This window comes from Rutidosis leptorrhynchoides, chromosome 1 (assembly GCF_046630445.1).
Source record: "Rutidosis leptorrhynchoides isolate AG116_Rl617_1_P2 chromosome 1, CSIRO_AGI_Rlap_v1, whole genome shotgun sequence".
Classification (NCBI taxonomy): Eukaryota; Viridiplantae; Streptophyta; class Magnoliopsida; order Asterales; family Asteraceae; genus Rutidosis; species Rutidosis leptorrhynchoides.
The window spans coordinates 232,093,218-232,165,306 of record NC_092333.1 but is presented as its reverse complement, the minus strand read 5'-3'; the positions used below and the strand labels follow the sequence as shown (position 1 = coordinate 232,165,306).

The 72,089-nt window shown below is 35.0% G+C and overlaps 2 protein-coding genes across 2 annotated transcripts in view; both read right to left on the bottom strand.

Annotated features, from left to right (window-relative positions):
* Positions 1-637, bottom strand: part of LOC139895728 (putative F-box protein At3g16210) — a 1,146-nt gene extending 509 nt beyond the window's left edge. The window contains exon 1 of the mRNA XM_071878270.1: positions 1-637. This exon is cut by the window's left edge and continues 509 nt beyond it. Coding sequence (XP_071734371.1) covers positions 1-637 — 637 coding nt within the window.
* A 52,413-nt stretch (positions 638-53,050) lies between these two features.
* Positions 53,051-54,196, bottom strand: LOC139895717 (putative F-box protein At3g16210). The gene has a single exon (XM_071878260.1). The coding sequence runs from the start codon at positions 54,194-54,196 to the stop codon at positions 53,051-53,053; it is 1,146 nt and encodes a 381-aa protein (XP_071734361.1).
* Positions 54,197-72,089: the final 17,893 nt, after the last annotated feature.

Sequence of the window (72,089 nt, the reverse complement as noted above, 5' to 3'; positions counted from 1 at the left end):
GATACCATGTCAGTTCAATCGATTTACGGGGCATACTCATAGAAGAAAAAGTTTTCCAAGACCCCGAGTTTAAATTAAAAATCTCTACTTGTGAAGGGATGCATTTTTCCGGATTAAATTGCAAACTTGAAATATAATTAATTTTAACAAGTTTAGGGTCACTAGTACAAGGACAAACCCCAAAACCAACAGCAGTTTGAAATTCTGTATTGTTAAACACATTAGGCACAACAATAGGAACCGATTTTCTAATCGTTGGATTCCATAGAACAAATGTATTTGTTTCACAGGAACGTTTCTTATAACACAAGCAGAGCACACCTTGAGAGCTACCTATTATATCTGGAAACTCACCGAGTAAGCTAGCATCTGATGGAACAATCAGGGGGGACTTGTGTCGAGGAAAACAATGATCATCATCCACAATCGAAACATATTGCTCATGCTTTAAATCATAGTACCTTACAAGTATATGATGCTGCAGCGTAACGTCGCTGAAGTGGTAATTAGCGATAAAGTGAGGGCTATCGATTAGTGACTTCCATGATTTTGAAACTTGTCTGAATCGAAGCAATGGTTTGACAGGAAGCAATTTGATGATTTCTCTTTGAATATCGAAAGGAACGTTGTCAGACATTAGATTAGGGTTTGGTGTTGGATTTTGGGGAAAGTTAGGGATTGAATTTGGGGGATTTGAGACAGTGAAATCGATGAGTAAGAAAGGACTGAGCGTGATTAGAGTTGGGTCCACTGGGTTTTATAAGTTATAGCTTTGGGCCATTGATCCACATACCCAAGAATCAAAAGGTCCATTATATATACTCTATGGTCCATAATTAGGTGTAGCAGGGATGGGAATGGATATTCGATCTATCGTATATCCATCTGTTTCGATCTATTTAAGTGATATGGATAATCTAAACAGATGATAAATGGATTGGATATGGATATGGATATGGATATGGATGATGTGAAAATTTAATAGATCGGGTATGGATGATAATTTATCATTCATGGATATATCCATTCGCCACCCGCATTACATCTATATACAAGGTTGAAAAATACGCGAGACGGGATCGAGATGGTAGGTACCTTAAAATGTTGCAACGGAAAAACTGGGGTCGAGACGGATGTTGACCAACGTTGACTTTTTATATATATTTCAAGCATGCACATTTCAAACATAAATATTTCAAGTAAACATAGATATTTGCCTTTAATTTGAAATATTTATGTTTGAAATGTTTATTTTTGATATTTGTTTAAAAAGTCAACGTTGGTCAACATCCGTCTCGACCGTTTTTTTACCGTCTCAGCCGTTGTTGATCGTTTTTAAGCGTTGAGTCTTTTTATCCGTTTCAAGGCCCGTTGCAACGTTAGTAAGGTAAAACCGTTGCGACGCCCATTTCGGCGATTTTTTACAACATTGTCTATATATATAAATATATACATGTTTACCTAGATATCTACATATACATTTACATATTCTTATATATGCACACTATAAACTATTAAAATGTTATCGAAAGTATATATTGTGATAATATAACTATGTGAATAGTATTAAATTCTTAAATCTTACATATATTACATATATTTGTTAGAAATATTTTGATGATTTCATTTGATAATAGGAACTTTTTAGAAAAATTATCCAACGTATATCCATTAACCCGCTTAATCTAACGGAAAAGGATATGAATGGATGAATTATATTTACATGTATATTTATATGGATATGGATTTTAAGATATGGATGTGGATATAGGCTCACCTGATCCATATCCGATCCATTGTCATCTCTAATAAGGGTGTTCATTATTTGGTTTGAAATCGTTTAAATCGAATACCGAATCGAAATCAAATCATATAAAACCAAACCTAATGTATAAAATGATTTTTGCATCGAGCGAAACCGAAAACCAAATTTAAATTCTTTTTTCGGTTCGGTTTCTGATTTTGAAAATTATGAATTTGTAAACCAAAACCGAATATAAAACCGGATTCAATTTATACTTCACATAAGTATAAATATTATGATAATTTCTTAAAATAATATGTATTTTGTTATGATAATTTCATAAGTTTGTTATAATTTGTAAATTTGTATATATGTATGATTATGTATATGAGTTTAGTATGATACTTTACAAAGTTAATGCTATAATGTTTGTTCATCTCGTGGGGGAAAAAGTAATGAATCGATTTTAAAAGTCAAATTCGGTTTTAACCGAAACCGAACCGAATTCCAATTCGATTTCGGTTTTGAAATTTGAATTCAGTTTCGGTTCGGTTTTCGGTTTTAATTTTAAAAAGTTTCAAAACCGAGGAAACCGAACCGAATAAACCGAAAAATCAAAAACTGAACCGATGATCACCCTTATTTGACAATGGAGGTGTGGGAACGTGTCTATAAGTGGTAGGTTATGATTAGCTAGTAGTTTATTATTGTGTTGTGTTGTGATATAGTTCGCTAAGTAATTATGGGATGATGTTATTGTTTACATTATACTTTCTGTTTATGATTATAAACCTTATTATCAACTATCGCCTATGATTAAAACCCTTTTGGTTAAAAGACGTCAAACGTTTGGTAATTAATTATCCGTGGTAGTGCATTGGTCAAGGTATGATTCCATTGGAAACATTATAAAGTACATGTGGAATTACCCTAGGACCAGATCTGACATGGTCAAGGGATTTGAAGCTTTGGAAATATTATTGATGGAGTACATTAAGAAAACACTAAGGTGTAGTACATTATAAGAAACACTATAAGTAAAGTACGCTGTGATTTACCAAGGGATTTATTAGGTAGATTTAAGTAAGAGATGGTTTATATCATAGATGGAATATTATTGTGCTAAAATACAAACATAGTTTATGAATCTATAAAGGAAGACGGTGAACCATTAAGTGTTCTAGTTTATCTAAACACCTTTGGATTTTATCAATCCATTGACGGATAGTATTTTGAAACATCATACTTAAGAGTTTTTATTAAATCTAATATCATATTATGTTAAGAACGGTTGGACCCATAAAGGGATTATAAACTCCTATATTAACTATGATGCTTTATTTGACCTTCCAAGGTACGCAATGCATCCCACTATAGGTATGCATGTCTCCCTAAGAAGGGCTACTTTAAATCCTTAGCACTTGTTAAGGATTAGTGTCGACAGCCAAGAGCATAGTTGATCCAATCAGAATCACCGTAACCTAGTTCATGGTGATCCAATCCGAACAATCGCCAATTTATTGGGACAAAAGGATCCTTCCAATCCACAAAAAGGTTTGCATGGCTACTTTTCTTGGATTATAAATTGTGTGAAACCCTTCACTCATTAGATCACCTAATCTGACATGCATTTGTTTCAATTCAGTCAGTTTAAAAGGACAACCCTAGGTCATACTTTCTACTATTAACTTTAGGATTAATATAGAGAGTTGATTTGGAACCCAACCTTATAAATAATAAAACTTACCACACCCAATGTTGGCTTGACTCTAGCACGGTCATTGACCTAACGACATGACGCGCCGCTCAAGAGACGCACATCAACGCAATAAAATAATCATCCTCAACTAACTTAATGACTGAAAACCTAACGTCGTACAGTCGCATTCACAACAATTACGCTAACTGGTCATCACATACAATTCACCCCTACCTAGTTTTCAATCTCGTCTACTTGCCATGTGAAGCACACAACTATTATGTCACTAGTTACAAACTACTACACTTATTCATTAAATTTACGATTCATATAACTAAATATAACAATCCGATTTTTTGTTTTGGTAATACTAAAACTTTTTGTTTAAGCATTAAATTATATCATAATGTTAAAAGAACCATTAAACTAATCCAAACAATATATAGTATTTATCCTAGATAAACATAGATAAACTAGCCAATAATCATGACAATCAATAAAATCAAACCAATGTTTAAAGACAAATTATTCATAGACAAAGAAATCGGCCTAATTCTTGAACGACTTTGATGCGTAATTATGACTTTTAAAAATGCATTTTCACTCAAAGCTTTCTTCTCCAACAGATATAAACAATTTGAAATAAAAAACCCAGCAAAACAGAGTGTATACACTCAAGAACAAGTAACCAAGATAGAGAATCCCAACCATAACTGATAAAGGCTAAGCCACCACAACTAGAATCAAGAGTAAACACTCCAAATCACCTCCATAACTAATAAAGCAAAGCACCATAAGTACAGAGAATGAAACGAAGATTTAAGAATCTTAACTCCTAATTGATAAAGATACCACCACAATCAGTAATCTAGAAATACTCCACACCCTTGATTATAGCTGATAAAGATTCTCCCACAACTATAAACTCAGAAATGAAGATTTGGGATTTCACCACAATGTTTTGTAAGTAACTAGAGGGGGAGGGTGAATAGTTACTTAATACATTTTTACCAATTTTTCGATTGATCACCAAATTCGATTTTACTTTGATCAACCAACTCAACTCAAACTTGTTGTGTGTAGTGTATATGTTCAAATGATAAATGAAGTAATGTAAAGAACATAGACACAAGGATTTATAGTGGTTCGGGTGGATGTTAACTAATCCACCTTAATCCACTCCCCGATTACACTAATCGGGATTTGCTGCTTCACTAAGCACTTTTCTTCAAACTCGGTGGAGATCCGATTTACAAGTCTTCAATCTTCTTTAGTAGATAACAAACCTAATCTTTCTATCCCTTTGAAAGATCAACTCCAAACTAGATCAACTTGTCTTCACCTTGGACAAGTATTAATCTCCAAATAAGATTAATCAACGTCCTAAGTCCCTTTAAGGAAGTAGATCACTAAGCTAGCATATGCTTCCACTAATTGAAGTTACAAGACTTATACACTCTGCAATGATGATCCTAACACAATACTAGGATACACATTACATTAAGAAAACTCATAAGATAAATGATTTTGATTAGTAAGTTTACAACAACCTAATTCTATATCTATAAGATCATAGAATCTTCTCTTGCTTGATCACATTTGAGTAGTAGTTGATGCACTTGTGATCACTGGAGATAAGCCTTTGAAATGTGCAAGAGAGTCAGCTTCAAATGCTCTTAAATGTTTTCCTTTTATAGTGGGATTCAAAAAATAGCCGTTGACACACGGTTGCCTGCACGGTCAACCGTGGTGCGACCGTGCGTGCTCCAGTCCAAAATTGGTATCCGTTGTATAGCCGTTTGACTCAGATTTAAACACCACATTTTGGTACCTTTACTCCTTCTAGCACCTGCAAAAGAAACCAAACATCCTATACAAGTACTATATGCATTAAGTGTGTGAGATTTGGTCTTATTGCATGAAAGTGACTAATCATTCCAAAAGTGGTAAACTCAACATTCTTGGAGAAGTGTCTTGATTGATACTTAGGAAAATTTCAGTTTGGTCAAGACTTAGTTAGTCACATTAATGCTCTTGGTTCAATTCTAAAGGCTAGTCACTATATCATTAACTTCCTAGTTCCAATTAATCACAAGTCATGTTTCATTTGAGTTTAGTTAGGGATTAATTGAATAATGTCTCTATAAGATAATCATGAAGTATGTAGGGACATTAAGGTTAAGTTATTCTTGAACAAGCAATCACACTTAGTTACATAGACTAGACCAAATAGACAATTGACTATAGTTTCATTGTGAACCATTTTACACTTAATCTATTGGAGTAGGTTAGTTACTCGAATCCTAACTAATGAGCACATGGTAAACATATTAATCAAGTTGACAAGTTTATGAGTATTAAGCATTATTAGCAAGTAGCAAGTAATACTCAAATAGCAAGAGATAGTTATTCTAGGATCAATCATATGGATACTTGCACAACTTATAATTTAAGCACTTAATAAGTTTAATGTGTAATATAACACATTACATGATTAATGTGTAAGCACACATTAATGTCCAACACATGCACAAGGGAAGAGCAATCTCTAGTTGGGACTTGGTGACCATCCTAAATGTATCTAAGTGTGTTTTAGGATTACAAGTCATTTCTAGTTTAACCTTGAGAGCATTGTTCTTCATTTAGCCTTAATTAATCACTAAGTCATTTTTAATAGCAATTATTGTTCTAGTGATATTGGGTTAAGTGTGTCGGTACTTGATGATCATACTAAGGATGTCAAGATAAGAATTAAGATCACAAGTGGTTGATTAACACTTATGTGTTATGCCTAATCTTGGTTAATTTGTCATTAAGATGTCATTAGGCGTAATTAATCACAATTAGTGTTTTTATGACCAAAACATAACGACCCGTCCTAATCCATCTGGACGAATACATTACATTTGGTTACATCATGAGGTACTTAACCTCTATATGATACATTTTACAAACATTTCATTCGTTTTTAAAAGACAAACTTTCATTACATCGAAAGTTAACGGCATGCATACCATTTCATAATATATCCAACTATAATTGACTTAATAATAATCTTGATGAACTCAACGACTCGAATGCAACGTCTTTTGAAATATGTCATGAATGACTCCAAGTAATATCTTTAAAATGAGCAAATGCACAGCGGAAGATTTTTTTAAAATCTGAGAATAAACTTGCTTTAAAGTGTCAACCAAAAAGTTGGTGAGTTCATTAGTTTATTGTAATCAATCATTTCCATAATTTTAATATACCACAAGATTTTCTTTATTCAATAATCATACACTCGCAAGTGTTTAAAAATCATTCAGATGGATTGAACACCTGGTAACCGACATTAACATCATGCATATAGAATATCCCCAAAACAGAAATCCATCTGTATAATATAAACTCGAAGTACTAAATCATACCATTTTCCAATATGGGGGGAGTTAGTGCCCGTAGATCTACCTTTAGGATTCACGTCAATTAGAGTGTCTGTTCCCTAATTCTTAGGCTACCAAGCTAAAAGGGGTGATATTCGATTCGATAATCCAACCATAGAATGTAGTTTCGATTACTTGTGTCTATTTCATAAAACATTTATAAAAGCAGCGCATGTATTCTCAGTCCCAAAAATATATATTGCAAAAGTATTTAAAAAGGGAGCAAATGAAACTCACGCTACTGTATTTTGTAGTAAAAATACATATGACGAAACTGAACAATGCAGGGTTGGCCTTGGATTCACGAACCTATATCATTTGTATATTTATTAATATACATAATCGTAATTGAACAATTATATTGATGTTATGCGAGGTGTATATGAAATAGCTTATATTTTAATAGGAAATACTATTAAATATGATACAATTTTACACAAGATATTTATTTATTTATAGAATGGATATACCTAAACCTTGCTACAACACTTATAGGCAGTGTACCTAATCGTACAGTAGTGTAGTTTTTAGTAAGTCCGGTTCGTTCCACAGGGAAATCTTTTAAACAAAGCTTAACGCTATATTAGTTTAAATTATAAAAATACAAATATATATATAAGTAATATTATTATTATAAAAGGGGGTTTTTACTGTTTAATGACCGTTTTGTCGATTTTTAAAACTTTAGTCGCAGTTAAAACCTAATGTAAAATATTAAATAAATAAAAGACTTAATTTAAAGCGTAAAGTAAATAATGATAATGAAATTGCGATAAATAAAAGTGCGATAATATATACTTGCGATAATTAAAAAGTACGATAATTAAAAGTGCAATTAAATACAATGACAATAAATAAAAGTGTGATAATTAGAAGTGCAATTAAATATGAAAATAAAGGAATTATGCTTATTTAAACTTCCATAATCATGATGTTTGACGTGTTGATTTTAGTTTATTCCCATGGGTTAATTGTTCTTTGTCCTGGATTATTTAATATGTCCGTCTGGTTTTTGTCCATAACAGTCCATCAGTCATAAATATAAAGTGCGAGTATCCTCGTCAAATTATCCTTATATCCGAAGTCAAATATTCCAACTAATTGGGGACTTAAACTGAAATGTCCCGTTCTTATTGATTAAAAACGTTCCATATTAATTGATTTCGTTGCGAGGTTTTGACCTCTATATGAGACGTTTTTCAAAGACTGCATTCATTTTAAAACAAACCATAACCTTTATTTCATCAATAAAGGTTTAAAAAGCTTTACGTAGATTATCAAATAATGATAATCTAAAATATCCTGTTTACACACGACCATTACATAATGGTTTACAATACAAATATGTTACAACAAAATAAGTTTCTTGAATGCAGTTTTTACACAATATCATACAAGCATGGACTCCAAATCTCGTCCTTATTTAAGTATGCGACAGCGGAAGCTCTTAATAATCACCTGAGAATAAACATGCTTAAAACGGCAACAAAAATGTTGGTGAGTTATAGGTTTAACTTATATATATCAAATCATAATAATAGACCACAAGATTTCATATTTCAATACACATCCCATACATAGAGATAAAAATCATTCATATGGTGAACACCTGGTAACCGACATTAACAAGATGCATATATAAGAATATCCCCATCATTCCGGGACACCCTTCGGATATGATATAAATTTCGAAGTACTAAAGCATCCGGTACTTTGGATGGGGTTTGTTAGGCCCAATAGATCTATCTTTAGGATTCGCGTCAATTAGGGTGTCTGTTCCCTAATTCTTAGATTACCAGACTTAATAAAAAGGGGCATATTCGATTTCGATAATTCAACCATAGAATGTAGTTTCACGTACTTGTGTCTATTTTGTAAATCATTTATAAAACCTGCATGTATTCTCATCCCAAAAATATTAGATTTTAAAAGTGGGACTATAACTCACTTTCACAGATTTTTACTTCGTCGGGAAGTAAGACTTGGCCACTGGTTGATTCACGAACCTATAACAATATATACATATATATCAAAGTATGTTCAAAATATATTTACAACACTTTTAATATATTTTGATGTTTTAAGTTTATTAAGTCAGCTGTCCTCGTTAGTAACCTACAACTAGTTGTCCACAGTTAGATGTACAGAAATAAATCGATAAATATTATCTTGAATCAATCCACGACCCAGTGTATACATATCTCAGTATTGATCACAACTCAAACTATATATATTTTGGAATCAACCTCAACCCTGTATAGCTAACTCCGACATTCACATATAGAGTGTCTATGGTTATTCCAAAATATATATAGATGTGTCGACATGATAGGTTGAAACATTGTATACGTGTCTATGGTATCTCAAGATTACATAATATACAATACAAGTTGATTAAGTTATGGTTGGAATAGATTTGTCACCAATTTTCACGTAGCTAAAATGAGAAAAATTATCCAATCTTGTTTTACCCATAACTTCTTCATTTTAAATCCGTTTTGAGTGAATCAAATTGCTATGGTTTCATATTGAACTCTATTTTATGAATCTAAACAGAAAAAGTATAAGTTTATAGTCGGAAAAATAAGTTACAAGTCATTTTTGTAAAAGTAGTCATTTCAGTCGAAAGAACGACGTCTAGATGACCATTTTAGAAAACATACTTTCACTTTGAGTTTAACCATAATTTTTGGATATAGTTTCATGTTCATAATAAAAATCATTTTCTCAGAATAACAACTTTTAAATCAAAGTTTATCATAGTTTTTAATTAACTAACCCAAAACAGCCCGCGGTGTTACTACGACGGCGTAAATCCGATTTTACGATGTTTTTCGTGTTTCCAGGTTTTAAATCATTAAGTTAGCATATCATATAGATATAGAACATGTGTTTAGTTGATTTTAAAAGTCAAGTTAGAAGGATTAACTTTTGTTTGCGAACAAGTTTAGAATTAACTAAACTATGTTCTAGTGATTACAAGTTTAAACCTTTGAATAAGATAGCTTTATATGTATGAATTGAATAATGTTATGAACATCATTACTACCTTAAGTTCCTTGGATAAACCTACTGAAAAAGAGAAAAATGGATCTAGCTTCAACGGATCCTTGGATGGCTCGAAGTTCTTGAAGCAGAATCATGACACGAAAACAAGTTCAAGTAAGATCATCACTTGAAATAAGATTGTTATAGTTATAGAAATTGAACCAAAGTTTGAATATGATTATTACCTTGTATTAGAATGATAACCTACTATAAGAAACAAAGATTTCTTGAGGTTGGATGATCACCTTACAAGATTGGAAGTGAGCTAGCAAACTTGAAAGTATTCTTGATTTTATGTAACTAGAACTTGTAGAATTTATGAAGAACACTTAGAACTTGAAGATAGAACTTGAGAGAGATCAATTAGATGAAGAAAATTGAAGAATGAAAGTGTTTGTAGGTGTTTTTGGTCGTTGGTGTATGGATTAGATATAAAGGATATGTAATTTTGTTTTCATGTAAATAAGTCATGAATGATTACTCATATTTTTGTAATTTTATGAGATATTTCATGCTAGTTGCCAAATGATGGTTCCCACATGTGTTAGGTGACTCACATGGGCTGCTAAGAGCTGATCATTGGAGTGTATATACCAATAGTACATACATCTAAAAGCTGTGTATTGTACGAGTACGAATACGGGTGCATACGAGTAGAATTGTTGATGAAACTGAACGAGGATGTAATTGTAAGCATTTTTGTTAAGTAGAAGTATTTTGATAAGTGTATTGAAGTCTTTCAAAAGTGTATAAATACATATTAAAACACTACATGTATATACATTTTAACTGAGTCGTTAAGTCATCGTTAGTCGTTACATGTAAGTGTTGTTTTGAAACCTTTAGGTTAACGATCCTGTTAAATGTTGTTAACCCAATGTTTATAATATCAAATGAGATTTTAAATTATTATATTATCATGATATTATCATGTATGAATATCTCTTAATATGATATATATACATTAAATGTCTTTACAACGATAATCGTTACATATATGTCTCGTTTAAAAATCATTAAGTTAGTAGTCTTGTTTTTACATATGTAGTTCATTGTTAATATACTTAATGATATGTTTACTTATCATAGTATCATGTTAACTATATATATATATATCCATATATATGTCATCATTTAGTTTTTACAAGTTTTAACGTTCGTGAATCACCGGTCAACTTGGGTGGTCAATTGTCTATATGAAACATATTTCAATTAATCAAGTCTTAACAAGTTTGATTGTTCAAAATGTTGGAAACATTTAATCATGTAAATATCAATCTCAATTAATATATATAAACATGGAAAAGTTCGGGTCACTATAGTACCTACCCGTTAAATAAATTTCGTCCCGAAATTTTAAGCTGTTGAAGGTGTTGACGAATCTTCTGGAAATAGATGTGGGTATTTCTTTTTCATCTGATCTTCATGCTCCTAGGTGAACTCGGGTCCTCTACGAGCATTCCATCGAACCTTAACAATTGGTATCTTGTTTTGCTTAAGTCTTTTAACCTCACGATCCATTATTTCGACGGGTTCTTCGATGAATTGGAGTTTTTCGTTGATTTGGATTTCATCTAACGGAATAGTGAGATCTTCTTTAGCAAAACATTTCTTTAAATTCGAGACGTGGAAAGTGTTATGTACAGCCGCGAGTTGTTGAGGTAACTCAAGTCGGTAAGCTACTGGTCCGACATGATCAATAATCTTGAATGGTCCAATATACCTTGGATTTAAATTCCCTCGTTTACCAAATCGAACAACGCCTTTCCAAGGTGCAACTTTAAGCATGACCATCTCTCCAATTTCAAATTCTATATCTTTTCTTTTAATGTCAGCGTAGCTCTTTTGTCGACTTTGGGCGGTTTTCAACCGTTGTTGAATTTGGATGATCTTCTCGGTAGTTTCTTGTATAATCTCCGGACCCGTAATCTGTCTATCCCCCACTTCACTCCAACAAATCAGAGACCTGCACTTTCTACCATAAAGTGCTTCAAACGACGCCATCTCAATGCTTGAATGGTAGCTGTTGTTGTAGGAAAATTCTGCTAATGGTAGATGTCGATCCCAACTGTTTCCGAAATCAATAACACATGCTCGTAGCATGTATTCAAGCGTTTGTATCGTCCTTTCGCTCTGCCCATCAGTTTGTGGATGATAGGCAGCACTCATGTCTAGACGAGTTCCTAATGCTTGCTGTAATGTCTACCAGAATCTTGAAATAAATCTGCCATCCCTATCAGAGATAATAGAGATTGGTATTCCATGTCTGGAGACGACTTCCTTCAAATACAGTCGTGCTAACTTCTCCATCTTGTCATCTTCTCTTATTGGCAGGAAGTGTGCTGATTTGGTGAGACGATCAACTATTACCCAAATAGTATCAAAACCACTTGCAGTCCTTGGCAATTTAGTGATGAAATCCATGGTAATGTTTTCCCATTTCCATTCCGGGATTTTGGGTTGTTGAAGTAGACCTGATGGTTTCTGATGCTCAGCTTTGACCTTAGAACACGTCAAACATTCTTCTACGTATTTAGCAACATCGGCTTTCATACCCGGCCACCAAAAATGTTTCTTGAGATCCTTGTACATCTTCCCCGTTCCAGGATGTATTGAGTATCTGGTTTTATGAGCTTCTCTAAGTACCATTTCTCTCATATCTCCAAATTTTGGTACCCAAATCCTTTCAGCCCTATACCGGGTTCCGTCTTCCCGAATATTAAGATGCTTCTCCGATCCTTTGGGTATTTCATCCTTTAAATTTCCCTCTTTTAAAACTCCTTGTTGCGCCTCCTTTATTTGAGTAGTAAGGTTATTATGAATCATTATATTCATTGATTTTACTCGAATGGGTTCTCTGTCCTTCCTGCTCAAGGCATCGGCTACCACATTTGCCTTCCCCGGGTGGTAACGAATCTCAAAGTCGTAATCATTCAACAATTCAATCCACCTACGCTGCCTCATATTCAGTTGTTTCTGATTAAATATGTGTTGAAGACTTTTGTGGTCGGTATATATAATACTTTTGACCCCATATAAGTAGTGCCTCCAAGTCTTTAATGCAAAAACAACCGCGCCTAATTCCAAATCATGCGTCGTATAATTTTGTTCGTGAATCTTCAATTGTCTAGACGCATAAGCAATCACCTTCGTTCGTTGCATTAATACACAACCGATACCTTGCTTTGATGCGTCACAATAAATCACAAAATCATTATTCCCTTCAGGCAATGACAATATAGGTGCCGTAGTTAGCTTTTTCTTCAATAACTGAAACGCTTTCTCTTGTTCATCATTCCATTCAAATTTCTTCCCTTTATGCGTTAATGCAGTCAAGGGTTTTGCTATTCTGGAAAAGTCTTGGACGAACCTTCTGTAGTAACCAGCTAGTCCTAAAAACTGGCGTATGTGTTTTGGAGTTTTCGGGGTTTCCCACTTTTCAACAGTTTCTATCTTTGCCGGATCCACCTTAATACCTTCTTTGTTCACTATGTGACCGAGGAATTGAACTTCTTCCAACCAAAATGCACACTTTGAAAACTTAGCGTATAATTCTTCCTTCCTCAATCTTCTAACACCTTACTCAAATGTTCACCGTGTTCTTGGTCATTCTCTGAGTAAATAAGTATGTCATCAATGAAAATAATGACAAACTTGTCAAGGTATGGTCCACACACTCGGTTCATAAGGTCCATGAACATAGCTGATGCATTTGTTAAACCAAACGGCATGACCATAAACTCGTAATGACCGTAACGTGTTCTGAAAGCAGTCTTTGGAATATCATCTTCTTTCACCCGCATTTGATGATACCCGGAACGTAAGTCAATCTTTGAATAAACAGACGAGCCTTGTAGTTGATCAAATAAGTCGTCGATTCTCGGTAGTGGGTAGCGGTTCTTGATGGTAAGTTTGTTCAACTCTCGGTAGTCGATACACAACCTGAATGTACCATCTTTCTTCTTGACAAACAAAACAGGAGCTCCCCACGGTGATGTGCTTGGTCGAATGAAACCACGCTCTAAAAGTTCTTGTAATTGGCTTTGCAGTTCTTTCATCTCGCTGAGTGTGAGTCTGTAAGGAGCACGAGCTATTGGTGCAGCTCCCGGTACAAGATCTATTTGAAATTCAACGGATCGATGTGGGGGTAATCCCGGTAATTCTTTCAGAAATACATCGGGAAATTCTTTTGCAATGGGAACATCATTGATGCTCTTTTCTTCAGTTTGTACTTTCTCGACGTGTGCTAGAACAGCATAGCAACCTTTTCTTATTAGTTTTTGTGCCTTCAAATTACTAATAAGATGTAGCTTCGTGTTACCCTTTTCTCCGTACACCATTAAGGGTTTTCCTTTTTCTCGTATAATGCGAATTGCATTTTTGTAACAAACGATCTCTGCTTTCACTTCTTTCAACCAGTCCATACCGATTATCACATCAAAACTCCCTAACTCTACTGGTATCAAATCAATCTTAAATGTTTCGCTAACCAGTTTAATTTCTCGATTCCGACATATATTATCTGCTGAAATTAATTTACCATTTGCTAATTCGAGTAAAAATTTACTATCCAAAGGCGTCAATGGACAACTTAATTTAGCACAAAAATCTCTACTCATATAGCTTCTATCCACACCCGAATCAAATAAAACGTAAGCAGATTTATTGTCAATAAGAAACGTACCCGTAACAAGCTCCGGGTCTTCCTGTGCCTCTGCCGCATTAATATTGAAAACTCTTCCGCGGCCTTGTCCATTCGTGTTCTCCTGGTTCGGGCAATTTCTAATAATGTGGCCCAGTTTTCCACATTTATAACAAACTACATTGGCATAACTTGCTCCGACACTACTTGCTCCGCCATTACTCGTTCCGACACCATTTGTTCCTTTCGTTCTATTAACCCCTGGTCCGTAGACCTCACACTTCGCCGCGCTATGACCATTTCTTTTACACTTGTTGCAAAATTTGGTGCAGAACCCCGAGTGATACTTTTCACACCTTTGGCATAGCTGCTTCTGATTGTTGTTGTTGTTGCGGTTATTATTGTTGTTGGGATGATTGTTGTAGTTGTTGTTGTTGTTATTGTTGTTGTTGGGCCATTTGTTGTAATTGCAATTGATGTTGCGATTGTTGGGATAATTGTTGCGATTATTGTTGTAACTGCTGTTGTTGTTGTATTGGTGATTCTTATCACCGTTTTCCTCCCACTTTCTTTTGACTTGCTTCACATTGGCCTCTTCAGCAGTCTGTTCTTTAATTCTTTCTTCAATCTGGTTCACTAGTTTGTGAGCCATTCTACATGCCTGTTGTATGGAGGCGGGCTCGTGTGAACTTATATCTTCTTGGATTCTTTCCGGTAATCCTTTCACAAACGCGTCGATCTTCTCTTCCTCATCTTCGAATGCTCCCGGACACAATAGGCACAATTCTGTGAATCGAATTTCGTACGTGGTAATATCAAATCCTTAGGTTCGTAACCCTCTAAGTTCTGTCTTGAGCTTATTGACCTCGGTTCTGGAACGGTACTTCTCGTTCATCAAGTGCTTGAATGCTGACCACGGTAGTGCGTACGCATCGTCTTGTACCACTTGCTCTAGATAGGTATTCCACCATGTTAACGCAGAACCTGTGAAGGTATGCGTAGCGTACTTCAATTTGTCCTCTTCAGTACACTTACTTATGGCAAACACCGATTCGACCTTCTCGGTCCACCGTTTCAATCCGATCGGTCCTTCGGTTCCATCAAATTCCAAAGGTTTGCAGGCAGTGAATTCTTTGTAGGTGCATCCAACACGATTTCCTGTACTGCTAGATCCAAGGTTATTGTTGGTATGTAGCGCAGCCTGTACTGCGGCTATGTTTGAAGCTAGAAAAGTACGGAATTCCTCTTCATTCATGTTCACGGTGTGTCGAGTAGTCGGTGCCATTTCCTTCAAAATAGTAAAATGGAACAAGTTAATCATACAGAATATTAAGAGTAGTTAATAGTATTTCGTAGCATAATATGAACTCATTTATAAAAGCTTTTTCTTCATATTAGCGTTTTATAAGTTTAAATTCGGGTAGTACCTACCCGTTAAGTTCATACTTAGTAGCTAATATACAATTCAACTACTACAATTCTATATGAAAAACTGATTATAATAATATTTCGCGTTCAAACTTTTATACAATATTTTACAAACTTACAATACCACTTATTTTACATAAAGCATGAAATATAGCACACAATAACTTTGATACAAGATAGTTGTGAAGATAATTCTAGCTAGTACACAAGTCGTTCAGCAAAGGCAATAAAGACACGTAATTCATACGTCCAGAAACAAGTCATGCATTCTGGTTTTACTAGGACTACTTCCCATCCTTGGTCTTGTGGAACATAACCGTTATGGCTGTTGATAAGACAGTGTGTTGTAACGTCGTCAAAGGGATGAGGGTTACGTAATGTCCAACAGTCCCGTAACAATCTAAAAACCTCATTTCTTACCCCAATTACCGACTCCGTCACTTGTGGGAATGTTTTGTTTAATAGTTGTAGCCCGATGTTCTTGTTCTCACTTTGGTGAGAAGCGAACATTACTAATCCGTAAGCATAACATGCTTCTTTATGTTGCATGTTAGCCGCTTTTTCTAAATCACGAAGTCCAATATTCGGATATATTGAGTCAAAATAATTTCTTAACCCATTGCGTAAAATAGCATTTGGGTTCCCCGCAATATATGCGTCAAAGTAAACACATCATAACTTATGGATTTCCCAATTTGATATCCCCCATCTTTCGAACGAAATCCTTTTATAAACCAAGGCATTGTTGGAACGTTCTTCGAATGTCTTACAAACTGATCTCGCCTTAAATAGTTGTGCCGAAGAATTCTGACCGACTCTAGACAAGATTTCATCAATCATGTCTCCGGGTAGGTCTCTTAAAATATTGGGTTGTCTATCCATTTTGTGTTTTTATACTGTAAAATAGACAAGAGTTAGATTCATAAAAAAAATACTTATTAATACAAGCAATTTTTACATATATCATAAAGCATAAGCACACTATATTACATATATTACACCACACGAATACAACTATCTTATTCCGACTCGCTTGTTTCTTCTTCTTCGATTTTGGTTCGTTTTGCCAAGTTTCTAGGGATATATGATGTTCCCCTAATACGAGCCGTCGTTTTCCACATTGGTTTAGAAAAACCTGGTGGTTTAGAGGTTCTCGGGTCATTGTTACAACTTAAGGACTTCGGGGGTTGACGATACATATAAAGTTCATCGGGGTTGGAATTAGATTTCTCTATTTTTATGCGCTTTCCCTTATTATTTTCTTTTGCCTTTTTAAATTCAGTTGGGGTAATTTCTATAACATCATCGGAATTCTCGTCGGAATCCGATTCATCGGAGAATTGGTAATCCTCCCAATATTTTGCTTCCTTGGCGGAAACACCATTGACCATAATTAACCTTGGTCGGTTGGTTGAGGATTTTCTTTTACTTAACCATTTTATTATTTCCCCCACCGGTTCTATTTCTTCATCCGGTTCCGATTCTTCTTCCGGTTCCGATTCTTCTTCCGGTTCTGACTCTTCTTCCGGTTCCTCTTCGGGAACTTGTGAATCATTCCACGAATCATTCCAATTTACATTTGACTCTTCATTATTATTAGGTGAGTCAATGGGACTTGTTCTAGAGGTAGAGATCTATCACATAATATCAAACGCGTTAAGAGGTTAATATATCACATAATATTCACATGTTAAAAATATATAGTTTCCAACAAAATTTGTTAAGCAATCATTTTTCAAGTAAACACGGTCGAAGTCCAGACTCACTAATGCATCCTAACAAACTCGATAAGACACACTAATGCAAAATTCTGGTTCTCTAAGACCAACGCTCGGATACCAACTGAAATGTCCCGTTCTTATTGATTAAAAACGTTCCATATTAATTGATTTCGTTGCGAGGTTTTGACCTCTATATGAGACGTTTTTCAAAGACTGCATTCATTTTAAAACAAACCATAACCTTTATTTCATCAATAAAGGTTTAAAAAGCTTTACGTAGATTATCAAATAATGATAATCTAATATATCATGTTTACACACGACCATTACATAATGGTTTACAATACAAATATGTTATAACAAAATAAGTTTCTTGAATGCAGTTTTTACACAATATCATACAAGCATGGACTCCAAATCTCGTCCATATTTAAGTATGCGACTGCGGAAGCTCTTAATAATCACCTGAGAATAAACATGCTTAAAACATCAACAAAAATGTTGGTGAGTTATAGGTTTAACCTATATATATCAAATCATAATAATAGACTACAAGATTTCATATTTCAATACACATCCCATACATAGAGATAAAAATCATTCATATGGTAAACACCTGGTAACCGACATTAACAAGATGCATATATAAGAATATCCCCATCATTCCGGGACACCCTTCGGATATGATATAAATTTCGAAGTACTAAAGCATCCGGTACTTTGGATGGGGTTTGTTAGGTCCAATAGATCTATCTTTAGGATTCGCGTCAATTAGGGTGTCTGTTCCCTAATTCTTAGATTACCAGACTTAATAAAAAAGGGCATATTCGATTTCGATAATTCAACCATAGAATGTAGTTTCACGTACTTGTGTCTATTTTGTAAATCATTTATAAAACCTGCATGTATTCTCATCCCAAAAATATTAGATTTTAAAAGTGGGACTATAACTCACTTTCACAGATTTTTACTTCGTCGGGAAGTAAGACTTGGCCACTGGTTGATTCACGAACCTATAAAAATATATACATATATATCAAAGTATGTTCAAAATATATTTACAACACTTTTAATATATTTTGATGTTTTAAGTTTATTAAGTCAGCTGTCCTTGTTAGTAACCTACAACTAGTTGTCCACAGTTAGATGTACAGAAATAAATCGATAAATATTATCTTGAATCAATCCACGACCCAGTGTATACGTATCTCAGTATTGATCACAACTCAAACTATATATATTTTGGAATCAACCTCAACCCTGTATAGCTAACTCCAACATTCACATATAGAGTGTCTATGGTTGTTCCGAAATATATATAGATGTGTCGACATGATAGGTCGAAACATTGTATACATGTCTATGGTATCTCAAGATTACATAATATAAAATACAAGTTGATTAAGTTATGGTTGGAATAGATTTGTTACCAATTTTCACGTAGCTAAAATGAGAAAAATTATCCAATCTTGTTTTACCCATAACTTCTTCATTTTAAATCCGCTTTGAGTGAATCAAATTGCTATGGTTTCATATTGAACTCTATTTTATGAATCAAAACAGAAAAACTATAAGTTTATAGTCGAAAAAATAAGTTACAAGTCGTTTTTGTAAAAGTAGTCATTTCAGTCGAAAGAACGACGTCTAGATGACCATTTTAGAAAACATACTTCCACTTTGAGTTTAACCATAATTTTTGGATATAGTTTCATGTTCATAATAAAAATCATTTTCTCAGAATAACAACTTTTAAATCAAAGTTTATCATAGTTTTTAATTAACTAACCAAAAACAGCCCGCGGTGTTACTACGACGGCGTAAATCCGATTTTACGGTGTTTTTCGTGTTTCCAGGTTTTAAATCATTAAGTTAGCATATCATATAGATATAGAACATGTGTTTAGTTGATTTTAAAAGTCAAGTTAGAAGGATTAACTTTTGTTTGCGAACAAGTTTAGAATTAACTAAACTATGTTCTAGTGATTACAAGTTTAAACCTTTGAATAAGATAGCTTTATATGTATGAATCGAATGATGTTATGAACATCATTACTACCTTAAGTTCCTTGGATAAACCTACTGAAAAAGAGAAAAATGGATCTAGCTTCAACGGATCCTTGGATGGCTCGAAGTTCTTGAAGCAGAATCATGACACGAAAACTTCAAGTAAGATCATCACTTGAAATAAGATTGTTATAGTTATAGAAATTGAACCAAAGTTTGAATATGATTATTACCTTGTATTAGAATGATAACCTACTGTAAGAAACAAAGATTTCTTGAGGTTGGATGATCACCTTACAAGATTGGAACTGAGCTAGCAAACTTGAAAGTATTCTTGATTTTATGTAACTAGAACTTGTAGAATTTATGAAGAACACTTAGAACTTGAAGATATAACTTGAGAGAGATCAATTAGATGAAGAAAATTGAAGAATGAAAGTGTTTGTAGGTGTTTTTGGTCGTTGTTGTATGGATTAGATATAAAGGATATGTAATTTTGTTTTCATGTAAATAAGTCATGAATGATTACTCATATTTTTGTAATTTTATGAGATATTTCATGCTAGTTGCCAAATGATGGTTCCCACATGTGTTAGGTAACTCACATGGGCTGCTAAGAGCTGATCATTTGAGTGTATATACCAATAGTACATACATCTAAAAGCTGTGTATTGTACGAGTACGAATACGGGTGCATACGAGTAGAATTGTTGATGAAACTGAACGAGGATGTAATTGTAAGCATTTTTGTTAAGTAGAAGTATTTTGATAAGTGTATTGAAGTCTTTCAAAAGTGTATAAATACATATTAAAACACTACATGTATATACATTTTAACTGAGTCGTTAAGTCATCGTTAGTCGTTACATGTAAGTGTTGTTTTGAAACCTTTAGGTTAACGATCCTGTTAAATGTTGTTAACCCAATGTTTATAATATCAAATGAGATTTTAAATTATTATATTATCATGATATTATCATGTATGAATATCTCTTAATATGATATATATACATTAAATGTCTTTACAACGATAATCGTTACATATATGTCTCGTTTAAAAATCATTAAGTTAGTAGTCTTGTTTTTACATATGTAGTTCATTGTTAATATACTTAATGATATGTTTACTTATCATAGTATCATGTTAACTATATATATATCCATATATATGTCATCATATAGTTTTTACAAGTTTTAACGTTCGTGAATCACCGGTCAACTTGGGTGGTCAATTGTCTATATGAAACATATTTCAATTAATCAAGTCTTAACAAGTTTGATTGCTTAACATGTTGGAAACATTTAATCATGTAAATATCAATCTCAATTAATATATATAAACATGGAAAATTTCGGGTCACTACAGTACCTACCCGTTAAATAAATTTCGTCCCGAAATTTTAAGCTGTTGAAGGTGTTGACGAATCTTCTGGAAATAGATGCGGGTATTTCTTCTTCATCTGATCTTCACGCTCCCAGGTGAACTCGGGTCCTCTACGAGCATTCCATCGTACCTTAACAATTGGTATTTTTTTTTGCTTAAGTCTTTTAACCTCACGATCCATTATTTCGACGGGTTCTTCGATGAATTGGAATTTTTCGTTGATTTGGATTTCATCTAACGGAATAGTGAGATCTTCTTTAGCAAAACATTTCTTCAAATTCAAGACGTGGAAAGTGTTATGTACAGCCGCGAGTTGTTGAGGTAACTCAAGTCGGTAAGCTACTGGTCCTACACGATCAATAATCTTGAATGGTCCAATATACCTTGGATTTAATTTCCCTCGTTTACCAAATCGAACAACGCCTTTCCAAGGTGCAACTTTAAGCATGACCATCTCTCCAATTTCAAATTCTATATCTTTTCTTTTAATGTCAGCGTAGCTCTTTTGTCGACTTTGGGCGGTTTTCAACCGTTGTTGAATTTGGATGATCTTCTCGGTAGTTTCTTGTATAATCTCCGGACCCGTAATCTGTCTATCCCCCACTTCACTCCAACAAATCGGAGACCTGCACTTTCTACCATAAAGTGCTTCAAACGGCGCCATCTCAATGCTTGAATGGTAGCTGTTGTTGTAGGAAAATTCTGCTAATGGTAGATGTCGATCCCAACTATTTCCGAAATCAATAACACATGCTCGTAGCATGTCTTCAAGCGTTTGTATCGTCCTTTCGCTCTACCCATCAGTTTGTGGATGATAGGCAGCACTCATGTCTAGACGAGTTCCTAATGCTTGCTGTAATGTCTGCCAGAATCTTGAAATAAATCTGCCATCCCTATCAGAGATAATAGAGATTGGTATTCCATGTCTGGAGATGACTTCCTTCAAATACAGTCGTACTAACTTCTCCATCTTGTCATCTTCTCTTATTGGCAGGAAGTGTGCTGATTTGGTGAGACGATCAACTATTACCCAAATAGTATCAAAACCACTTGCAGTCCTTGGCAATTTAGTGATGAAATCCATGGTAATGTTTTCCCATTTCCATTCCGGGATTTCGGGTTGCTGAAGTAGACCTGATGGTTTCTGATGCTCAGCTTTGACCTTAGAACACGTCAAACATTCTCCTACGTATTTAGCAACATCGGCTTTCATACCCGACCACCAAAAATGTTTCTTGAGATCCTTGTACATCTTCCCCGTTCCAGGATGTATTGAGTATCTGGTTTTATGAGCTTCTCTAAGTACCATTTCTCTCATATCTCCAAATTTTGGTACCCAAATCCTTTCAGCCCTATACTGGGTTCCGTCTTCCCGAATATTAAGATGCTTCTCCGATCCTTTGGGTATTTCATCCTTTAAATTTCCCTCTTTTAAAACTCCTTGTTGCGCCTCCTTTATTTGAGTAGTAAGGTTATTATGAATCATTATATTCATAGATTTTACTCGAATGGGTTCTCTGTCCTTCCTGCTCAAGGCATCGGCTACCACATTTGCCTTCCCCGGGTGGTAACGAATCTCAAAGTCGTAATCATTCAACAATTCAATCCACCTACGCTGCCTCATATTCAGTTGTTTCTGATTAAATATGTGTTGAAGACTTTTGTGGTCGGTATATATAATACTTTTGACCCCATATAAGTAGTGCCTCCAAGTCTTTAATGCAAAAACAACCGCGCCTAATTCCAAATCATGCGTCGTATAATTTTGTTCGTGAATCTTCAATTGTCTAGACGCATAAGCAATCACCTTCGTTCGTTGCATTAATACACAACCGAGACCTTGCTTTGATGCGTCACAATAAATCACAAAATCATTATTACCTTCAGGCAATGACAATATAGGTGCCGTAGTTAGCTTTTTCTTCAATAACTGAAACGCTTTCTCTTGTTCATCATTCCATTCAAATTTCTTCCCTTTATGCGTTAATGCAGTCAAGGGTTTTGCTATTCTGGAAAAGTCTTGGATGAACCTTCTGTAGTAACCAGCTAGTCCTAAAAACTGGCGTATGTGTTTTGGAGTTTTCGGGGTTTCCCACTTTTCAACAGTTTCTATCTTTGCCGGATCTACCTTAATACCTTCTTTGTTCACTATGTGACCGAGGAATTGAACTTCTTCCAACCAAAATGCACACTTTGAAAACTTAGCGTATAATTCTTCCTTCCTCAATACTTCTAACACCTTTCTCAAATGTTCACCGTGTTCTTGGTCATTCTTTGAGTAAATAAGTATGTCATCAATGAAAACAATGACAAACTTGTCAAGGTATGGTCCACACACTCGGTTCATAAGGTCCATGAACATAGCTGGTGCATTAGTTAAACCAAACGGCATGACCGTAACGTGTTCTGAAAGCAGTCTTTCGAATATCATCTTCTTTCACCCGCATTTGATGATACCCGGAACGTAAGTCAATCTTTGAATAAACAGACGAGCCTTGTAGTTGATCAAATAAGTCGTCGATTCTCGGTAGTGGGTAGCGGTTCTTGATGGTAAGTTTGTTCAACTCTCGGTAGTCGATACACAACCTGAATGTACCATCTTTCTTCTTGACAAACAAAACAGGAGCTCCCCACGGTGATGTGCTTGGTCGAATGAAACCACGCTCTAAAAGTTCTTGTAATTGGCTTTGCAGTTCTTTCATCTCGCTGGGTGCGAGTCTGTAAGGAGCACGAGCTATTGGTGCATCTCCCGGTACAAGATCTATTTGAAATTCAACGGATCGATGTGGGGGTAATCCCGGTAATTCTTTCAGAAATACATCGGGAAATTCTTTTGCAATGGAAACATCATTGATGCTCTTTTCTTCAGTTTGTACTTTCTCGACGTGTGCTAGAACAGCATAGCAACCTTTTCTTATTAGTTTTTGTGCCTTCAAATTACTAATAAGATGTAGCTTCGTGTTGCCCTTTTCTCCGTACACCATTAAGGGTTTTCCTTTTTCTCGTATAATGCGAATTGCATTTTTGTAACAAACGATCTCTGCTTTCACTTCTTTCAACCAGTCCATACCGATTATCACATCAAAACTCCCTAACTCTACTGGTATCAAATCAATCTTAAATGTTTCGCTAACCAGTTTAATTTCTCGATTCCGACATATATTATCTGCTGAAATTAATTTACCATTTGCTAATTCGAGTAAAAATTTACTATCCAAAGGCGTCAATGGACAACTTAATTTAGCACAAAAATCTCTACTCATATAGCTTCTATCCGCACCCGAATCAAATAAAACGTAAGCAAATTTATTGTCAATAAGAAACGTACCCGTAACAAGCTCCGGGTCTTCTTGTGCCTATGCCGCATTAATATTGAAAACTCTTCTGCGGCCTTGTCCATTCGTGTTCTCCTGGTTCAGGCAATTTCTAATAATGTGGCCCGGTTTTCCACATTTATAACAAACTACATTGGCATAACTTGCTCCGACACTACTTGCTCCGCCATTACTCGTTCCGACACCATTTGTTCCTTTCGTTCTATTAACCCCTGGTCCGTAGACCTCACACTTCGCCGCGCTATGACCATTTCTTTTACACTTGTTGCAAAATTTGGTGCAGAACCCCGAGTGATACTTTTCACACCTTTGGCACAGCTGCTTCTGATTGTTGTTGTTGTTGCGGTTATTATTGTTGTTGGGATGATTGTTGTAGTTGTTGTTGTTGTTGTTGTTGTTGTTGTTGGGACGATTATTCGTACATATAAATATCCCGCCCATCGTGTCCGATCGAGTGTATATGGTTATTTATAGGGACGTCCAATTGTAAATCTTTATATTAAAATTAACAAACTATCATTTAGTTAAACAAATATAAAGCCCATTAATAGCTCATAGTCTAATTTCCACAAGTGTCGTTCTTTTGTCCAAACCCCAATTATGGTACAAATCTCAATTACCCAAATTTAAATATTTAGCCCAACATCATGATTACTTCGTTTTAAATAAGCATAATAATAACTTAGCTACGAGACATTAAATTAAAAAGGTTGAACATAACTTACAATGATTAAAAATAGCGTAGCGTTACACAGACAGAATTTCGACTTACACCCTTACAACATTCGCTAACATACCCTTATTATTAGGATTTAAAATTAAAATTAAAATTATAATATAAATATATATACATATACGTTAATGAATGAAGAGAAAAAGATGTTTTAAATGATGCACCAAAGCTCGAATTTTATAGGCACGTGGGCTGGAAAGGTTAGCCATGCGATCGCATGGGATTTCTTCCTCCAGGCCATGCGATCGCATGGCCATCAGTGACAGCTCAAAGTTCCTTGTTTTCTTGTTTGTCGACGTTTTAATTAAATAAATATAATATATAAATAATTATAAGAATTATTTAAATATTATATTATATTTATGTGCATAGTTGACTTGTAATTTTTAGTCCGTTGCGTCGAGCGTTGAGAGTTGACTCTGGTCCCGGTTCCGGATTTTCGAACGTCCTTGCGTATAATTTAATATCTTGTACTTTGCGTTTTGCTTCTTGTACTCTTGTAATTTTGAGTCGTTTGTCATCAATAATTGGAACCTCTTTGATTGTATTTTGTACTTTTGAGCTTTTTGGTCGTTTGCGTCTTCAATTCGTCGAATCTGTCTTTTGTCTTCACCTTTTATTATTTAAACGAATATCACTTGTAAATAGAACAATTGCAACTAAAAGCTTGTCTTTCTTGAGGGATAATGCTATGAAATATATGTTCATTTTTAGCATTATCAAATATTTCCACACTTGAGCATTGCTTGTCCTCAAGCAATATAGTCTTGAAATACTAGAATCACTTCTTTATTCTTCACACTTTGTACATCAGTGATTTCATTACGGCGGTATGAACAATGGTAGTAACATTGTGGTTTACAGTCCCACATGACTATAAAAATTTTAGATCCTTTAAGGAAATTGGATCTTTATGAAAACATTTGATCTTTTGAAAATTAAATCTAGCTTTTACCCTAGATAAGTTTTCCAGGATAACCCTTCACCGGTGTTTGCAAATTATTTTTGTGGGTTTGGTGGGTTTTAGATTTGAAAATTTTAGTTCAAAACTTGCGGTTTTGTGTCACCCACTTGCTAACCTTGTATTGGGAAAGCAACACGTCCAGTATACTTGTTCCGTATATTACCTTTCGGTAAACTACCGTCCGGTTGTAAAGGAAAGCGTTGAACAAGCAACTGTTAAGGCATTGTCCCCTGACATGCTTTTAATTATGGTCTATAACGTGTCGGATGCAATTACTATCCTTTGTAAGAGCAATAGTAAAGCTCACCCTTATAATTTTTTGGTCTGGCACAAGGTCCTGTCTTTGACCATGCTATGCAACCACCGTTCTTACGGTTGACACCCGATTTGGTTCAGGTGACCTAATAAATTCCAGGTGAATTCCTAGGATTTTACGTTCAATGGTAATGAACGCATTGAAAATGGGTTTTCAGAAAACAAATCGGTTTTAATTTGATCAAAATATTTTCTCGTTCAAGCTCGAGTTTTGATATCATTGAATTCCATGAGTTTGTAATTCTCAATCTTTAAGGTCAATCTCAAGGATTGAGTAATATCAGTCTTAAAAGCTGATTTTGGATCTTTAAAGGAGATTATCCTTTCTGGGGATCTGATTCATTAGTCTTATCCAGCTAATTTGCACGGCGTCCTCCCTATTTTACAAGACAGATCCTCTCATGGTTAGGATAAGTCTGACCACTTGGCGACCCTGTTTGATTCTGAGGTCCGTGGATTTCCTGCTGATTTTAGAGATGACTTTTCTAGATTTTTCGTCAACCTACAGCTGGTCTGGACGACAACTTCATAACCTAAATCAAGAAGCGCGTTTCTTTTTCGGAAGACTTTAATTCCTTTTAATGATGGAATTGATTCATCGTGTAGATCCATCTTTCTTTCAAATATATTACAGTAAATCGGGTAAAACTGATTAGTTTAGTCTAAAGCAAAAAACATCTTCAGTTATTTGTACAAAAATATGTGATATATGTTCAAAATAACTTGGTAAATTTTCCCACACTTGGCTTTTATTTTCTTTTATTTGCCTTTTTATTGTCCTCTATTCCATTTTAAATGAATTCTAACATTTTGGTTTGTTTCTCAATTTATGTCCTTTCTGAGGTAACAATAATTTCGGTGTTAACACCTAGTTTTATCGTTCATAAATATATATAAACATGATTTTGAGTTCATTTAATTGAAAATTTTAAAAAATTTTACTAGAATTGGGTAGTCAGTATATAAGACTAGGGCTGTTCTTTATTATCAGAGAGCACTAGATTCTAATACAACTACTGCTTTACTAGTATTTCTAATGGTAACCAAGTGTATAAGTTAAAAATTTTAAAAATCCGAAAGAATTTAACCCCTTCCCACACTTAAGATCTTGCAATGCCCTCATTTGCAAGAAATCAGTAACAATTTAAATTTTTGAGGGTGATTAGCGTAGAAAAATAATTAAATTTTACCAAAGTTTCCAAACATATTGACGTTTGTTTGCTGAATGATAAATGGTGCACATCATTTGTTCATTCCGTCTTGTTGTTACATCACATTTGTTTTTTGTTTTGTCGTCAAAAGTACTAGCTTTTGCTGAACTTAATGTCAGTCTTTGAAAATGCGCTGTTTTGCCCTGTTTTGTACAATTGACAATATACATACATACAAATATAAACATGCATGGCAATTTGAAATGGGACTTAAAATCCCACTTTCAAATCCTAAATGTGAAATATTAGTACACAATAATAATAAAAATGATAAAAATTACATAAATATATCCAATAACATAAGTTTAAACATGAATAAGTAAAAAGATAAAAACATAAAAATCATAAAAATAACCAATGGAACTAAATCAGTCTGGATAGGGGTTCCAGTTCATCTCGTCAGGTGGGTTCCATTGTTGGTTATAGGTGTTATGACAGGCTTGGTTATAGTCATACCGGTTAAAGGGTGGTCGGATGTCGGGGTTGTGTGGCGAAAAATGAGCAGGTCGAGTAGGCACGTAATTATTTGGTACCTGATATGATAGCTGGCTCATGATTTGGTGCTGATGAACTAACCAGCTATCGTGTTGGCGTCACCTATAATCCTCGTATACTCGCTCGGAGTTCCACTGCTCGTACATACTGTGTCTGGCCGCGCTCGTCATTGCTTCCTCATCTATACGAACGTGGACGTCAAGAATAGCATCTCGAAATACATCCCTAATGTCTTCCACTTCCTCCATTTCCTCGTCTGACCCTCTCTCTACCTGAGGATGATTACCTTCATAGGGCAATGCCTGGTTGCGTCTACTCTTCAAAACCTTAGCACCCACATAAACCCGCAGTCCTATGGTCTCATCCTGTTCTCTACAAATCTATAATGGACCCCCTTGGTTCCTATCAACACCTAAATACTCTCCAATGAGAGTAACAAAAATACCTCCTCCTATTATACTCCCGTCCTGCATTCCTTCTACCATTTTAGATAAATAAAAACCAACACAATAAGGGATATTAACAAAGCTTCTCGGGTCTCGAATACACTTTAGGTAAAATAAATCATGTAAGGTCATTTTCTCCTTATTGTGACCTCTCTGTGTAATCGAGTTAGCCAAAAATCTATGAATTACACGAAGCTCGGCTTTGTTAATATGTAAGTAGGAGTGTTTTCCTTCCAGTGTAAAAACATTATAGTTTGACATACGCCTCCAAACGGTGTTCGCGTCAAAGTTCCTATCTACCCTTTCACCACGATAAATCAAACTCATACAATCGGGTAGTAGCAATTCACTAGGAGTGTAAATCTGTAATGCCCTGGCCATGTCCATCATGGACATTCTGTACATCCTACCGCCAAGGATAAATCTAAGAAAACTTCTATCATCTAACCTATCTACATCTACATTTAACGCTATAGTACTCATCAGCTCAACACACCATTCCTTATATACAGGTCTACGAATGGTGAAAAGACGTTCCCAATCTGTAAAAGAAGAACTGCCATATATTTGAATCAAATGCTGTCTAACACGGTCAGCTAGATGGACCGTTTCTAAAGGATTTCAATCAATTACCCTCGGCACCTCTACCTCTTTTGTTACTAATTTGAATTTATTACTTTGATATGATGGGTAATCTCTCCCTCGTCTATCGAATCTCAAATTAGGATGCAATGTGTGTTCAGGAATCGTTGGGTATTCTACAGGTGGATGTGGCGGAAATACTATGAATTCATTAGGTAACTGTAGCGGGTCATAATAAGGTACGTGCTGATCAGGCTGTTGTTGTGGTTCCTGTTGTGGTATTTGTTCAGGTTCTGGCTCGTATTGCATTTCTGATTCTGGTTCTGGAGCTGGAGTAGATGATGATGATCCTGAACCTCCAGTATCGGCTCTCTGCAAAACACATTAAACACAAAGTTTGTGCATCCAAATATGCATTAGTGTTAGCAAAATAACAACTTAAATTAACCACAATAACATGTTAAATCAAACTTAAACTTATACGCATTTTCACAATTTTTACAATTCTACACTTTTTTAAATAAGTACATATGAAAATGTAGATAAAGTTCATAAGCGTTTAACTCAAATAACATGTCAAAATAGTCATTACTAGCAATTAAACAAGTCTCAAATGGCAAATATATCAAATTAATCATGTTCATGAATTTTGCACCTAGAAAGTCCACTTTAATCTTCAAAAATCATGTTTAGGATCAATGTTTGGATCATTTAGCTACCTAAACATGTTACACTACTTAATTTAGTAATAATTCATGACAAAAATCGGCCATAACCTGTTTATATCAAAAAGCCCCAAATTGCTCAAGAACACAAACCCTAGATTTCTAAAATTTTTGAAGTTTTTGGCTTCAAATCATGTTAAATAGCATCAATCTAGGTTATACATGCATAAAATACTAACAATTTATCACTAATTACACTAGAAATCAATAAAATTGCATTAGGTAAAATATTGGTAATTATCACAAAAACTAGGAATTTATAGAGTTTAGGGGTATAATTTTTACCTTTCTTGATAAACTCCTGAACAATTTCATGATTAGAGCAAAAAATTTGATGAATTACGGTGAATTTTGGTGAAATTTGGTGAATATTTGGGAGTATTTTCGGGTATGTGTGTGTTGTGGTGTAGAAGCAGACTCGCTGGTTCTTTTCTATCTGGCCTGTTTTTCAGCCTCATGCGATCGCATGGAGTTGGAGTTCAATTCCCATGCGATCGCATGGGTGTCCGGGAACAGTGTTTTGGTTTTTTTTTTTTTAAAATAAAACCTTACACTTTATAAAACATAAAATTAATAAAATTTTAAAAATTTGTTTCTTTTTAGGATGAGGGCGTTTCGGATCGATGTCCTAGTCCGTCCCTCGACAAAATTTTAAAATTTGTCACTTTTTAAATCGCGGTTTTAAAAGTAAAGTTTTTTGGGTTTTTAATGTTTTTGGCATACTTTAATTCAATAAGATTAAAATTAATGATAATAAAAGTTCTCGTCCCTCCCTCGGGTAAAGCAATTTCGGTTCAACGACCTAGTCTTCAACTCACGACGAATTTTAAAAATCATATTTTTAACTTAGCGAAATAAAGTAAATTTTTGTTTTTAAATTCACACCAAACTTAAATTTAAAATGCATAAAATTGAAAATTTATATTAATAATTAAAAATTCACACCAAACTTATATTATATTTTTGTTTTTATACATACAAACTTATATTAAAAATATTAAAATTTTCAAATATTTACAAACTTAAATATATTGATTTAAAAAAAAAATTCACAATATTAATTTAATATTTATATATTAATTTTAAAAACATGGTAAAAATAAAATTAAAAATCTTTTTGGCTTTTATCCTACTTTAATCAATCAAATATTATCAAAAATATGCGCCCCTCTTTTCGGTAAAGTAATTTCGGTTCCATGACCTAATTTAACTCATGACGAATTTTTGAAATATTTTTGGTTGATTGATTAAAGATATTTATACCTTAAGAATAAACGTTAAATTTCGCAGTGATGTAATAAATTTTTGTATGATATCAATAATTTCGGTCGCAAGACCTAATTTTATCGAATACCAATTTAATACTTTATAGCGAACAAATTGGCTTTTATTATCAAAAGGTTAAAAATAAAAATAAAAATAAAAACTGTACATGCTTACCTGTGAAATAGATTTCTTAGTGATATGCTCTAGCCCACTCATAAGATAGTCGGACTAATTGATTTTCCATGGCTACATAGGCGTAACCTCGAGCATTCAGTGTTTTTTCTTCTAAACATATGAACGGTCCGTCTCTGCATAGAGTAACAAATTCGGTATTGGAATATGTCTGATTCGTCGAGCATTTTCCTTCGTGTGACCATTTTACGCATTTGTGACGTCTTTCAAGGTGTCGTGCTCTTCTTTTCGCTGCGGATTTTGATTTTCCTTTACCAAATTGTAACTTATTATTTTCGCATCTGGATTCTTTTCTTACTCCGTCCAATTTACCTCTGATTAATGATACTATTTCACTTGGAAGGGTGTCATTATTACGTTTAGTGATCAAAGCATGTAGCATTAGACCATGGTTTAGTTCACAGGAAGTCTTCATTTCGTAAAACCTAAAAAAAATAAAAATTCAGAATGGGGGGAGAAGACTAGTTCTTTAGGGTCTGCTAGGGAAAGACCATTCGGGTTCCATTTTCGAGAACTACACGAAAATAGAAAATCTAACTCTAACAAAAATACATATTATCCTTTAAAGACTTGATTCTCCCCACACTTAGTTAGCTGTGGTGTTGAAATTGTGATTAACTTCGTTGTCAACTTCCATCGGACTATCTATGTAATGTTTAACTCTGTGACCATTAACCTTAAATTCAATCCCATTTGAATTTATTAATTCTACTGTTCCGTACGGGAAAACTCTTTTGACTATGAATGGTCCAGACCATCTTGATTTCAATTTTCTAGGAAATAGCTTGAATCGTGAATTAAAAAGAAGAACTCTGTCTCCTTCTTTAAATTCTTTTGAACTTCTGATTCTTTTATCATGCCATTTCTTCGTTCTTTCTTTATAGATCAACGATTTTTCGTATGCTTCATGTCTCAATTCTTCTAATTTGTTTAATTGACTTAACCGTAGACGTCCAGCTTCATGTAAATCAAGATTACGTTTTCAAAGCCCAGAATGCTTTGTGTTCAATTTCTACTGGAAGATGACATGCTTTTCCGTAAACGAGTTTAAAAGGTGTGGTTCCAATTGGAGTTTTGTAGGCTGTTCTAAAAGCCCAGAGTGCATCCTCCAATTTTATGGACCATTCCTTCGGATTTGATCCTACAGTTTTCTCTAAAATACGTTTTAAATCTCGGTTGGTATTTTCAACTTGTCCACTTGTCTGTGGATGATAAACAGTGGAGATTTTATGAGTTACTCCATATCTTTTAAGAACTTTCTCAAGTTGATTATTACAGAAATGAGTTCCCCGATCACTTATTAAAGCTTTCGGTGTTCCAAACCTTGCAAAAAGACGTTTTAAAAAATTGACTACAACTCGCGCATCATTAGTCGGGAGAGCTTGTGCTTTCGCCCATTTAGATACATAATCAATGGCTACGAGAATGTAGAGATTATTATGAGATTTTGGAAATGGACCCATAAAGTCAATACCCCAAATGTCCAATACTTCACATACTTGAATGACATTTTGTGGCATTTCATCACGTTGACTTATTTTTCCGGTCCTTTGACAAGCATCACAGGATTTGCAAAGAAGGTGTGCGTCTTTGTAAATTGTAGGCCAATAGAATCCAGCATCGTAAACTTTTTTTGCTGTTAGTTGAGGCCCATAATGCCCTCCTATTGGTCCTGTGTGACAATGGTTTAAGATTTGACTAGCTTCATCTCCGAATACACATCGGCGTATTATTCCATCGGGACAACTTTTAAACAAATGTGGATCTTCCCAAAAATAGTGTTTTATATCACTAAAGAATTTCTTTCGTTTTTGTAAGATAATCCTTTTTCAAGGAATCCACATACTAAGTAGTTTGCATAGTCTGCAAACCATGGAATTTCAATATGATCTATCTTCAATAGATATTCATCAGGAAAGTTGTCTTGTATGGCTGATTCATTTAGAACTTCTAATTCGGGATTTTCAAGACGAGAAAAATGATCAGCAGCGAGATTTTCTGCTCCCTTTTTATCTCAGATTTCAATATCAAGCTCTTGTAAAAGTAAGATCCAACGGATTAATTTTGGTTTAGCATCTTGTTTTGAAAATAGGTATCTAAGAGCAGAATGGTCAGTATAGACCACTGTTTTAGCTAGAACGAGATATGATCGAAATTTGTCAAAAGCAAAGACAATAGCAAGGAGTTCTTTTTCAGTAGTTGTGTAATTTGTTTGTGCTCCTTGTAACGTCTTACTAGCATAATATATAGGTTGAAATCGTTTTTCAATCCTTTGTCCTAAAACGGCCCCCATTGCAAAATCACTTGCATCGCACATAAGTTCAAAAGGTAAATTTCAATTTGGTGTTATCATGATCGGCGCATTAGTGAGTTTTTCTTTAAGTATATTAAAAGATTTGATGCATTCATCTGAAAAGATGAATGGAGCATCTTTTTCTAGGAGTTTATTCATAGGAGTGGCAATTTTAGAAAAATCTTTTATAAAACGTCGGTAAAAACCGGCATGCCCTAGAAAACTCCTAACTCCTCTAACATTGGTGGGATGTGGAAGTTTAGCAATTACATCTACTTTAGCTCTATCCACTTCAATTCCTTCCTTTGAAATTTTATGTCCAAGAACGATGCCTTCTTTAACCATGAAATGGCATTTTTCCAAATTAAGAACTAGATTTGATTGTTCACATCTAATAAGCATTCGTTCAAGATTAACTAGACATGATTCAAATGTATCACCGAAGACTGAAAAATCATCCATGAAAACTTCCATGCATTCTTCTATCATGTCGTGAAAAATCGCCATCATGCACCTTTGAAAGGTTGCAGGGGCGTTGCAAAGTCCAAATGGCATGCGTTTGTAAGCAAAAGTACCATAAGGGCACGTGAATGTGGTTTTCTCTTGGTCTTCGGGCGCTATTGGAATTTGAAAATATCCGGAAAAACCATCAAGAAAACAATAGTAACTATTTTCGGCTAATCTTTCCAACATTTGATCAATAAAAGGTAAGGGAAAGTGATCTTTTCTGGTGGCGTCATTTAATTTTCTATAATCAATACAAACACGCCATCCTGTTACAGTCCTAGTAGGAATAAGCTCATTTTTCTCATTTGTGATGACAGTCATGCCACCCTTCTTAGGTACGCATTGAACTGGGCTTACCCATGGACTATCAGAAATTGGATAAATTAAACTTGCATCAAGCAGTTTAATAATTTCTTTCTTAACAACATCTTGCATATTCGGATTTAGTCTTCGTTGGCGTTGCACATACGTTTTATGACCTTCTTCCATAAGGATTTTATGTGTGCAATACGAAGGACTTATTCCTTTAATATCATGAATTTTCCATGCAATAGCTGGTTTATGAGCTTTTAACACAGAAATGAGTTGAGATTTTTCATTTTCAGTAAGAGAAGACGATATTATTACAGGTAATTCAGATTCACCATATAAATAAGCGTATTCCAAATGGTTTGGAAGTGGCTTTAACTCTAATGTCGGTGGTTCTTCTATCGATGATTTATATAGATATCTGTCTTCTTCTTTTAGCATTTGAATTTCTTCTGTTATTGGTTCATATCCATTAGCCATAAGTGTAGCTAACATTTCAGTTTCATCAATTGGTTCAGTACCTTCTCCTAAAGAACATTCTCCTGTTCCTTGTAATTCTGAAAATTCTTCTAACAATTCTGCATGTGATTCTATAGTTTGAATATAATAACATGTATCATCTGCAGATTGTGGTTGTTGCATTGCTCTATCAACTGAAAAGGTAACACTCTCGTCCTCTATACTTAGGGTTAGTTTCTTACCAAACACGTCTATCATTGCTTTAGCCGTGTTTAAAAATGGTCTTCCTAATATGAGAGGAACTTGAGAATCTTCTTCCATGTCCAGAACAACAAAATCTACTGGAAATACTAAAGTACCAACTTTAACTAGCATGTTTTCCATTATCCCTTTAGGATATTTTATTGATCGATCGGCTAGTTGTATACTTATTCTTGTTGGTTTCAATTCTCCAAGGTCTAGTTTAGTGTATAGTGAATACGGCATTAAATTTATACTAGCACCTAAGTCTGCCAATGCTTCTATTGAACTAAGACTTCCCAGAAAATATGGAATTGTGAAACTTCCTGGATCAGATAATTTTTCTGGTATCTTATTCAACAGCACTGCTGAAATGTCCCGTTCTTATTGATTAAAAACGTTCCATATTAATTGATTTCGTTGCGAAGTTTTGACCTCTATATGAGACGTTTTTCAAAGACTGCATTCATTTTAAAACAAACCATAACCTTTATTTCATCAATAAAGGTTTAAAAAGCTTTACGTAGATTATCAAATAATGATAATCTAAAATATCCTGTTTACACACGACCATTACATAATGGTTTACAATACAAATATGTTACAACAAAATAAGTTTATTGAATGCAGTTTTTACACAATATCATACAAGCATGGACTCCAAATCTCGTCCTTATTTAAGTATACGACAGCAGAAGCTCTTAATAATCACCTGAGAATAAACATGCTTAAAACGTCAACAAAAATGTTGGTGAGTTATAGGTTTAACCTATATATATCAAATCATAATAATAGACCACAAGATTTCATATTTCAATACACATCCCATACATAGAGATAAAAATCATTCATATGGTGAACACCTGGTAACCGACATTAACAAGATGCATATATAAGAATATCCCCATCATTCCGGGACACCCTTCGGATATGATATAAATTTCGAAGTACTAAAGCATCCGGTACTTTGGATGGGGCTTGTTGGGCCCGATAGATCTATCTTTAGGATTCGCGTCAATTAGGGTGTCTGTTCCCTAATTCTTAGATTACCAGACTTTAATAAAAAGGGGCATATTCAATTTCGATAATTCAACCATAGAATGTAGTTTCACGTACTTGTGTCTATTTTGTAAATCATTTATAAAATCTGCATGTATTCTCATCCCAAAAATATTAGATTTTAAAAGTGGGACTATAACTCACTTTCACATATTTTTTACTTCGTCGGGAAGTAAGACTTGGCCACTGGTCGATTCACGAACCTATAACAAATATGTACATATATATCAAAGTATGTTCAAAATATATTTTCAACACTTTTAATACATTTTGATGTTTTAAGTTTATTAAGTCAGCCGTCCTCGTTAATAACCTACAACTAGTTGTCCACAGTTAGATGTACATAAATAAATCGATATATATATTATCTTGAATCAATCCACGACCCAGTGTATACATATCTCAGTATTGATCACAACTCAAACTATATATATTTTGGAATCAACCTCAACCCTGTATAGCTAACTCCAACATTCACATATAGAGTGTCTATGGTTGTTCCGAAATATATATAGATGTGTCGACATGATAGGTCGAAACATTGTATACGTGTCTATGGTATCTCAAGATTACATAATATACAATACAAGTTGATTAAGTTATGGTTGGAATAGATTTGTTACCAATTTTCACGTAGCTAAAATGAGTAGTTTTTACCAATTTTGTTTTACCCATAACTTCTTCATTTTAAATCCGTTTTGAGTGAATCAAATTGCTATGGTTTCATATTGAACTCTAATTTAAGAATCTAAACAGAAAAGTATAGGTTTATAGTCAGAAAATTAAGTTACATGTCAATTACTAAAGAGGTAGTCATTTCCGTCGAAAAAACGACATCTTGATGACCATTTTGGAAAACATACTTTCACTTTGAGTTTAACCATGATTTTTGGATATGGTTTTATGTTCATAAGAAAAATCATTTTCCCAGAAGTATAGCTTTTAAATCAAATTTTTTCATAGTTTTTAATTATCCAAACCAAAACAGCCCCCGGTTGTAACTACGACGGCGTAAATCCGGTTTTATGGTGTTTATCGTGTTTCTGGGTTTTAAATCATTAAGTTAGCATATCATATAGATATATATCATGTGTATAGTTGATTTTCAAAGTGTAGTTAGAAGGATTAACTTTATTTGCGAACAAGTTTAGAATTAACTAAACTATGTTCTAGTGATTACTAGTTTACCACTTCGAATATGATAGCTTTTTATGTATGAATCGAATGATGTTATGAACATCATTACTACCTTAAGTTCCTTGGATAAACCTACTGGAAAATAGAAAAATGGATCTAGCTTCAACGGATCCTTGGATGGCTCGAAGTTCTTGAAGCAGAATCATGACACGAAAACAAGTTCAAGTAAGATCATCACTTGAAATAAGATTGTTATAGTTATAAAAATTGAACCAAAGTTTGAATATGATTATTACCTTGTATTAGAATGATAACCTACTGTAAGAAACAAAGATTTCTTGAGGTTGGATGATCACCTTACAAGATTGGAAGTGAGCTAGCAAACTTGAAAGTATTCTTGATTTTATGTAACTAGAACTTGTAGAATTTATGAAGAACACTTAGAACTTGAAGATAGAACTTGAGAGAGATCAATTAGATGAAGAAAATTGAAGAATGAAAGTGTTTGTAGGTGTTTTTGGTCGTTGGTGTATGGATTAGATATAAAGGATATGTAATTTTGTTTTCATGTAAATAAGTCATGAATGAAAGTGTTTGTAAGTGTTTGTTGATGAAACTGAACGAGGATCTAATTGTAAGAATTTTTGTTAAGTAGAAGTATTTTGATAAGTGTCTTGAATTCTTTCAAAAGTGTATGAATACATATTAAAACACTACATGTATATACATTTTAACTGAGTCGTTAAGTCATCATTAGTCGTTACATGTAAGTGTTGTTTTGAAACCTTTAGGTTAACGATCTTGTTAAATGTTGTTAACCCAATGTTTATAATATCAAATGAGATTTTAAATTATTATATTATCATGATATTATGATGTATGAATATCTCTTAATATGATATATATACATTAAATGTCGTTACAACGATAATCGTTACATATATGTCTCGTTTAAAAAATCATTAAGTTAGTAGTCTTGTTTTTACATATGTAGTTCATTGTTAATATACTTAATGATATGTTTACTTATCATAATATCATGTTAACTATATATATATCCATATATATGTCATCATATAGTTTTTACAAGTTTTAACGTTCGTGAATCACCGGTCAACTTGGGTGGTCAATTATCTATGTGAAACCTATTTCAATTAATCAAGTCTTAACAAGTTTGATTGCTTAATATATTGGAAACACTTAATCATGTAAATAACTATTTCATTTAATATATATATAAACATGGAAAAGTTCGGGTCACTACAGTACCTACCCGTTAAATAAATTTCGTCCCGAAATTTTAAGCAGTTGGAGGTGTTGACGTATCTTCTAGAAATAAATGCGGGTATTTCTTCTTCATCTGATCTTCACGCTCCCAGGTGAACTCGGGTCCTCTACGAGCATTCCATCGAACCTTAATAATCGGTATCTTGTTTTGTTTAAGTCTCTTAACCTCACGATCCATTATTTCGACGGGTTCTTCAATGAATTGAAGTTTTTCATTGATTTAGATTTCGTCCAACGGAATAGTGAGATCTTCTTTAGCAAAACATTTTTTCAAATTTGAGACGTGGAAAGTGTTATGTACAGCCGCGAGTTGTTGAGGTAGCTCTAGTTGGTAAGCTACTGGTCCGACACGATCTATAATCTTGAATGGTCCAATGTACCTTGGATTTAGTTTCCCCCGTTTACCAAATCGAACAACGCCTTTCCAAGGTGAAACCTTAAGCATGACCATCTCTCCAATTTCAAATTCTATATCTTTTCTTTTAATGTCAGCGTAGCTCTTTTATCGACTTTGGGCGGTTTTCAACCGTTGTTGAATTTGAATGATCTTCTCGGTAGTTTCTTGTATTATCTCCGGACCCGTAATCTGTCTATCCCCCACTTCACTCCAACAAATCGGAGACCTGCACTTTCTACCATAAAGTGCTTCAAACGGTGCCATCTCAATGCTGGAATGGTAGCTGTTGTTGTAGGAAAATTCTGCTAACGGTAGATGTCGATCCCAACTGTTTCTGAAATCAATAACACATGCTCGTAGCATGTCTTCAAGCGTTTGTATCGTCCTTTCACTCTGCCCATCAGTTTGTGGATGATAGGCAGTACTCATGTCTAGACGAGTTCCTAATGCTTGCTGTAATGTCTGCCAGAATCTTGAAATAAATCTGCCATCCCTATCAGAGATAATAGAGATTGGTATTCCATGTCTGGAGATGACTTCCTTCAAATACAGTCGTGCTAACTTCTCCATCTTGTCATCTTCTCTTATTGGCAGGAAGTGTGCTGATTTGGTGAGACGATCAACTATTACCTAAATAGTATCAAAACCACTTGCAGTCCTTGGCAATTTAGTGATGAAATCCATAGTAATGTTTTCCCATTTCCATTCCGGGATTTCGGGTTGTTGAAGTAGACCTGATGGTTTCTGATGCTCAGCTTTGACCTTAGAACACGTCAAAAATTCTCCTACGTATTTAGCAACATCGGCTTTCATACCCGGCCACCAAAAATGTTTCTTGAGATCCTTGTACATCTTCCCCGTTCCAGGATGTATTGAGTATCTGGTTTTATGAGCTTCTCTAAGTACCATTTCTCTCATATCTCCAAATTTTGGTACCCAAATCCTTTCAGCCCTATGCCGGGTTCCGTCTTCCCGAATATTAAGATGCTTCTCCGATCCTTTGGGTATTTCATCCTTTAAATTTCCCTCTTTTAAAACTCCTTGTTGCGCCTCCTTTATTTGAGTAGTAAGGTTATTATGAATCATTATATTCATAGATTTTACTCGAATGGGTTCTCTGTCCTTCCTGCTCAAGGCATCGGCTACCACATTTGCCTTCCCCGGATGGTAACGAATCTCAAAGTCATAATCATTCAATAATTCAATCCACCTACGCTGCCTCATATTCAGTTGTTTCTGATTAAATATGTGTTGAAGACTTTTGTGGTCGGTATATATAATACTTTTGACCGCATATAAGTAGTGCCTCCAAGTCTTTAATGCAAAAACAACCGCGCCTAATTCCAAATCATGCGTCGTATAATTTTGTTCGTGAATCTTCAATTGTCTAGACGCATAAGCAATCACCTTCGTTCGTTGCATTAATACACAACCGAGACCTTGCTTTGATGCGTCACAATAAATCACAAAATCATCATTCCCTTCAGGCAATGACAATATAGGTGCCGTAGTTAGCTTTTTCTTCAATAACTGAAACGCTTTCTCTTGTTCATCATTCCATTCAAATTTCTTCCCTTTATGCGTTAATGCAGTCAAGGGTTTTGCTATTCTGGAAAAGCCTTGGATGAACCTTCTGTAGTAACCAGCTAGTCCTAAAAACTGGCGTATGTGTTTCGGAGTTTTCGGGGTTTCCCACTTTTCAACAGTTTCTATCTTTGCCGGATCCACCTTAATACCTTCTTTGTTCACTATGTGACCGAGGAATTGAACTTCTTCCAACCAAAATGCACACTTTGAAAACTTAGCGTACAATTCTTCCTTCCTCAATACTTCTAACACCTTTCTCAAATGTTCACCGTGTTCTTGGTCATTCTTTGAGTAAATAAGTATGTCATCAATGAAAACAATGACAAACTTGTCAAGGTATGGTCCACACACTCAGTTCATAAGGTCCATGAACACAGCTGGTGCATTAGTTAAACCAAACGGCATGACCATAAACTCGTAATGACCGTAACGTGTTCTGAAAGCAGTCTTTGGAATATCATCTTCTTTCACCCGCATTTGATGATACCCGGAACGTAAGTCAATCTTTGAATAAACAGACGAGCCTTGTAGTTGATCAAATAAGTCGTCGATTCTCGGTAGAGGGTAGCGATTCTTGATGGTAAGTTTGTTCAACTCTCGGTATTCGATACACAACCTGAATGTACCATCTTTCTTCTTGACAAACAAAACAGGAGCTCCCCACGGTGATGTGCTTGGTCGAATGAAACCACGCTCTAAAAGTTTTTGTAATTGGCTTTGCAGTTCTTTCATCTCGCTGGGTGCGAGTCTGTAAGGAGCACGAGCTATTGGTGCAGCTCCTGGTACAAGATCTATTTGAAATTCAACGGATCGATGTGGGGGTAATCCCGGTAATTCTTTCGGAAATACATCGGGAAATTCTTTTGCGACGGGAACATCATTGATGCTCTTTTCTTCAGTTTGTACTTTCTCGACGTGTGCAAGAATAGCATAGCAACCTTTTCTTATTAGTTTTTGTGCCTTCAAATTACTAATAAGATGTAGCTTCGTGTTGCCCTTTTCTCCGTACACCATTAAGGGTTTTCCTTTTTCTCATATAATGCGAATTGCATTTTTGTAACAAACGATCTCTGCTTTCACTTCTTTCAACCAGTCCATACCGATTATCACATCAAAACTCCCTAACTCTACTGGTATCAAATCAATCTTAAATTTTTCGCTAACCAGTTTAATTTCTCGATTCCGACATATATTATCTGCTGAAATTAATTTACCATTTGCTAATTCGAGTAAAAATTTACTATCCAAAGGCGTCAATGGACAACTTAATTTAGCACAAAAATCTCTACTCATATAGCTTCTATCCGCACCCGAATCAAATAAAACGTAAGCAAATTTATTGTCAATAAGAAACGTACCCGTAACAAGCTCCGGGTCTTCTTGTGCCTATGCCGCATTAATATTGAAAACTCTTCCGCGGCCTTGTCCATTCGTGTTCTCCTGGTTCGGGCAATTTCTAATAATGTGGCCCGGTTTTCCACATTTATAACAAACTACATTGGCATAACTTGCTCCGACACTACTTGCTCCGCCATTACTCGTTCCGACACCATTTGTTCCTTTCGTTCTATTAACCCCTGGTCCGTAGACCTCACACTTCGCCGCGCTATGACCATTTCTTTTACACTTGTTGCAAAATTTGGTGCAGAACCCCGAGTGATACTTTTCACACCTTTGGCATAGCTGCTTCTGATTGTTGTTGTTGTTGCGGTTATTATTGTTATTGGGATGATTGTTGTAGTTGCTGTTGTTGTTGTTGTTGTTGTTGTTGTTGTTGTTGTTGTTGTTGTTGTTGTTGGGCCGTTTGTTGTAGTTGCGATTGATGTTGCTATTTTTGGGATAATTGTTGCGATTATTGTTGTAATTGCTTTTGTTGTTGTATTGGTGATTCTTATCACCGTTTTCCTCCCACTTTCTTTTGACTTGCTTCACATTGGCCTCTTCAGTAGTCTGTTCTTTAATCCTTTCTTCAATCTGGTTCACTAGTTTGTGAGCCATTCTACATGCCTGTTGTATGGAGGCGGGCTCGTGTGAACTTATATCTTCTTGGATTCTTTCCGGTAATCCTTTCACAAACGCGTCGATCTTCTCTTCCTCATCTTCGAATGCTCCCGACACAATAGGCACAATTCTGTGAATCGTCTTTCGTACGTGGTAATATCAAATCCTTGGGTTCGTAACCCTCTAAGTTCTGCCTTGAGCTTATTGACCTCGGTTCTGGGACGGTACTTCTCGTTCATCAAGTGCTTGAATGCTGACCACGGTAGTGCGTACGCATCATCTTGTCCCACTTGCTCTAGATAGGTATTCTACCATGTTAACGCAGAACCTGTGAAGGTATGCATAGCGTACTTCACTTTGTCCTCTTCAGTACACTTACTTATAGCAAACACCGATTCAACCTTCTCGGTCCACCGTTTTAATCCGATCGGTCCTTCGGTTCCATCAAATTCCAAAGGTTTGCAGGCAGTGAATTCTTTGTAGGTGCATCCTACACGATTTCCTGTGCTGCTAGATCCAAGGTTATTGTTGGTATGTAGCGCAGCCTGTACTGCGGCTATGTTTGAAGCTAGAAAAGTACGGAATTCCTCTTCATTCATATTCACGGTGTGTCGAGTAGTCGGTGCCATTTCCTTCAAAATAGTCAAATGGAACAAGTTAATCATATAGAATATTAAGAGTAGTTAATAGTATTTCGTAGCATCATATGAACTCATTTATAAAAGCTTTTTCTTCATATTAGCATTTTATAAGTTTAAATTCGGGTAGTACCTACCCGTTAAGTTCATACTTAGTAGCTAATATATAATTCAATTACTACAATTCTATATGAAAAACTGATTATAATAATATTTCGCGTTCGAACTTTTATACAATATTTTACAAACTTACAATACCGCTTATTTTACATATAGCATGAAATATAGCACACAATAAATTTGATACAAGATAGTTGTCAAGATAATTCTAGCTAGTACACAAGTCGTTCAGCAAAGGCAATAAAGGCACGTAATTCATACGTCCAGAAACAAGTCACACATTCTGGTTTTACTAGGACTACTTCCCATCCTTGGTCTTGTGGAACATAACCGTTATGGCCGTTGATAAGACAGCGTGTTGTAACGTCGTCAAAGGGACGAGGGTTACGTAATGACCAACAGTCTCGTAATAACCTAAAAACCTCATTTCTTACCCCAATTACCGACTCCGTCACTTGTGAGAACGTTTTGTTTAATAGTTGTAGCCCGATGTTCTTTTTCTCACTTTGGTGAGAAGCGAACATTACTAACCCGTAAGCATAGCATGCTTCTTTATGTTGCATGTTAGCCGCTTTTTCTAAATCATGAAGTCCTATATTCGGATACATTGAGTCAAAATAATTTCTTAACCCGTTGCGTAAAATAGCATTTGGGTTCCCCGCAATATATTCGTCAAAGTAAACACATCGTAACTTATGGGTTTCCCAATGTGATATCCCCCATCTTTCAAACGAAAGTCTCTTATAAACCAAGACATTCTTGGAACGTTCTTCGAATGTCTTACAAACTGATTTCGCCGTAAATAGTTGTGCCGAAGAATTCTGACCGACTCTAGACAAGATTTCATCAATCATGTCTCCGGGTAGATCTCTTAAAATATTGGGTTGTCTATCCATTTTGAGTTTTTATACTGTAAAATAGACAAGAGTTAGATTCATAAAAAAAAAATACTTATTAATACAAGCAATTTTTACATATATCATAAAGCATAAGCACACTATATTACATATATTACACCACACGAATACAACTATCTTATTCTGACTCGCTCGTTTCTTCTTCTTCGGTTTTGGTTCGTTTTGCTAAGTTTCTAGGGATATATGATGTTCCCCTAATATGATCTGTCGTTTTCCACAACGGTTTAGAAAAACCTGGTGGTTTAGAGGTTCCCGGGTCATTGTTACAACTTAAGGGCTTCGGGGGTTGACGATACATATAAAGTTCATCGGGGTTGGAATTAGATTTCTCTATTTTTATGCCCTTTCCCTTATTATTTTCTTTTGCCTTTTTAAATTCAGTTGGGGTAATTTCTATAACATCATCGGAATTCTCGTCGGAATCCGATTCATCGGAGAATTGGTAATCCCCCCAATATTTTGCTTCCTTGGCGGAAACACCATTGACCATAATTAACCTTGGTCGGTTGGTTGAGGATTTTCTTTTACTTAACCGTTTTATTATTTCCCCCACCGGTTCTATTTCTTCATCCGGTTCCGATTCTTCTTCCGGTTCCGATTCTTCTTCCGGTTCCGACTCTTCTTCCGGTTCCTCTTCGGGAACTTGTGAATCAGTCCATGAATTATTCCAATTTACATTTGACTCTTCATTATTATTAGGTGAGTCAATGGGACTTATTCTAGAGGTAGACATCTACCACATAATATCAAACGCGTTAAGAGATTAATATATCACATAATATTCACATGTTAAAAATATATAGTTTCCAACAAAATTTGTTAAGCAATCATTTTTCAAGTAAACACGGTCGAAGTCCAGACTCACTAATGCATCCTAACAAACTCGATAAGACACAATAATGCAAAATTCTGGTTCTCTAAGACCAACGCTCGGATACCAACTGAAATGTCCCGTTCTTATTGATTAAAAACGTTCCATATTAATTGATTTCGTTGCGAGGTTTTGACCTCTATATGAGACGTTTTTCAAAGACTGCATTCATTTTAAAACAAACCATAACCTTTATTTCATCAATAAAGGTTTAAAAAGCTTTACGTAGATTATCAAATAATGATAATCTAAAATATCCTGTTTACACACGACCATTACATAATGGTTTACAATACAAATATGTTACAACAAAATAAGTTTCTTGAATGCAGTTTTTACACAATATCATACAAGCATGGACTCCAAATCTCGTCCTTATTTAAGTATACGACAGCGGAAGCTCTTAATAATCACCTGAGAATAAACATGCTTAAAACGTCAACAAAAATGTTGGTGAGTTATAGGTTTAACCTATATATATCAAATCATAATAATAGACCACAAGATTTCATATTTCAATACACATCCCATACATAGAGATAAAAATCATTCATATGGTGAACAACTGGTAACCGACATTAACAAGATGCATATATAAGAATATCCCCATCATTCCGGGACACCCTTCGGATATGATATAAATTTCAAAGTACTAAAGCATCCGGTACTTTGGATGGGGCTTGTTGGGCTCGATAGATCTATCTTTAGGATTCACGTCAATTAGGGTGTCTGTTCCCTAATTCTTAGATTACCAGACTTTAATAAAAAGGGGCATATTCAATTTCGATAATTCAACCATAGAATGTAGTTTCACGTACTTGTATCTATTTTGTAAATCATTTATAAAACCTGCATGTATTCTCATCCCAAAAATATTAGATTTTAAAAGTGGGACTATAACTCACTTTCACATATTTTTTACTTCGTCGGGAAGTAAGACTTGGCCACTGGTCGATTCACGAACCTATAACAAATATGTACATATATATCAAAGTATGTTCAAAATATATTTACAACACTTTTAATACATTTTGATGTTTTAAGTTTATTAAGTCAGCCGTCCTCGTTAATAACCTACAACTAGTTGTCCACAGTTAGATGTACATAAATAAATCGATATACATTATCTTGAATCAATCCACGACCCAGTGTATACATATCTCAGTATTGATCACAACTCAAACTATATATATTTTGGAATCAACCTCAACCCTGTATAGCTAACTCCAACATTCACATATAGAGTGTCTATGGTTGTTCCGAAATATATATAGATGTGTCGACATGATAGGTCGAAACATTGTATACGTGTCTATGGTATCTCAAGATTACATAATATACAATACAAGTTGATTAAGTTATGGTTGGAATAGATTTGTTACCAATTTTCACGTAGCTAAAATGAGTAGTTTTTACCAATTTTGTTTTACCCATAACTTCTTCATTTTAAATCTGTTTTGAGTGAATCAAATTGCTATGGTTTCATATTGAACTCTAATTTAAGAATCTAAACAGAAAAGTATAGGTTTATAGTCAGAAAAATTAAGTTACATGTCAATTACTAAAGAGGTAGTCATTTCCGTCGAAAAAACGACATCTTGATGACCATTTTGGAAAACATACTTTCACTTTGAGTTTAACCATGATTTTTGGATATGGTTTCATGTTCATAAGAAAAATCATTTTTCCAGAAGTATAGCTTTTAAATCAAAGTTTTTCATAGTTTTTAATTATCCAAACCAAAACAGCCCCCGGTTGTAACTACGACGGCGTAAATCCGGTTTTATGGTGTTTATCGTGTTTCTGGGTTTTAAATCATTAAGTTAGCATATCATATAGATATATATCATGTGTATAGTTGATTTTAAAAGTGTAGTTAGAAGGATTAACTTTATTTGCGAACAAGTTTAGAATTAACTAAACTATGTTCTAGTGATTACTAGTTTACCACTTCGAATATGATAGCTTTTTATGTATGAATCGAATGATGTTATGAACATCATTACTACCTTAAGTTCCTTGGATAAACCTACTGAAAAATAGAAAAATGGATCTAGCTTCAACGAATCCTTGGATGGCTCGAAGTTCTTGAAGCAGAATCATGACACGAAAACAAGTTCAAGTAAGATCATCACTTGAAATAAGATTGTTATAGTTATAAAAATTGAACCAAAGTTTGAATATGATTATTACCTTGTATTAGAATGATAACCTACTGTAAGAAACAAAGATTTCTTGAGGTTGGATGATCACCTTACAAGATTGGAAGTGAGCTAGCAAACTTGAAAGTATTCTTGATTTTATGTAACTAGAACTTGTAGAATTTATGAAGAACACTTAGAACTTGAAGATAGAACTTGAGAGAGATCAATTAGATGAAGAAAATTGAAGAATGAAAGTGTTTGTAGGTGTTTTTGGTCGTTGGTGTATGGATTAGATATAAAGGATATGTAATTTTGTTTTCATGTAAATAAGTCATGAATGAAAGTGTTTGCAAGTGTTTGTTGATGAAACTGAACGAGGATGTAATTGTAAGAATTTTTGTTAAGTAGAAGTATTTTGATAAGTGTCTTGAATTCTTTCAAAAGTGTATGAATACATATTAAAACACTACATGTATATACATTTTAACTGAGTCGTTAAGTCATCGTTAGTCGTTACATGTAAGTGTTGTTTTGAAACCTTTAGGTTAACGATCTTGTTAAATGTTGTTAACCCAATGTTTATAATATCAAATGAGATTTTAAATTATTATATTATCATGATATTATGATGTATGAATATCTCTTAATATGATATATATACATTAAATGTCGTTACAACGATAATCGTTACATATATGTCTCGTTTAAAAAATCATTAATTTAGTAGTCTTGTTTTTACATATGTAGTTCATTGTTAATATACTTAATGATATGTTTAATTATCATAATATCATGTTAACTATATATATATATCCATATATATGTCATCATATAGTTTTTACAAGTTTTAACGTTCGTGAATCACCGGTCAACTTGGGTGGTCAATTATCTATGTGAAACCTATTTCAATTAATCAAGTCTTAACAAGTTTGATTGCTTAACATGTTGGAAACACTTAATCATGTAAATAACTATTTCATTTAATATATATATAAACATGAAAAAGTTCGGGTCACTACAACTGCTGAACAATTAGCATTCATAGTAACAGCCGAGAGTTCTTCCATTTTCTTTCTATTCGAGATTAGATCTTTCAGAAATTTAGCATATCTAGGCATTCCTGAAATCACATCAATGAAAGGAAGATTTACATTTATCTGTTTAAACATATCCAAGAATTTAGATTACTCGACTTCAAGTTTCTCTTTTCTCATTTTACTCGGGTAAGGAAGTAGTGGTTGATATGGTTTAACATAAGGTTTAGCCTTAACTGTGTTATCTTCATTAACCTTTTCAACTACCGGTTCTTTTTCCTTATCTTGATCAGATTGTGGTTCTTGTGGAGTAGGAATAGCTTCATCAGAAATTACAGGTATTTCAGGTGGTTTAAGTGTAATACCACTTCTTGTGGTAATGGCTTTAGCTGTTTCATTCCGGGGGTTATCATTTGTATCACTAGGTAGACTTTTCGGTTTTCTTTCACCTATCAACCTTGCTAGGTTACTTACTTCTTGTTCCAAATTTTGAATAGAAGCTTGTTGATTTCTAAATGCTTGAGCATTTTGTTCATTGGTTTGTTTCTGAGATGTGAAAAACTGTGTTTGAGATTCAACTAGCTTTGTCATCGTATCTTCTAAATTTGGCTTTTTATCATCGGTTTGTGGTGGTTTGTTTTGAAAATTAGGTCTTTGCTAGTTGTAAGTATTATTGGATACTTGTTGATTGCTAGGACCTTGTTGGTTGTTGTATGGAACATTTCGGTTATAATTCTGGTTTTGGTTGTAAATCGGTCTTGGCGGTTGATAATTATTCTGATAATTATTTTCAGGCCTTTGGTTTATGTATGAAACATTCTCTCTTTGTTCCATTGTTAGTTCAATACTGAGACAATCTTTTGTCAAATGTGGTCCTCCACACTGCTCACAACTAATTCGTATTGAGTGTATATCCTTAGTCATCTTTTCCATTCGTCTCTCGACAGCATCTATCTTTGCAGAAATGGAATCTAAGTCATGGCTAGAATCGGCTCTAGCTGCTTTAGATGATCTAATGATATCTTTTTCTTGGTGCCACTCATGTGAGTGGGAAGCAGTGTTATCAATAATTTTGTAAGCATCAGTTTCTGTTTTCTTCATAATAGAACCACCAGCTGCTATATCGATGTCTTTCCTTGTAGTGATGTCGCATCCTTGGTAGAATATTTGTACTACTTGACAGGTGTCTAAACCATGTTGCGGACATCCTCTCAATAACTTTCCAAATCTGGTCCACGCCTCATATAGAGTTTCATTTGGCTTCTGTGTGAACGTAACAATTTCTCCTTGAAGTCTTACGGCTTTAGATGCCGGAAAGAATTGTTTAAAAAATTTTTCAACTAAAACGTCCCATGTATCAATTGCCCCTTCAGGTAACGATTCTAACCAATCTTTGGCTTCTCCCTTTAAAGTCTAGGGAAATAACATGAGATATATCTGTTCATCTTCAACTTCTCTTATTTTAAATAGAGTGCAGATCCTATTAAAGGTACGAAGATGTTCATTTGGATCTTCCTTCGGCGCACCACTAAATTGGGATTGATTAGTCACCATATGTAGAATTTGTCCTTTGATTTCATAATCTGGCGCATTAATGTCTGGATGAGTAATTGCGTGACCTTGGCCAGTGCGTTTAGCTCTCATTCGGTCTTCCATACTTAAAGGTTCCAGATTCTCCATGATTGAATTTGTTGAATCTGAATCACTATAGGATTCTGATTTAATGGTTGGTTCCTCAACAATCTCTGTTTGAATGATTGGTGGTTCCGGAGGAAAGATAAATGGTTCAGGATCTATAAATTGTCTCTGAATATTCTCCGGATTCTCAATTGTGAGGTCGGGTTCAAAAAATGGATTATCGGAAATTTAAATTGGAGTACTTGGTCGACTGGATGACGATTCTAAAGAAAAATCAACGGCGACAATATTTGCTAGATGTCTTGATTGAGTTACAGGTGGTGAACGTACAAAAGGTGGTGAACGTTTTGCTCGGTGCATTCACTGAATATCCTATTAGTTTTTAAAAAGAAAGAAAAATTATATAAGTTATCCAATTAATATACTTTTCTGATTTTGCCCACGTTTCGAATAGCCAAAAGATGCAGCAGAGGGGCAGGATTCGTTTGGTCTCAATATAATTGAGTACTGTTTGGCTCCAATAACCCGTCCACGTACAAATCCAACTATTACTACGAACCAGAAAATTTTGATGTCTATCAATTTAACCGCTTAAAATAATTTTTTGTTGAAATTTAAGAAATTTAGATAAGAAATAGAGAAAATTCTAAGTCCTAAAAACTAGAATGTCGAGAAATAAGAAAGAAAAAGAGCGCGTCGAAAAACGTCGAAAAATAAAAGATTGAAAAATAATAGGCGTCGAAAAATAAAAATAAGAAAGTAGCGCGTCGAAACTTAAAAAGGAACTAAAAACTAAGAATTAAAAGTTGCGTCTAAAAATATTAAAGCTTACAAGTAATTCTATATCCCAAATGACAATATCTTAAAAAGGTACTAAAAACTTAGAACAGCGTCGCAAAATTCTAAAACACCTAAATCTTAATCTAAAGAAAAAGCACTTAAGGGATTTTACGGCAAAGCCTAAAAATCTAGAAATAAAAATAACTATGGCAAATACTATGATTTAAAACTAAATACGAGCGAAAAATACAAATATTACGCTAAAACGAATAAAAAAAATACAAAATATAAAAATATACTTAAAGTTGTAAAAAGTACAATTTTTATAAAAATATTATTTTTATATTATTTATTTAATAAAACTATTAATTTTATAATTTATTAAAACTAATTAAACCAAAAATACAAATTAAATAATGAAAACTAAACTAAATATTAATATTAAAAAAAACAACCCTAATTAGGGTTTTAAATTAATTATAATTAATAATAATAATCCGTAATGATTGCAGTTTTTAGGGTTAACTGGCGTGTCAGACACTCTCATGCGATCGCATGAGATTTTGCCTTCGGGCTCATGCGATCGCATGAGCTAAGGTTTTGGGCCAGGTTACGGGCTGTAACAGTACGGGCCTCGAGTGATTTTTTTTTATTTTTTTTTCTGTTTTAATTTTTCTGTTTTATATATTTATATAATATATTTATATAAATTAAATAAAACTTATATTTTTATAAAATAAAGATAAAGAAACTTTTATAGAAGTTATATATTTAACAAACTCTTAAAAATATATAAATTTTGTTTTTCTTTTTATATTTTTGAATATATTATTTAAAACGTATTTTTACAAAAACGTATTTTTATAAAACTAAACTTAAAAATTAATAAAAATCTTTTTTTTATAGCGTTGCGCTTCCGGCGTTTTAGCTGATCCCCGGCAGCGGCGCCAAAAATACTTGATGTTATGCGAGGTGTATATGAAATAGCTTATATTTTACTAGGAAATACTATTAAATATGATACAATTTTACACAAGATATTTATTTATTTATAGAATGGATATACCTAAACCTTGCTACAACACTTATAGGCAGTGTACCTAATCGTACAGTAGTGTAGTTTTTAGTAAGTGCGGTTCGTTCCACAGGGAAATCTTTTAAACAAAGCTTAACGCTATATTAGTTTCTATTAACTAGCTAATTCTTCCTTCCTCAGTGTCTACAAATTCATTTTCTTCCACAACTAACTTAAATTGAGGTCTACAAATGGGACACATCTCATGATTCTATGTATTACCTGATTCTCTGCATTTGTCAACATTTGATCTTGATTTGAGAAATTTTTGTGTATCCAAAAGTAAGCTATTCCTTCTTGAAGAATAAAATGTCCATCTTTGCACACCATGATGATGAAGATGATGATGATTGAAACTGAAGTATAAATTATTATCCGGTTGGATTGCCATTCGTTAAAAAAATAACCTGAAAATATCTACCCCTTGCAATTCATACTTACTCCAGCATATTTAAAGAGCAACTAGACCTCCCTATCAAATGCGGTACAAATGATACAACCCCCAAAAATTGAGCCTTTTCATTGTTCTTAATTTCATATTGTTGTCGCATAAATCTTAAGATTTATGATCTAGACATTTCCACATTGTCCTCACATAAATCTTATGATATAGACAAGAAGATAAATGGCACACCAATAGATCAAATTCTTAGATTCAACAAACACATAAATACATATCCAATAAAATTAGTAGACCAATTTCATAATAATTGTTTTAAAAGAATTTAATGACCAACTGGTGATCACCACTTCAATTGATACGACTGTTGATATGTAAATTACAGAAACAGATTGTATAATCTTAAAATCAGATCATAATTGTACTTGACTGAAAACAAAATTCAATAGGGTTATTTACCAAAACATGATATTTACCCAAATTCATAGCAACAACAAATTATTTAAACATACATAACAAACATGAATAAGGCTAACTTTTTACCACGATGCCTACGTAAAAAGATGCTATGAGACTAAAAGAACACAAATTTGCATAAATGGTAACGAGAATGAAAAAGCTAGACGTTGACATCTTAATAGACAAAGTACTAGTAACTTAACAACTTATCGTTCACAAAGATTAAAAAATCTAAAAGCATAGTTAACAACATCTACTGTAATTTGTAGCACTTTTACCTTTTCATAAATCCAACTAAACTGAATCCACATATCAATATCTTGATCCTCAATTCCTTTATTGATCAAGCAAAAGCAGTGTTTCAATGTATGATTTCGCTAAGCACAAAAACCCACCGCCATCAATCCCAGTATCAGTGATTTCTCCTGACCCCGGTTCATAGGCAAAAACTGCACTTCCTCTTCTTTCTGTAAACAACATTTCAATAATAGGTTCACCGGTTTTCCTAAAGTCATGTACCTGCATTATAGCTAATGAATCAGACGGTGACTTAATATCGTATAGCTTAGTAAACGAGTTTTGAACCCCATACTCCATCCTCCATACACAACATCTCCCATTCTTACGGGCCCCACGCTCACTTTCAAGCACAATCAGAGATGTAAATAATTTAGACAAGTGCAAGCAATGGTCATCTAAATATGCCAAATTATTCGGGAGGTCTATTTCTGTAAATTCTTCAGTTATCATATCAAATGACAATATCAATTTCTTCTTCCGTATCGTTTGACCCGCAAGAGTCCTATCAGCGGCAACCCAATAGATAAACTTATCTACACATACTTGATACCATGTCAGTTCAATCGATTTACGGGGCACACTCATAGAAGAAAAAGTTTTCCAAGACCCCGAGTTTAAATTAAAAATCTCTACTTGCGAAGGGATGCATTTTTCCGGATTAAATTGCAAACTTGAAATATAATTAATTTTAACAAGTTTAGGGTCACTAGTACGAGGACAAACGCCAAAACCAACAGCGGTTTCAAATTCTGTATTGTTAAACACATTAGGCACAACAATAGGAACCGATTTTCTAATCGTTGGATTCCATAAAACAAATGTATTTGTTTCACAAGAATGTCGCTTATAACACAAGCAGAGCAGACCTTGAGAGCCACCTATTATATCTGGAAACTCACCGAGTTGTCTAGCATCTGATGGAATAATCAGGGGGAACTTGTGTCGAGGAAAACTATCATCATCATCCACAATCGAAACATATTGCTCATGCTTTGAATCATAGTACCTTACAAGTATATGATGCTGCAGGGGAGCGTTGCTGAAGTGGTAATTAGCGATAAAGTCAGAGCTATCGATTAGTGACTTCCATGGTTTTGAAACTTGTCTGAATCGAAGCAATGGTTTGACAGGAAGCAATTTGATGATTTCTCTTTGAACATCGAAAGGAACGTTGTCAGACATTAGATTAGGGTTTTGTGATTGATTTTGGGGAAAGTTAGGGATTGAATTTGGGGGATTTTAGACAATGAAATCGATGAGTAAGAAAGGACTGAGCGTAATTAGAGTTGGGTCCACTGGGTTTTATATCTTTGAACCATAGATCCACATGCCCATAAATCAACTAGGGATGGCAATGGGCAAAAAAAAAACCCGTGAGCTGCAGGTACTCGATCCGTGATGGGCGGATAAAATCATTAAATCCTAACCGCGGGCACGGGTACGGGTAAAAAATTATACCCGCCGACGGGTCGCGGGCGCGTCGCGGGTACATACTACCCGTCGCGGGTAAAACCCGATCCGTTAATTTATGAGACTTTTTTTAATCTACCCGCGAGTTTATACATACAATTATCAAATTTAAAAATGATTTTACATGTAATGTAATAATGATTAAAAATATAATATTAAATATAAGGAAAAAACTTAATTTTCACGTCATTTTACACATGTAGCTTGTACATATAGTTCATAATTAATAAAATTATCTAACTTTTCTAAAAGAAATTTAACAAAGTTGTATATTATTATTACCCGTGGGTTACTCGCGGGTCATGGGTATCCGCAGGTCACGGGTATGGGCGAAGTTTTTTTACCCGCGGGCGGGTAACGGGTTTCAATGAGAAAAAAATAACCCGACGGGCGGGTCGCGGGTATATAGAACCCGTGCCCGTTACCCGCGGGCGCCATCCCTAAAATCAACAGGTCCATTATATGGATAGGTGATATTGTGATAGGGATGGTAATGGATATCTGATCCATCGGATATTCATCCGTTCCGATCTATTTAAGTGGATATAGATGATCCGAACGGATGATAAATGGATTGGATATGAATATGGATGATGTGAAAAATTAATAGATCGGGTATGGGTGATAATTTATCATTCATGACTATATCCATTCATCGCCCGCATTACATCTATATACAAGGTTGAAAAAGACGCGAGACGGGATCGAGACGATAGGGACCTTAAAACGTTGCAACGAAAAAATGGGGTCGAGACGGATGTTGACATGTTAACTTTTTATATATATTTCAAACATAAAACATTTCAAAATAAACATAGATCTTTGCCTTTAATTTGAAATTTTTATGTTTGAAATGTTTATTTTTTAAATTTATTTAAAAAGTCACGTTGGTCAACATCCGTCTCGACCCCGTCTCGTCCGTTTTTTTACCATCTGTAACAACCCAAACCCTATGCAATCGAAATATGCAAATAAAAAAAAATATTTTTGTACAGCATAGTGGCGCGGCGCGCCAAAACGACCTGTCCAACTTTTCATTTTTTGTGAAAAAGATCTTCGACTTCCCGACACATTTAGATCAAACGGTTTTCACAACATATTACAATAGTTAAAACTAACACGTTCCAATAATAAAATGGGTCTTACGAGACCGGGCCCACATCGACCGTTTTACGACTTTCGTACGAAAATACAAGTTTTCAACCACATGATTTTTAACACAAAATAAAGCCGAGCATGGCGATTGGGGATACGCTAACCAATCCTAATTAATCCAAAAGCAAGCCTTCTAAAGCTACTACGCGAGCCACTAGTTCACACGCTTACCCGAGCCACCGCATCCAAGCAAATCTATAAAAATGTAAACAACGAGAGGGTAAGCTAACGCTTAGTGAGTGATAATATACTACATACATATATATGTATAAAATGGACACGCCACACCAATATCAAATACCGCATACCGAAGCATCCATGAATAAGGCAACTACACTAAGCATACCGTACGATCTCTAAGCAACAATCGAAAGATATCAACAAAATATAAGTTCACCAACGATGATGTGAACAACGCCAAATAAGCTACACCCGGAGGGTTAGCTACATCACAACAATACGTCAATATATATATATATATATATATATATATATATATATATATATATATATATATATATATATATATATATATATATATATATATATATATATATATATATATATATATATATATATATATATATATATATATATATATATATACAACAATATATATAAACGTCCAAGGTTAACCAATTGTAAAAAGGAATGGTACTCGAATTTCCCATCGGTGTTCATAACAACCGTTAGTGTACAACACATATATCACTAACCCTTGGACAACACATATCCGTTTATAAAATCGTTAGTGTACAACACATATAACACTAAATTGGACAACACATATCCATTCATAAATCATTAGTGTACAACACATATAACACTAAATTGGACAACATATATCCATTCATAAAACCGTTAGTGTACAACGCATATATCACTAACTTGGACAACACATATCCATACAATAAACCGTTAGCATACAACACATATATCGCTAACCCGGACTACATACATCCGTTCATAAAGGCCGTTAGTGTACAACGACATATATCACTAACTTGGACAACACATATCCGTTCCTACAAATAAATACATTATATACATACATGTATACTTATTCCACTCACAACACGTGTGATAACGTACACCCAAAGTGTGTACTTCGCCAAAGGTGGTCAACCAAAATGCACAACCGTGCCAATTGGACCCATACACAAGTCCATCAAATCCACCTATATGTGAAGTGAGCTCTATAGTCGAGAATCACTTCACCCGACCCTCACCCATCCTACACATACATATGCACATAGGATATTAACACTCACCTTGAAGTCTTGATGGATACCAAGCCAAAATTAGCAATCGCCGATGGAATGTACCTATTCCATTTATCACATAACAAGTAACACAATTAGGGTGGATATACAAATCAACCCAAATTGACAACTAGTGCAATTTCGACCCAAATGCACTTCCAAGCACAAACCGGGCCCAAACTAACCAATAATCACTAACACAAGTGAGAATGGTCCTAATATGTCAATCAAACCCAATCATAGGTGTTAAACACCTATCTTACCCAAAATGACACTTAAACCCTAATTTGATCCATAAGAAGTCAATATCACGCCATTAGCAAGTTTTGACACCAAAACATATTTAACCCGGTTCTATGCTTCAACTTAATCCATTTTAAGTTTATAAATCTTATTACCTCGACAATTGAGTCATAATCATCAACAAACTCTAATTTTGACTATAGTCAAAATTAGTCAACCACAAGAACCCTAATGGTCTCCAAAACATCAATAATCACTAATACTAGTGATGATACACCATTTACAAGTCTTAAACATGGTTAAATCATTAACCAACCCAAAACCCACCAACATCAACAATAACTAGTTACAATTACCCATTTCACCTCCTAAATAAGTTTTACAACTAACTAGCTCAAAACCCTAAACTTGAATATTAAATTACAAAGATGAAATTCGGAGTTTGAACTTACCAATGCCGCCAAAATGATGCCGTTGACGAGTAGAGCAACTTTAATACTTGAGACTTGACCCGAATCAAACTTCTTCTTCTCCAAATGGAGCTTTCTCACACTTGAAATGTGTTTCTCACTCTAGGGTTTGATGAGAGTGTTTGATGAGTGAAATGTGATCCAAAATGATCAATGGATCAGTTTTGATGACCCCAAACCGACCCCAAGTGAAAAGACCAAAGTACCCCTCATTTAAACCCTTTAAAAAAGCTGAAAATTGCATCAGCAGCTGTAACGACCCTGGATTTTCCAACATTTATTTATTAATAATTACTATTATTAATACGTGTGATTAAACGAATGTATGTTATTACATTTACATGTTGCCATGATTGCCCGTACTTGACTTTTAAATGCCCGAAACGTCTTTGTGACACACGAAACTTCACGAATAATATTTTTAGATATTATTTGCATTCATGATTAAGGATTATTAATTATTTTGATTAACTATGGCTATTAGTTAATTACTTGGGCTTTAATTGGGTTTATTTGTTAATTAAGTGAACTTGGGCTTTATTAGTGTTATGGACTTGTGACTTTGGGCTTATAAGCCCACCCTACCTTTTAAGTGAACTACTTAGCCCATGTCTTTCAAGGTGTAAGTATCATTTAGTGACATAACTAGCTAGTTGGTTCATTTGGAATCTAGTTAACTCTTAATCCCCATGCAACTACACCTTTTATCCACACTTTTAAGGCTTTACATGCAAGGACCCAAAGAACAAATCCCTCCCCCTTTTGCTCAACCAAACCGTCGGTTTGGGGACACCCATAAGGGGTTTGATTTCATTTTTTTTCTCATAACTCTCACACTTGTATGCTCTCTCAAAAACACACACAAGACTTGCTTCCATTTTTCCTCTCTTTTTTCTCTAGTTGTTGTAAGTAACTTGAACAACTTCTTCTTCTTTTCTTCTTGCTTAAAACCGAAACTAGAACACCCTTTAATCATCATCATCACTTGTTCTTTGATTATTGTTTTGTTACTTGTTGAAGTTGTTACTTACTTATAGTTATTACTTACCTAGTTTCAAGAATCAACTTACTAGTTTCATTCTTCTTTATCTTGTATTTTCAAGAACACAAGAACTAAACTTACTAGTTTATGTTCTACATATATTGTTTCAAAAGTTTGTAAGTTCATGTGTTGAAAGCATACTTGTGATTCATGAAATAAACTTTAAAGTTTACTTTCCTTAAAGATCAAGCTTAGGCTTGAATCTTTAAAGTATGCAAACCATGAACTTAATTACTTGTTTACTTAGCTATTTACTTCATTTACTTGCACTTTAATTTCATGATTTATGTTATTATTGGTCAAGTGTTACTAGTTAACCTTGATCTCATTTCTCTTGAACTAAAAGTTAACTTAAAAGTTCAAGAACATGTAAATAAGTTTTCTTTAAATATAACTTTGTATACTTATGCTTGATCTAGACTTTTGAGTCTTGGATCTTCAAGATCTAACTAAGAACTATGTTCTACATCTTAAGATCTTGATTAGTTAGTTTATTTTCAAGTTTGTAACTTGTTATTAGCTTTAAAGTTCATGTATGTGTTAGATCTAAGACCTTGATGTAACTTTGGTTCATCAAAACACTTACAACTCTTAAGTGAAGTTGTGCTACATGTCTTAGACTTACACAAGGGTTATGATGGTCCAAACTTGGTAAATATGATGTAAACACATCAATGAGTTGTACACTTGAAGCTATAGGCATCAAGGATGAGAACCATGATGAACATCAAGCACCAAACTCACCGGAACCCATTTTTATTCTGCTTACTTTTCTCTGCCTAGTGTTCTGCTGTTTCTGTAATATACCAGTAGACCTGGGCTGTTGTAATTATGATTTTCAAAGATCTCTGTTCGAGTAGATAACTTTTCATATAGGACTCGTCTTAATCCGAGTTACGGTTTAGGATTTATGGCCCTCCGATCGTCACTATGTCCTTTTAACGTTGTGCAGAAATTTCTGACCTACTCGCACTTAGACCGTCGCCACGGTCAAAAGAAGACGAGTTTACTTCTGTAAATTTTACCACACTTAAAGGACTCATAGACGGAGCCAATACCACTGGTCTCACCTTAATTCAGTAAGGTTAGAGGCTGTGGTGACTGACCGAACTCAGCCCTTGTTTTAAACTACTTTCATAAACGAAACTTACTTTACACCTTTTGTTAAATGATGAATGATGATGACCCTCAAGACCTTATTTACATACTTTTAAACCTATTAAGACGATTTACTGACTTATTACTATTTGCCTTAGGTTGAGGACCTTCGGACCGATTACTTACACACCTTTTCCGAACTGACTTTACGACTACATTATCATTGTGAGTTATAGCATTCCATTTTTACTTTAACTTATTTTGGGAACTGAGAATGCATGCGAATTTTATGTTTTACATACTAGGCACGAGTACTTAAACTTATATATGTGTGGGTTATATAACGGCAGAAACATTCCCTTTAGCTCGGTAACGTTTAGTCATTGGTTTTTGAACCGGTAAACGCGAATCTTAGATATGGATCCATAGGGTTTGACATCCCCACTCGGGCTAGTAGCGCTAGCATTTAACGAGTGTTTAATAATTCGTAGACATACGCACTTGCCAAGTGTACTTTCAGGGGGTATAAACGTTAAGTTAGTTACCAAGTGCCCACGGTTAACATATACTTTATCATACTGTTTTGAAACGCTCTTTGTAGCACTGAAATCTCGTGGCCTACCTTACATACTGTTATACTTAAACTATAGCTCACCAACCTTTGTGTTGACGTTTTTAAGCATGTTTTTCTCAGGTGCTTGAGGTTAGCTTCCGCTGTGTACTAGTCGTGCTGTAGACACCCGCTGCTTAGAGTTGCTAAAGCATGAACTACTTTATTTTGCATTCAAACATTCGTACTTTTGAACTATGACTTGTAACGACCATTGTGGTCACATACACTTATTATTTGCTTCTACTTAGTGAAGCATGCTTTTGGATTGTAAAACATTCGATGTTGGTTTAGACATCACTTTATTAATGAATGCAAACTCTTTTTGAAAACGCATATAGTACTTAACCTTGTAATGATCCTGTTGTTGATGATTCGTACACGATGGTTTTTAACGGGGCATCACATTTGGTATCAGAGCATTGTTTGTAGGGAATTAGGTTGAATTAGTGAGTCTAAGACCGACCCGATTAGGATTCACTAATAGGACTAATCTACAACTTGCTAGTTTACTTGTTTCCGCTGAACTTACTGCATGCTGCTGCTTGCTTTTACTGCTATATGCCGTATGCTACTACATGATTTCACTGCTGTATGATATTACTTGCTTTCGATTGCATGCTACCTTCGTACGATTTGCGGTTATTGCCATGCTACTTATTGTTATACATGATTTAAACTGTTGGCCTAATACGTGCTTGCTTATGACTTACTGACATGGAAAATTTATTTTTCCTTGTTCAGATGTCGGATGTACCACCTGCTAGCATTTTAGGCAGTTTAGACTCTTCAGCTACTCCACCTACCACTGTTGCCGATCCACCGATCCCGATACGCACGAGTGACCCCGGCGCTTCATCTTCCGGGACTAGCAGCCAGCCGCCTGCACCAGTGGCTACTTCTGATGGACACGTGAGCCCTACGGAGATTCCAGCTCCGTCTGCTCCCGGACCCTCGGATTCACAGCCCCGCATCGGTGGAGTTGTGATCCCCGCGGAGTTCGGGGAAGGGCCATTCCACAACCATATGCGCATGCCGTGCCGACGCACTCCAGATGGATGTTTAGTGTCGATTCCGCCAGGCAGACACAGAGAGATGTTGGCCGCCTTTGGATTGCCAGTTCAGCCACCCGTGCCACCACCGCATGATTCGGATGACTCATCATTCACCGATTCTTCATCAGATGATTCTTCATCAGACTCCAGTGATGACGAGGACCCTGCTGATATACCTATACAGGCACCCTCCACCCCGCCGAAGAAGCGGTACCGTCCTGATGGCACCGTCATTCCAGGGGTGAATGGAGGTCGTGCCTTCAGTGACGCTTTTGGACGGCGTCGGAGGGTTACTGCCTGTAAGCGGCTTGTGTCGTACCCTGCCGACCCACTCATACATAAGGCACCTCGTTACGTGCTGACTATTTCTGGAGACGGGACATCTACACCCCGCTTCGTGCGGTCTGCACCACCTGCTCCACCAGCACCATCCTCTCCACCGGCCCCACCTGCACCACCAGCACCACCTGCCCCACCATCTCCCACAGTCGAGGAATTGACAAGGGAGGTGGGAACCCTCCGAGCTCGGGTTACTGAGCTCGAGGAGCAGTTGGCTCAGGTTTTAGACATCCTACACCCACCTTCACCGTAGGACCTTTTGTATTAGATTTCATGATGTAATCTAGTTGTAGTTTCATATTTCACTTATGTATTGTACGAACTTATTCAGATGTATGAAACTTATTATTTTTAATGAATGGAACTTTGCGTTATTTAATTCTTGCACGATGCTCTATTTACATTACTGTACGATGATTCTGTGGTATTTGTACCTAGATGCGTTATTTAATAACATGTGATGTTTTGATTCCATGTTGGATGTTATATACTATATTATTACATATTGAATGCTGGATTTTGACTTAAGTCAAAACTTTTGTTTAGAATACCATGGCTAACGGTCGATCCACACCTACTGCTGCTCAAATTGAAGAGATGATCCAAGAACGTGTAGCCGCAGCCCTAGCAGAAAGAAATCTCCAAGCTCCACCGCCACCACCACCAGTTATCCCACTCGTTCGAAATGGGTGTACTTACAAGGAATTCCAGAGCTGCAAACCGCATAACTTCAGTGGAACCGAGGGACCGGTTGGTCTCACCAGATGGTTCGAGAAACTTGAATCAGTATTCCGAGTTAGCAACTGTTCGGAGGACAATAAAACCAAGTTTGCTTCGTGCACGCTATCTGACGGTGCACTAACGTAGTGGAACACGTTAGCTCAAGCGAAAGGTATCGATGAGGCGTATGCTACGCCATGGGAGGAATTCAAAGCGGCTATGATTGATGAGTATTGTCCGAGAACCGAAATCCAGAAGATGGAAATCGAATTTATGCAGTTAAAGGCCGTTGGGAACGACCTTGATGGCTACAATAGGAGATTTTTGGAACTAGCTCTTATGTGTCCGACAATGGTCACCCCGGAATTCAAACGAATGGAAAGATATTTCTGGGGACTCCCTAAGAGCATCAAGGGAAACGTCACCTCGTCCAAACCACTGAATGTTCCCGAAGCAATGCGCATGGCGCATACCCTCATGAATCAGATTCTCATTGATGAGCCGGAGAAGGCTAGGTTTGAAGCTGGTAGTAGCGAAAAGCGAAAGTGGGATAATAACAACAACAACAACAACAACAATAACAACAAACACAATAACATGGGGAGAACCTATGACCAGACCCCCTTCAAGAGGCACAACAATGGTGGAAACCCCAACCCCAACAACAACACCAACTCCAACCCAAACTACAAGGGAACCTTACCACAATGCAAGAGGTGTTACAAACATCACACTGGGTATTGCAATGTTGTCTGCGAGAAATGCCAGCGGGCTGGGCATATCGGAAAAGACTGCAGGGTCACCACTTTGAATGGGAAGCCGAACCCCACAGGGCCGAAGAAGTGTTATGAATGCGGCCAGACGGGCCATTTCAGAAATGCGTGCCCAAACAAGCGAAAAGACGGCGGACCACCCCGTGGACGAGCTTTTAATGTTAATGCAAGGGATGCACGCGATAACCCCGACTTGGTGACAGGTATATTCAAAATCAACAATCTTTTAGCTTCTGTCTTGTTTGATACTGGTGCGGATAGAAGTTATGTATGTAGACATTTTTGCGATAAGATTAATTGGTCATTAGTCCCGTTAAAAGAGAGTATGCTTGTCGAGGTCGCCAATGGAAAACTTGAAAAGGTTGACCATATTAGTCGTGGAGCTATTATCAACATAACTGGTGCAGATTTCGAAATTGACTTGATACCTATCAAACTGGGAAGTTTTGACGTGATCGTCGGTATGGATTAGTTGAGCAAGATAAAGGCCGATATTATCTGCGGAGATAAAGCACTTCGTATACCACACGGAGACGGTGAGCCACTGATCATCTACGGAGAAAGATGTACCTCTAAGTTGAACCTCATTAGTTGCGTGAAAGCGCTAAAGATTATGAAGAAGGGACGTCTTGCTGTCCTAGCGCATGTGAAAACGGTAGAAACCGAGGTGAAGAATGTAAACGACGTTCGAATTGTGAATGAATTTTCCGATGTCTTCCCTGAAGAATTGCCTGGATTGCTGCCGTAGAGAGCAGTAGAGTTTCAGATTGATTTAGTGCCAGGAGCTGCACCTGTAGCTCGCGCACCTTATAGACTCGCACCTTCCGAGATGCAAGAATTACAGAGTCAACTACAAGAGCTGTTAGATCGAGGGTTTATCCAACCAAGTTTCTCGCCTTGGGGCGCACCTGTTCTGTTTGTGAAGAAGAAGGATGGATCCTTCCGTATGTGTATCGACTACCGTGAACTCAACAAATTGACAATCAAGAATCGGTATCCTCTTCCACGAATTGACGATCTTTTTGATCAACTACAAGGATCAAGCGTTTACTCAAAGATCGATTTGCAATCCGGATATCACCAGCTGAGGGTGAAGGAAAGTGATGTGATGAAAACTGCATTCAGAACTCGTTATGGTCATTATGAGTTTCTCGTGATGCCATTCGGTTTGACAAATGCACCTGCCGTATTCATGGACCTCATGAATCGTGTCTGCAAACCGTACTTGGATAAGTTTGTTATCGTCTTCATAGATGATATCCTCATCTACTCTAAGAGCGAAGAAGAGCATAAGCAACACCTCCGACTAGTACTTGAACTCTTGAGACAAGAGCAACTTTACGCCAAATTCTCCAAGTTCGAATTTTGGTTGAAGGAAGTACAATTTCTGGGTCATGTTGTGAGCGACCAGGGTATCAAAGTTGATCCCGCCAAGATTGAAGCTATCAGCAAGTGGGAGACCCCCACTACTCCGACTCATATTCGCCAATTCCTAGGTCTCGCAGGGTATTACCGAAGGTTTATCGAAGGATTCTCTCTGATTGAGCGTCCTTTGACCGCGCTGACTCATAAGGGCAAGAAGTTCATTTGGGAACCCGCACACGAATCAGCATTTCAAACTTTAAAGAAGAAGTTAACCACCGCACCTATCCTATCACTTCCCGAAGGCAGTGACGATTTCGTTGTTTATTGCGATGCTTCGAAAAGTGATTTTGGTTGTGTACTGATGCAACGATCAAAAGTTATTGCCTATGCCTCCTGCCAATTGAAGATTCATGAGCGAAACTACACTACTCATGATCTTGAACTTGGAGCCGTTGTATTTGCACTCAAATTGTGGAGACATTATTTGTATGGAACTAAGAGCACTATCTTCACCGATCACAAGAGTCTCCAGCACATCTTTGATCAGAAGCAACTGAATATGAGACAGCGTCGATCGATTGAGATGCTGAATGACTACGATTGTGAACTCCGTTATCACCCTGGCAAGGCCAATGTTGTAGCTGACGCTTTAAGCAGAAAGGAGAGGACGACACCTCTTCGTGTTAGGGCTCTGAACATCACCATCCATTCGAACCTCAATAGCCAGATCAGAGTAGCCCAAGATGAGGCTCTCAAGGAGGAGAACATATCTCACGAACATTTGAACATACTTGTCTCTCGATTCAAGGTTAGGGATACTGGACTCCGATGTTATGTCGGAAGAATTTGGGTACCTCTTTATGGAGATCTACGAAACCTGATACTCGATGAAGCACACAAGTCGAGATATTCGATTCACCCTGGAGTGGGCAAAATGTACCACGACCTTAAAGAATAGTATTGGTGGCCGAATCTTAAGAAGGACGTTGCAACTTATGTTGGTAAGTGTTTGACTTTCTCAAAGGTTAAAGCCGAGGATCAGAGACCTTCTGGTTTACTTCAACAGCCAGAGATCCCACAATGGAAGTGGGAAAGGATCACAATGGATTTTATCACCAAGCTGCCAAAGACAGTGGGCGGGTGCAATATCATTTGGGTTATTGTTGTCCGCCTTACCAAATCTGCACATTTCTTAGCGATGAAGGAAACTGATACAATGGAAAGACTTGCTCAATTATACATCAAGGAGGTTGTATCTCGTCACGGTGTACCTTTATCGATCATCTCCGATCGCGATCCCGGTTTTTCTTCTTGATTTTGGCGTTCTTTGCAAGAAGCCATGGGAACTTGTCTTGAAATGAGTACTGCTTATCATCCTCAGACTGACGGGCAAAGTGAACGAACGATTCAGATGTTGGAAGACATGTTGCGTGCATGTGTCATTGATTTTGGAAAGGCCTGGAAAAGGCATTTGCCACTAGCCGAATTCTCGTACAACAACAGTTATCACTCTAGCATTAATGCTACACCTTTTGAGGCATTGTATGGCCGCAAGTGTCGTTCTCCTATTTGTTGGGCCGAAGTAGGTGAAAAGCAAATTACTGGACCCGAGGTAGTCCATGAAACAACGGAGAAGATTGCTCAGATTCAAGCTAGACTTAAGACTGCTCGTGATCGCCAAAAGAGTTATGCCGATCTTAAACGTAAAGACTTTGAATTCAACGTTGGTGATCGTGTAATGCTGAAGGTTGCACCTTGAAAAGGTGTGAACCGTTTTGAAAAACGTTGAAAGTTAAACCCACGATACATTGGTCCTTTTGAAATCTTGGAACGTGTTGGACCCGTTGCATACCGTTTGGATTTACCAGCACAATTGAGCTCAGTTCATCCTACCTTCCTTGTGTCAAACTTGAAGAAGTGTCTTGCTGCACCTGAACTTATCATACCACTTGAGAAACTTACGATTGATGACAAACTCTACTTTGTGGAAGAGCTTGTTGAGATTATGGATCGTGAGATCAAAAATTTGAAACACAACATGATTCCAATCGTTCGAGTGCGATGGAATGACAAACGAGGACCTGAGTTTACTTGGGAGCGAGAGGATCAAATGATGCGGAAGTATCCTCACCTTTTCCCGACTCCTCCATCTATCTCAACTTAAAATTTCGGAAATTTTCTTTAACAGGTGGGTAATGTAACGACCCTTGATTTTCCAACATTTATTTACTAATAATTACTATTATTAATACGTGTGATTAAACGAATGTATGTTATTACATTTACATGTTGCCATGATTGCCCGTACTTGACTTTTAAATGCCCGAAACGTCTTTGTGACACACGAAACTTCACGAATAATATTTTTAGATATTATTTGCATTCATGATTAAGGATTATTAATTATTTTGATTAACTATGGCTATTAGTTAATTACTTGGGCTTTAATTGGGTTTATTTGTTAATTAAGTGAACTTGGGCTTTATTAGTGTTATGGACTTGTGACTTTGGGCTTATAAGCCCACCCTACCTTTTAAGTGAACTACTTAGCCCATGTCTTTCAAGGTGTAAGTATCATTTAGTGACATAACTAGCTAGTTGGTTCATTTGGAATCTAGTTAACTCTTAATCCCCATGCAACTACACCTTTTATCCACACTTTTAAGGCTTTACATGCAAGGACCCAAAGAACAAATCCCTCCCCCTTTTGCTCAACCAAACCGTCGGTTTGGGGACACCCATAAGGGGTTTGATTTCATTTTTTTTCTCATAACTCTCACACTTGTATGCTCTCTCAAAAACACACACAAGACTTGCTTCCATTTTTCCTCTCTTTTTTCTCTAGTTGTTGTAAGTAACTTGAACAACTTCTTCTTCTTTTCTTCTTGCTTAAAACCGAAACTAGAAAACCCTTTAATCATCATCATCACTTGTTCTTTGATTATTGTTTTGTTACTTGTTGTAGTTGTTACTTACTTATAGTTATTACTTACCTAGTTTCAAGAATCAACTTACTAGTTTCATTCTTCTTTATCTTGTTTTTTCAAGAACACAAGAACTAAACTTACTAGTTTATGTTCTACATATATTGTTTCAAAAGTTTGTAAATTCATGTGTTGAAAGCATACTTGTGATTCATGAAATAAACTTTAAAGTTTACTTTCCTTAAAGATCAAGCTTAGGCTTGAATCTTTAAAGTATGCAAACCATGAACTTAATTACTTGTTTACTTAGCTATTTACTTCATTTACTTGCACTTTAATTTCATGATTTATGTTATTATTTGAAAGGACCCGTTCATATACATTATAAACGATTCACAATAGTTGATTACATCGCGAGGTATTTGACCTCTATATGATACATTTTACAAACATTGCATTCGTTTTTAAAAGACAAACTTTCTTTACAACGAAAATTGATGGTATGCACACCATTTCATAATACATCCAACTATAATTGACTTAATAATAATCTTGATGAACTCAATGACTTGAATGCAACGTCTTTCAAAATATGCCATGAATGACTCCAAGTAATATCCTTAAAATGAGCTAATGCACAGCGGAAAATTTTTTTAATACCTGAGAATAAACATGCTTTAAACTGTCAACCAAAAGGTTGGTGAGTTCATAGGTTTATCATAACAATCATTTCAATATATTAATAGACCACAAGATTTCCGTTTATAAATATATGTACACTCGCAAGTGTATAAAAGTATTCTATAAGTTGTAGGCACCCGGTAACAAGACTTAACGTTCATGTTTTACCCTCTGAAAGTACACCGAATCAGGTGTGTTATATAAACCTCGAAGTACTAAAGCATCCCATAGTCAGGATGGGGTTTGTCAGGCCCAATAGATCTATCTTTAGGATTCGTGCCTACCGTACATAGACAAGTAGTTTAATGTTACCAAGCTAAGGGTATATTTCTGGTTTAAACCCACATAGAATTAGTTTTAGTACTTGTGCCTATTTCGTAAAACATTTATAAAACAGCGCATGTATTCTCAGCCCAAAAATATTTAAAAAGGGAGTAATGAAACTCATAATACTGTATTTTGTAGTAAAAATACATATGACGTCATTGAACAAGTGCAATGTTGGCCTTGGATTCACGAACGTATCAATATTGAGATTCAATATTGCAGGAAAAGTACGTAGACGTAACGGAGATGATAAACACTAGTTTGACTCACGAGCAATACTCTCGATCAATACCCATAACCTCCATAGCTATAACCCATAATTTCCTTAGCTTTATCTCGTTTGAAAACTTATTTTGAAATCGTCTGAGTATAACTCCGTCGTAGTATGTTATGTATACTAATAATATCTTGAAATAATACAAAGAAAATATATATATGTAATTCGATTGAGAGAGTTTAGAGAAATATATTTTCAAGTTTCTATGAAATAATAAAACCTATTCAATTCTATTTATAATAGATTTTTGAATTATTAAAGTATGAATTATTAAAGTGAATTATTAAAGTAAATTATTAAAGTATGAATTATTAAAGTGAATTATTAAAGTGAATTATTAAAGTATGAATTATTAAAGTGAATTATTAAAGTGAATTGTTAAAGTATGAATTATTAAAGTGAATTATTAAAGTATGAATTATTAAAGTGAATTATTAAAGTAAATTATTAAAGTATGAATTATTAAAGTGAATTATTAAAGTATGAATAATTAAAGTGAATTATTAAAGTATGAATTATTAAAGTTAAAGTAAAGTAAAAGTAAAGTAAAGGTAAAGTTAAAGTATAGTAAAAGTATAAAACTATATACGTATAATACGCGTATAAATATATATAATATTAATTTAAATCGTTATATATATTTAATAAAATAAAATATAAATATCATTATCTTTATCATACTGGTTAAGTAATGAGTTGTCAAAAGTGGTTCTAGATATTTATAAAAGATATATACGTTTTAATAATAAAGTTCTTTTTAAACTGAAAACATTTTTTGTACTTTTGAAACTAAATCAAATAAATATGATAATTTTGTTTTCCAAAACTAAATATATTTAAGAATCATTTTGTTAAAAGGTTAAAATAATGGAAATCGTTATATCATAAAACATTTTAGAAAAGTAGAATTATATATATTCATAATAGGTTTCAAGTTTTTAAATTACAGTCTATTGATGAAGCATGAGATAAAGTCCAAAGGTTAAATAAACGTATGAAATCATCTTAATGAAAAATGTCGAGTTACTTAACTTGTCGATATCCAACATCTAAGTACTTTACACTCTACGTTCTTATTTTCATATTAACTAAAATGAAAGTTAACATAGTTATCTTATCAAGGTCACGAGAAAAATATTATAAAACATGCCTTGAAATTAAACAGGAATTTCCACTAACCCTTGTCTAGTTCCCGTTAATTGACACATTTGTTCTTATTTATAAATCACTTTACCATTTTCCGAATGTTGTCAAAAAGAATAGATTTCTTAAATCACAGTGGACCTCATAACATAGGCCCGTAATCATATCATAATGTATCTGATAATTCAATCATTTGATATTATCTCTTAATTCTGTCGATAAATATATCGAAACAAATACGTTCATGTAAAGTATCATATATCTAATACTTTGTTAATGTTTTCAGTTAATATTATATATTATATATACATATCTATATACTCATAATTGTTCGTGAATCGTCGAACATGGTCAAAGGGTAATTGATTACATGAATGTAGTTCCAAACTTTTTGAGATTCAACATTACAAATTCTACTTATCGTGTCGGAAACATATAAAGGTTAAGTTTAAATTTGCTCGGAAATTTCCGGGTCGTCACAGTACCTACCCGTTAAAGAAATTTCGTCCCGAAATTTGATCGAGGTCGTCATGGCTAACAATAAGAATGTTATTATGACGAATATAAGTTGATTCATAGGGTTTTATCATGATTGAGAAATATGGATAAAATAATTCGATTACTCGAAACGTATGAGTGAAGCTATCGTAAAAGAGTGAAATGAGAAAATAGGGATTCATCTTATCTTTTGACGTCATCACGGTTGATCTCCGGATTAAAGAAAATCTTTGTAATCTATATAGGATTTGATTCTTCAGTGATTAAGGAAATTATGATACTCTTCGATTTAATGCGATGATTCATCTCGATTTTTCTGTCGGATATTTCACTATAAATTCACCTCCTTCGTTTCCTTTTAATTCACACCTTCTATTCTTTCTCCCTCAATTCTTACTTTAAAATTATTCGTCAATATGCTTCATCCAGTGCTGATTCTCGATATACTCCTCACTTTCATATCTGTCGTTCTTCTTTTTCATCTACCTCCATAAGAATCTATTTACTTCTACTATACTCTTGGTTTTATAGTGTTTTTAGTTCTCCCGTGTCATTATATTGCTATATGCATCGATATATACGGTTTATAGTTTCTGGGTTGTTGTTGGGTTTTATATCTTCCCTTATATTTCGATGTTTCTACTTCTGTCTTCTATAATCATTGTCATCCCCAATTAATGCTCTCTTTTATTTGTTGCGATTTATACCCTAATTTCTATTTCGGAGTTTTGTCCTTTCGTTTCTTCTTCTTGCGATTAAGCACCGCTTGTAATGGTCCATAATTTGCATATATGAATTTCGGAATGAACATTGTTAATGTTCTAAGAAGGAAATTGTAATGGCACGATCTTGACTTGTCAAATTACTAGAATACCTCGGAAAAGGCCGAATCATCAAGAAATATTTTTTTGATATTTTAGAGGTTAAAGAGAATACAAGAGTCGTGTAACATAGCACATGATGACGTTATGATATGTGAATCATCACGTTCCATTTAGAAACTCAGCATGACTTACTGTAATATAATCACGTTGATCGAGTGTCATTATATTATACTAGTTCATGCTTCAGTTCTCAACACTACTTCAAAAATATTCCTATTTTAAATTCGAAAGTTTTAGAATTTAGAAACTAAAATAGTTTCTTTTATGATGTAATACAGACAGCACGAAGAGGTAAATGATTTCAGATAAGAATAATTATGGAAATATCTTCAGAAATTCTGAGAATATTTATAATGAAAGATACGATGATATCTTAAAATTTCTAATATCAGAGGATGATGAAGAATATTGTCCGTAAGGGTTTAGAGTCAGGAGCAAGGTATTCGATAATGACTTCAGCAGACACAGAATCATTTGGATTCTTTGAAGGTAGATTTCGTCCTTGTGATTTATCCACAGCCTTCTTCATGGTTTGCTCAATCCGTATTTTTCAGTACCAAATCTTCTCTTTTTCTGAGCTTTGCCAACACACTACTCTTTATCATCAAACTTTTTACTGTTAAGGTCGTTTATAGTTTTTGCTGCTTCATCAGTATTTCGAGAACTAGTTCGCAGTTTAGGGTGTTTTTCAGAAACTTCACATTCAAAGTATATAAGTCCAGAAGATATACACATATAA

Excerpts from the sequence above, each read along its gene's own strand:
- LOC139895717 (XM_071878260.1), bottom strand. The coding sequence starts at position 54,196 with ATGTCTGACAACGTTCCTTTCGATGTTCAAAGAGAAATCATCAAATTG.